This window comes from Panthera leo, chromosome A2, assembly GCF_018350215.1.
Source record: "Panthera leo isolate Ple1 chromosome A2, P.leo_Ple1_pat1.1, whole genome shotgun sequence".
NCBI classification, from domain to species: domain Eukaryota; kingdom Metazoa; phylum Chordata; class Mammalia; order Carnivora; family Felidae; genus Panthera; species Panthera leo.
In genome coordinates this window covers 17276848-17348017 of record NC_056680.1, presented here as the reverse complement: position 1 = coordinate 17348017, position 71170 = coordinate 17276848, and the positions used below count along the sequence as shown (strand labels likewise).

At 45.9% G+C, this 71170-nt stretch overlaps 1 protein-coding gene across 5 annotated transcripts; it reads left to right on the top strand.

The window, feature by feature from the left end:
- The first annotated feature begins 21396 nt into the window (after positions 1-21396).
- Positions 21397-47047, top strand: CDC25A (cell division cycle 25A). 5 transcript variants are annotated; one of them, XM_042929209.1, is made up of 15 exons: positions 21397-21624; positions 22627-22700; positions 24046-24088; positions 24599-24635; positions 25128-25229; positions 26806-26925; positions 29744-29878; positions 30378-30452; positions 35725-35898; positions 40004-40102; positions 41645-41707; positions 41803-41901; positions 42601-42731; positions 44292-44403; positions 46819-47047. In XM_042929209.1, exons 1-15 carry the CDS (start codon positions 21455-21457, stop codon positions 46891-46893), a joined length of 1509 nt encoding a protein of 502 aa, XP_042785143.1. In that variant the 5' UTR covers positions 21397-21454; the 3' UTR covers positions 46894-47047. The 5 variants fall into 5 exon arrangements, with proteins under 5 accessions (XP_042785143.1, XP_042785142.1, XP_042785141.1 ...); XM_042929208.1 differs by lacking the exon at positions 46819-47047 and adding an exon at positions 44610-46539 and having other exon boundaries at positions 25131-25229; XM_042929207.1 differs by lacking the exon at positions 46819-47047 and adding an exon at positions 44610-46539.
- The last annotated feature ends 24123 nt before the right edge of the window (positions 47048-71170 follow it).

The following is a 71170-nucleotide window of genomic DNA, read 5'->3' as shown; positions in this document are numbered from 1 at the left end:
AATATATCCTTTAACAATGTTTATCATTAAAAGAAGAGAAGAAGGAGGAAGAAAAGGAAAACCTAGAGAGATGAAATGTAGGAAGTGCCTCTGGGGAGGACAGTGAGCAACTTGAAAAGACCAGATCCCCTGAAGGGCCAGGGTCTGCATGAGGAAGAGCAACGGACAGAAACAGGTGGAGTATGCACTTGACAAAGTGGAGCTACACAAAGGCAAGGGTCCCCTGTGGGTCCTGGGAGTAGCCCATCCCACCTACTATGAGATTCTTTCTTCTATTCTTATTATGAAAAGAATCCATGAGGGGTGCCTGGGTGGCTCAGTCAATTAAGCGTCCATCTCTTGATTTCAGCTCAGGTCATGATCTCACGATCTCACAGTTCGTGAGTTTGAGCCCCACGTTGGGCTCTGTGCTGGCAGTGTGGAGCCAGCTTGGGATCCACGGTCTCCCTCTCTCTCTGCGCCTCTCCAACTTGCACTCTCTTCCTCTCTCTCAAAAATAAATAAACTTAAAAAAAAAAACAACGTTTCCTAAATCTTTGGTAATTTCCACTTTCAGAATTTTGCTAAGTTATGAGATATAATTATATCATGGGAATTCATTGAATATGTCATTTCCAAATAAGATGAAATACTGAAACTTTAATTGCTAAACAAGTCTTGGTTTACTTACTTTTGACTTCTTATCACAGAGGAACTAAAGATATTTGGACCTGTTAGAAAACATGTCTTGTGCCACATTGAAAAATTATGCTATGGGGAAATGTATGTTTCTAGACATTATGAAATGTATTCATCAAGTTACCAATCTAAAGAATGCTGCTGTAACATATCATAATGGCTTACTTTTTAGTTCACAATTGCGTACTTCTTGATTTTCCCTAAAATTCAGATTTCTAAGGATTAAGAATTCCAAGTAATGTGTATAACTAAAACTACTAGCAATAGTAAGGGAACATCTCTGTATACAAAGAAAATAGGCTGTGTTTTTGGGTAAGCAAGGTATGAGGTATGGAGATGAATTTTTAAGGGAAATGAAAATAATTTTGTCCTAAAGTAAAGCTAGTGATTTCAGAATGGGAAAAAGGAGCATAAAGAACAAAATGGTATAGAAATTTGGCAAGAATTTTCCCTTGTGTAGTCAAGTTGGCTAAAATTGACTTGCTATTATAAGGATTTTTAAAACAAGCTTTAATAGCAATAGTATACTTGTGAGCCTTTCTTTCATTGCTAAAAGGATGTAGTTCTGAGTATCGCTCTGCTTCTGATAAGAGATTGTGAAAGGTTTTTCTTTTCTTTTTTTAAAATTTTTTAATGTTTATTTATTTTTGAGACAGAGAGAGACAGAGCATGAATGGGGGAGGGTCAGAGACAGAGGCAGACACAGAATCTGAAGCAGGCTCCAGGCTCTGAGCTGTCGGCACAGAGCCCGACGCAGGGCTCGAGCTCACGGACCGTGAGATCATGACCTGAGCCGAAGTCAGAGGCTCAACCGACTGAGCCACCCAGGCGCCCCAAAAGGTTTTTCTTTACCTTTTAAGTAATCTGGCTAGAAAGCAAGGAATTTGTGTTTTCTCAAAATAATTTCCTATACTTCATGTTGTCTTTGTCCAGTCTTTGATTACCTAAGAAAGTTAAATCTTCCCTACTAAGAACTAAAGTCTTTTTTTACAATTATGTAACTTTTTATATTTGCCTACAAAGTCTTTTACTGTCATTTTGGTTAAATGCATAACTAAGTAGGGGCGCCTGGGTGGCTTAGCCGATTAAGCACCCAACTTCCGCTCAGGACATGATCTCGTGGTTTGAGTTCCAGCTCCATGTTGGGCTCTGTACTGATCAGTGCTGACAGCTTGAAGCCTGGCGCCTGTCTTTGGATTCTGTGTCTCCCTCTCTCTCTGCCCCTCCCCTGCTCATGCTCTGTCTCTCTGTCTTTCTCTCTCTCTCTCTCAAAAATAAATAAACATTAAAAAAAAAAACTTGAAAAATGTATAACTAGGTATTGTTTCACAGTGACTTATAATCCTATTTAATCAAGCATCCAAAAATTTTGATATTTTTTACAAATTCCCCCCCAAAATCAAATTTCAAATGAAGACTTGTTGACTTCAAACTAACTTTGAGTTTACCTAGAAGGTCCCTGGACCATCTTAAGAGATCTGTTTTCTGGGGTGCCTGGGTGGCTCAGTCAGTTAAGTGTCCGACTTTGGCTCAGGTCATGATCTCATGGTCCGTGAGTTCGAGCCCCGCATCAGGCTTTGTGCTGACAGCTCAGAGCCTGGGGCCTGCTTCGGATTCTGTGTCTCCCTCTCTCTCTGACCCTCCCCTGTTCATGCTCTGTCTCTCTGTCTCAAAAATAAATAAACATTAAAAAAAAAATTAAAAAAAAAGAGATCTGTTTTCTCTCCTTATAAAAAGAGATACATTAAAATAATTAGACATATTTGATATATTAAATGGGAAGCATTGTCAAGTAAGAAGTAATATTAAATCTTCTTTATGTTGTGTTTATATAAGTATATAAGTGTTTGAGAAATTGTATGAAACTTCTAAAATTCTGATATATTCTGGCAAATGTTGTCAGTCATAAATCTAGATATCATCTTGAAATGTTGTATGTCACAGAAATAACCAAATTTCATTGTCAACTGCATTGTAATGAACTCTAATAAGATCTTTAACCATGGCCATTTTTAAGTCTTTTGTTAGTTACAACTATTGTTTTACTCTGAAGCTTTTGCAAAAGTGCTTCATCTTCAGTGAGATTCACGGAAAGGACTCTGACAAGTACAGGTTTGTGATGACATTCAGATCCTACCATTGAACAGATGAGAATGTACAGAACTCAGGGGCACTGGGTGGCTCAATCCATTAAGCATCTGACTTCGGCTCCCGAAGTTTGTGAATTCAATCCCTGTTTTGGGCTCTCTGCTGTAAGCACGGACCCCACTTCAGATCCTCTGCCCCCCACTCCCTGCACCCGCTCCCTGACCCTTCCACAGCTTGCACTTTCTCTCTCTCAAAAAGAAATAAAAACATTTAAAAAAATGTTCAAAACTCTAATGGAGAAGCTGATGGCTTCATAAAACTGCTAACAAAAGATCGAGATCAATAAGAATTAATTACATGAAACTGAACAGATGAGGATGATTATAATTTTTATGACTTTTTGTTTGAAACATTGCTGGTTCTTTAATGTTTTGCTGTCTCCAGATTTAAAGAAACCTCTTCTCTTAAGCTATATATGACTTACAGCGATTTGGTAAAGTATATCTTTATGAACAAAGAGAAAACAACTACTCTTTCTCCCTACCCAATAATTCCAAAATTAGAAAACTCTGAGTATTCTTATTTTTATGGCAATATAGTTATTTGCATAAGCTCAACAAGAATCTGTTCTCCTTAGGGTGCCTGGATGGCTGGGTCTGTTAAGCATCTGACTTGGGCTCATGTCATGATCTCAAGGTTTGTGGATTCAAGGCCTGCATCAGGCTCTCTGTCCCCCTCTCTCTCTGCCCCTAGCCTGCTTGTGTTCTCTCTCTCTCTCTCTCTCTCTCTCTCTCTCTCTCTCTCTCTCAAAAATAAACATTAAAAAAAAAAGGAGGGGCACCTGGGTGACTCGGTCAGTTAAGCATCTAACTTCGGCTCAGGTCATGATCTCACCATTCATGAGGTCAAGTCCCACATTGGATGAGCTGGAGCCTTGCATCAGATGAACCTCACTTCTTTCTCCCACACTCTCTCTCTGCCCCTCGTGGGATTCTCTTTCTCTCTCTCTGCCCTCGCTCACTTGTGCCTTCCCTCTCTCAATTAAAAAAAAATACAGGGGCGCCTGGGTGGCGCAGTCGGTTAAGCGTCCGACTTCAGCCAGGTCACGATCTCGCGGCCCGTGAGTTCGAGCCCCGCGTCAGGCTCTGGGCTGATGGCTCGGAGCCTGGAGCCTGTTTCCGATTCTGTGTCTCCCTCTCTCTCTGCCCCTCCCCCGTTCATGCTCTGTCTCTCTCTGTCCCAAAAATAAATAAAAAACGTTGAAAAAAAAAATTAAAAAAAAAAAAAAATACAGAATTTGTTCTCCTTGTAATAGGACACATTTGGAAATATTGGTTATATTACCAGACTTTGACTGCAATGTTATATTTGAGAGAAATGTATATAGATTCAGACATGACCAGACAGCTTTAAGAAACTAAGGCTGACTTTATGGAGCCAATAAAATTTGGAAAAATCAGCCTGGTACCTTGCTTACAAAGTTCTAGGCAGCCTTACCAAGTGAGCAAGGGCAATCACTTCCAGGTACGCCCAGGAATGTCAGGATATTTGGGGGACATCAAGAAGACAAGAATTCACCCAATTTATAGGTATTCCAGGTGAAGTCTGACGGCAAATTCTTGGCTTGGCTTCTTAGCCTGGAGAGACTTTTAAAAGGTTAATCTGAGATTTCTTATGAAAAGTTCCAGGAGCGCCTGGCTGGCTCGATTGGTAGAGCATGTGACTCTTGATCTCAGGGTTGTTAAGTTAGAACCCCACATTGGGTGTAGAGGTTACTTAAAAGTTTAAAAATCTTGGGGCACCTGGCTGGCTCAGTTGGAAGAGCATGTGACTCAGGGTTGTGAGTTCGAGCCCCACGTGGGCTGTAGAGATTACTTAAATAAATACAACTTTAAAAAATGGTAATAATAAATCATAAAATTTAAAAATCTTTAAAAAAAAGAGAAAAGTTCCAGCAAAGCGGACTTAAAAGAGCATATAAGGTCAATCACTGTTCTTGCTGCACTTTTGCAAATAATCAGGCCAATTTTATTGAAATTAGACTTAATTTGCAAATAAATTAGTCTTATTATGCTTATCTTTGTTAGAAATGGGGGTGATTGTAGAGAAAAGTTACATTTCAGTAGAAACTATAATACACACTTGTGTATATTAGATTCTAGTTCTGTTAAGTATCTTTGAAGTTTGGTTTTTCTACCTGTAAACTAGACTGGATTTCTTCTTATTTCTTCCAATATCTGGCTGCAAGTCTCCAGACTAATGCTTCCAATTTTTCTCCCATCCTTCCGAGTTGAACTCACTGAGAACTAGAACTGTTCTTTTCTTAAAGGCACACAAGCTAAAATGGTACATGATATAAGCTTCAGAGAAATCATTAAAATAGCTCATATATGGACAATCTTGCTGTTACTATGGGCCACTCAGAAAGATCTCCAGATCTCCCCCACTTGTGCTCTCTTTCTCTGTCTCTCAAATAAATGAAATTTTAAAGAATTTTTTTAAAAAAGAAAGAAAAATCTCCAGAGACATTCACACTACAAACCAGGAAAATCATTCAGATTGCCACTGCCTGCCCTCACTCCCTCTGAAGATGCTTCAAGCCCAGCACCTAAAAGCATCGCAACTGGCTGCCTTCAGAACTCAGAACCTGGGATTATAATTAATCTGCTCCAATTATTAACCATTTGCTATTGTTGTTGTTATTTCCATAGAAATGCCTCTTGTCAAGTAGGCATTTGCTTGCTCAATATAGGTCTAATTTGGTGAACCCACCTGTGTCACCACTTCCTGAAATAAACACAACCTTCTAACTAAACTGACCTATTCTCAGGACTAAGAGACTGGTTCAATAAGATATGGACCAATCCACCAACTCAAGACAGCTTCAAACCTATGACACGGGATGGCCCAAAATATCAACATTTCCACAATATTGCCCAAATCCTTATGCAGATTCCCAGGGCTCCCAAGATCACTGACTTGCTTTCATGGCTCTTGGCAAGACCCTTCAAGCTTGAGACGTGGTTACAGACTGGATTTCAGACTACTGCCTGTATAATTATTATAAAATTTGCTACTATAATTCTATTTAGATGTGTGCTTTCTGAGTTATGACCCCTGATTTTTAGTTCATCAGCTACCCAGGCAGTTAACGTCTTCACCATTGACTCTGATGCCTTGGCATTACAGGGTGGGCTGTGGTGTTAACCCTGACCATTGGTGGTGGTGTTTTTTTGTTTTTTCTTTCTTTTTTGTAATGCAAGTACCTGATTTAAGCTTTGATTACCTAGGAATCCACTTTAAAGAGGCATCCATTCCAGATGGCTACCTTGAAGAAACACAAGGCCAGCCACACCACAAGATAAAAAACCAGGCCACCTCCCTTCCACTGACACTTCTTTGTTCTAGAGATCTTGGTAGATTTTGATAACTGTCCATTTGGGCTACTTGCTTTTCCTCTTTCCATGCTTTAAATTCCTCCTCTTATATTTTGTTTGTTTGTTTGTCTATTTATTATTTTAGAGACAGAGACTGCAAGCAGGGGAGAGGAGCAGAAGGAAAGAGAGAGAGAGGGAGGGAGGGAGGGAGGGAGGGTGGGAGAGAGAGACAGACAGACAGACAGACAGACAGAGAGAATTTTAAGTAGGCTCCACACTTAGCAAGGAGCCTGATGCAGGGCTCAGTTTCACGACCCTGGGATCATGACCTGAGCCAAAATCAAAAGTCAGACACTCAACCATTTGAGCCACCTAAGTGCCCCTCTGTTCTTATATTTTAAATTCAGCAATAGAGAATGAGCCTCAGAAACCCTAGGCCCCCATTCTCTACCCCAATAAAAGCAGAACCCCAGCCTCTTGCTAGCTCTCTCTCATGCTCTCTCTCTCTCTCTCCCTACAACCTCGCTGTGTGGCCCCAAGTGTGTCATGTAATTTCCAGGTCTCATAAGTAATAAACCTTTGTTTTTTTTCAAAGTTTCCCGACGGTTCTGCTGAAGGGCATCTTGCTGTCATGATAAGAACCACAAGGGCTGGTCCAGACACAACATTGTTCATTGATAGGCTGAGACCTGCACACAACACTGACCTTTGAGAGTCCTGCTGAGATCACCCAGCAGAGGGCTGCCTTCCTGAAGACAGCTGGACTCAGAGCAGGCGGTGGCCACAATTTTCCCTTGTGGGGCTTTGGCCAAGGAGATGGTCTCACTAGGCCTAGCTCATTTCTCCTGGAGTCTCTGATGCTCCCCAGCCTCCTCACAATCTGCAGAAGGCCCACTGCCCACGCCTTAAATGGAACTACCACATCTTCCCACTTGCAAACCATCCCCCCCAACATCTGCTCCACCCGGTCACCTCCTTTTCCACACTGCCTGAACCCTACCTCTGCAAGGCCCTCACCATGTCTGCCTGTCCATCTCAGGGGCCATCGCCCCCACCGGCCAACCACAGGGTCCCTGTGTAGTCAGCTCTCTCGAGATGAACTCTGCCCACTGAAACTACTGGGATCCTTTTCTATATAAGACAGCTGACCTTTATGGGGCCTGCCTCAGTCTACCATATGGTATAACAATACTGACCCTCCCAAAGGAAAGATCTTGGGGGCTCAATCAGGCTGTCCATTAGAACTTTCTGTGATCAAGGAAATATATTATGTCTGTGCTATCCAATGTGGTAGCCATTAACCACACATGGCTATTAAGCACTTGAAATGTGGCTAGTGTAGCATCAACTGATTTCTTAATTTAATTGTCATTAAGTAAGTTTTATTTTTTTAATTTACCTTTATTTATTTCGAGAGAAACATGGAGAGAGAGTGGGGGAGGGGCAGAGAAAGAGGGAGAGAGACAGAATCCCAAGCAGGCTCCACACTGTCAGCACAGATTCCAATGCGGGGCTTGAACTCATGAACTGTGAGATCATGACCTGAGCCGAAATCAAGAGTCGAACACTCAACTGACTGAGCCACCCAGTGGCCCCTAATTTTCATTATTTTAAATTTAAGTAGCCACATGTGTATAGGACAGTAGCAGAGATACCTTTTTCCTTGGTCTCCTTGCACAATGGTCTTCCTCCTTTATAGCTCCATATTCCAAGGTGTTTATGGCAAATGGATGGCCTTTGAGAACCCAAAAAAATATTAGCCCATGCCCACTCAGTTCAGGGCCAAAAGGAATCGCTCAAGATTCGCAGAAACTGGCTCTTGTCAAGTCCACATGGACTTGAGAGAAAAAGAGCTCTCTTCCAGGACCACATTCTGTCTCATAAGCACCACTGACCTCTGCTCCATCCCTCAGAGTACAGGCCCCTCAAAGCTTCCAGAGAGATCCCCTGCTCATCTCCTTTCACCCCCAGAACACACTCTGGGGCAGACAGGAAGGGTTGTGATGCTATTATCATTTCACAAATGAGTAAAGTGAGGCCGGCCCAGGGCAGGACGGAGCAACTCACCCAAGACACCAAGCTACTCAGAGACAGATGGAAGTAGGGCTGAGGCCCAGGTTACTCCTTAGCCTCTCCCAGCCTCAGCCCACCCTCTCACCCCCACCACTCCCCTCTGTGGGTGACGGGAGCAGGACAACCAGGAATCATTTTGAAAAAGGTAAGCTCTGACATTTATCATACAACCCAGAAATTCCACTTCTGGGTGTTTACCATCAAGAATGTGGGGCACCTGGCTGGCTCAGTCGGTAGAGCACACAACTCTTGATCTCACAATTGTGAGTTCAAGCTCCACACTGGATGTAGAGCCTACTTAAAAAAAAAAAAAAAAAAAAAAAAAAAAAAAGAGGGCGTCTGGGTGGCTTAGTCGGTTAAGCATCCAACTTCAGCCCAGGTCATGATCTCATAGTTCATGAGTTTGAGACCCCTGTCAGGCTCTGCACCGTCAGCGCGGAGCCGACTTCGGATCCTCAGTCTCCCCCTCTTTCTGCCCTTCCTACGCTTGCTCCCATGTGCGCGCTCCTTCTCTCTCAAAATAAATGAACTTAAAAAAAATAGGAACATACCTCCACACAAAAACTTGTATGAGAATGCACATAGCAACTTTATTAATAATAGTCAAAAACCAGAAACAAGCCAAACGGCCATTAGCAGGCCCATCAAACTGGAACACCCACACAACGGAATGCTACTGACAAGTAAAAAGGAAAGAAATGCCAGCATACTCATCACAAATAAACCTCACAGACATTATGTTCGGTGAAGGAAGCCAGATACCAAAGATCACCTACTGTATGATTCTATTCACATGGAATTTCCAGAAGAGGCAAAACTATAGTGGTAGGAAGTATACCGGTAGCTGCCAGGGGCCAGGGTTGGGAAGAAGAGATTGACTACAAAGGGGCTCGAGGGAATGCTTTGGGGCAATGAAAATGTTCCACATCTTGACTGTGGTGGTGGTTACACACTTGTAAATATTTGTCAGAACTCGTATCATTAATCTTAAAATTATGAATTTATACCACTATTTTAAAAGTTGTAGGGTAAGGGGGCACCTGGCTGGCTGAGTCGGTAGAGCACGTGACTCTTGATCTCTGGGTTGTGAGTTCGACCCCCCACACTGAGTGTAGAGATCACTTTAAAAAAATAAAATATTTAGGGGTACCTGGGTGGTTCAGTCAGGCAGTTAAGCGTCCGACTTCGGCCCAGGGCATGATCTCGCGGTTCCTGAGTTTGAGCCCCACGTCGGGCTCTGTGCTCACAGCTCAGAGTCTGGAGCCTGCTTTGGATTCTGTGTCTCTCTCTCTGCCCCTCCCCCACTCACACTCTGTCCCTCTCTCTCAAAAATAAATAAAAAATTAATTAATTAATTAATTAATTAAAACATTTTTAAAAATAAAATAAAATAAAAGTTGTAGAGTGGGGAGATAAGTGCTGGCAATGTGTGGGCACGCCTTTCCAGGAAAGAGCGTTGTTCTCTCTCCTCAGCTCTCTGTGACAGCACAGCCCTGGCTCACATGAGCTGGCCCTTGAGCCCATCTAGAGATGGGAGAAAGGGCTGACTGTGAGGAAGAAGGGTAGTTCTGCGGTACCCCCTCCCTGCCCACTTGGGAAGGCTCTGAGTGTTCCCAGGAAAGGGAGACCCAGGTCGTACTCAGAGTAGAGCCCACCAACCTGGGGCTGAGGGCAAGCCCCTCTCTCCTCTGTGTTTCTGTTTCCTCATGTGTGAAATGAATGTGGGGGCCCCACGGCTCAGAGTGTGTTCCATGAAACAGTGGTCATGCAAGATTCTCTATGAAAAGCATCCCTCGTTCAAATAACTACATAAAACCTCCCTTGCTGGTTCTTGGATACTCACAATACACATTAACTTCTTAAAGGCTCTGAAGAGTCTTGCAGAAAAGGAACCTGTTTCGCTCTGATTAATCCCAATTTCCTCAAATTTGCTCCTTTTTTCACAGAAGTCAGAAACATCCTGGAAGGGCTGGGGCAGGCCTTAGAGTCTGGATTTTAGGCTTAAAGGATCAGGGGTCCAATCAAATTCCCTCTAGGGCAGGCATTGCTCAGGGCTAGAAAGGGATAGGTCCTGGAAACCCAGCCCCATCCTCCCACTTGCAATTCCCCCACCACCACACACACACAACACCTTGCCTAATGTGACCATTTGTCAATCAGCTAGTGGGCGGATGGTGCAAGGTGTTCTAACTCAACCAGGATGGAGGGAGCCACGGGAACAATTTCACCTCCTAGAGGCCCAGGGATTGAGAAAGACTGGGACAGGGCAGTGATACCACAGGTCCAGCTTGTTGGTCTCTAGCTGCCTCCAGATACCAGCACAGAGTGTTTCCTCTCAGTGTATTAGAGGTCGGGGGCAGGGGCGGGCACAGCATCCAGTGCAAGCTGTAAGAAGAGATCAGCTGCTACCCAGGACCTCTGACTTCTAGAGGGATGACCCCAGGAAAGCTCACAAGAAAACTTGGCCCTTTGGAATAAAGCCTTCCCACTGCGCTAGAACCTACTATGACTCCCTATTGCCCTAGTGTCCTCCATTCCCTGCCCGCTGCTTCTGACCTCAGGCCTCATCACCTCTACCTGCTGGGGAATCACCTGTCTCAAATGTCCAGCACTGGGTACTCACACACAGTAGTGCACATGAGTGTGTTGTTGAAAAATGATCTCTGTGCTCTGGAGCCGAAATACAAAACATGGAGACAAAGTTTGGGATAAAGAGGAACAGCTGCTTTTTGCTTTGGCAGGCAAAGGAGGCTGCAGCAGGCTAAGGCCTTCAAAACTGCAAGCCTGCCCAGAGGAAGTGGCTGGGTTTATAGGGAAATACAGGATCTGTCCAGTTTCCACTGGGATCGTGTACCTGCTGCCACCCTCCTTTGTCATGTCCTCAGGATGGAGTTCCTGCAACAAAAGGCCAGGAAGGGGGGTACCTAGCTGGCTTAGTCAGTGGAGCATGTGACCCTTGATCTCAGGGTTCTGAGTTCAAGCCCCACACTGGGTGTAGAGATTACCAAAGAAAGTAAATAAAACTTAAAAATAGGGGTGGGTGCCTGGGTGGCTCAGTTGGTGCCTGACTCTTGGTTTTGGCTCAGGTCATGATCTCACGATTCCGTGGGATCGAGCCCCAGAGTCTGCTTGGGATTCTCTCTCCCTCTCTCTCTGTCCACCCGCCTCAAAATAAATACTGAAATGAAATGAAATAAAATGAAATAATGAAATGAAATGAAATAATAAAATAAAATAAAATAAAATAAAATAAAATAAAATAAAATAAAATAAAATAAAATAAGATAAAATAAAATAATTTTTTAAAAGGTCAAGAAGGGAGGAGGGGAGGTCTGCAGAAGAGAAGGATAAGATTACTTTAAAATGAAGCTTTGCTGGGGTGCCTGGGTGGCTCAGTCGGTTGAGCGCCTGACTTTGGCTCAGGTCATGATCTCACAGCTCTGTGGGTTCGAGCCCCACATTGGGCTCTGTGCTGACGGCTCAGGCTTGGAGCCTGCTTCGGATTCTGTGTCTCCCTCTCTCTGCCCCTAACCCACTTGCATTCTGTCTCTGTCTCTCTCAAAAATAAATAAACATTAAAAAAAAAATTTTTTTTAAATAAAATGAAACTTTGCTGGGGCACCTGGGTGGCTCAGTCAGTTAAGCTTCTGACTTTGGCTCAGGTCACGATCTCACAGTTCCTGGGATCTCACAGTTCCTGGGATCAAGCCCCATACTGGGTTCTGTGCTGACAGCTCAGAGCCTGGAGCCTGCTAGAGATTCTGTGCCTGCCTCTCTCTCTGCCCCTCCCCTGTTTGTGCTCTGTCTCTCAACAATAAATAAATGTTAAAAAAAAAAAAATTAAAATGAAGCTTTGCTAAAGCATTAGTGCAGCCATTTTGATTTTTGTTCAACTTTATGCTTTTAAGTGGTTTTTTTTTTGTTTGTTGTTGTTTTTTAAAGTTTATTTATTTATTTTGAGATAGAGCGCAGGAGAAGGGCAGAGAGAGGAGAGAATTCCAAGCAGGCTCTGCACTGTGCCACCCCTGGGACTTGATCTCACAAACCATAAGATCGTGACCTGAGCAGAAGCCAGAGTCGTACACTTAACTGACAGAACCACCCAGGCACCCCTTGTAAGAGGTTTCAACTGTACCGTCACACATTCAGCATTAGCACAGGGGCAGGATGGGGGACAGAGAGGATCAGCAGTTCCCTGCTTTTCTCCAGTACACTTCATTTCAAATTTCTGAAAAGTATTTACACTATTTACTTTGTTCTCTCTTGCTAATGCCTCTGTGTGGTAGGCTGAGCAGGAATCATCCCTCCCATTTCCTTGAGGGTAAAACTGAGATCAAGAGTAGTCAAGAGGTTGACACAAGATAAAGGACAAGTTGAGACCAACAACATAAGTTTGGGGCTCCTGGCCCTGAGCAGGCCCCACCTTTCAAAAGGCTCTGGAAACAATCCCCAGCAATTGGGGTGCATTTGGATTTTCACACGTGCTTAACTTCCAGCCCAAGTCGCTCTAATTATAGCTGCCTCTTTTGCCAGCAACACTCAATTTTTTTCCCAGAGAATATTCTCCTGGGAAACAAGCGCCCTCTGGCGGCTTCCTCGGGTGTTATGCCTATGACCACCAGGGAGAAGAGTGGCAGAAAACAAGTCCTCAACCTTTTCGGGAAAGAAACAGGACCCTAGGGACCTGCCTCACTGCCCCCCCCCCCCGCCCCCACTCCCACCAAGCCATAAGTCCAGTCCATCTTCCATGGGGGAAGGCGAGAGGAATGACAGTTTCTCAGAGGCCCTTTCTAAACCCGCTACCTTCAGGGTAAAACTCATATTCTTAGTCTTCATCCATTCCCCACACATTCCTCATCACCGTTAGCCAGGTTCCACACACCGGCTGCGTAAGAGCTTCTGGCTTACCCAGGAGGCCCTAGGCACTCTCTCTCTACACCCAGTTCCCACCTTTAAGGGTCCAAATGGCTCCTTCTATCATGACCTCTCTAGAGCCTCTCTTTTTAGGAGCAATTTGAGGTAGGAGGGAAATCTGGAGAATAGTGTCCTGTAACAAGTGAAGTAAACATTTCTAGAAGGGAGTAGTCAGCTGTATCCAGTGTTGTAATGGACAGTTTCTGGACAGAATAAGACAAGGCGCACGCATTGGTCACTAGATTCAGCAAAATGAAGATTCCCTGAAAAACTTGCCATATGCCATTTCCACAGAGTGGAGAGGATGAAAGTCTGATTGGAGTGGGTTCAAGGCAAAATGGGAAGAGAGAAATTACTCCTTTTTTTAGTTTAACTGTGAAGGGAAAGAATATAGCTGGAAGGGAAAGTGGTGTATCAAGGGAAGGTTTTATTTCCTATTTTTATATTTACCTATATAATTTTTTAAGTTCATTTATTTATTTTGACAGAGACACACACAGACAGTGCAGGCGGGGGAGGGACAGATAGAGAGGGAGAGAGATAGAAACCCAAGCAGGCTCTGAGCTGCCAGTGCAGAGCCCAAAACAGGGCCCGAACCCACGAAACCGTGAAATCATGACCTGAGCGGAAACCAAGAGTCAGATGCTTAACCTACTGAGCCACCCAGGTACCCCATTATATTTATATATTTATATGTATATATATATATATATATATATATATATATATATATATATATATATATATATAAACAATTTTATTATTAATAAACATTTCACCGATATATACCATTTACACAGAAAAGTGAACAAATCAGAAGCATGCAGCTCAATGAATTGCCACAGGGTGAACGCATTCACGCTACTAGCACCCAGCTTAAGAAACCATTTGACCTGTTCCCAAAAGTTTTCCTTGCATCCCCTTCCAGTTACCCCCCAGACCCCCTCCTCCCCAGACAACCAGTACCCTCACTTCTACCACCAAAGATTAAAAAGTAGGATTTCTATTTTTTTTTATTTTTTAATATTTATTTATTTTGGAGAGAGAGACAGAGTGTGAGCAGGGGAGGGGCAGAGAAGGAGACACAGAATCTGAAGCAGGCTCCAGGCTCTGAGCTGTCAGCACAGAGCCCAATGCGGGGCTTGAACTCAAGAACCCTGAGATCATGACCTGAGCCAAAATCAGACGCTTAACCTAGGGAGCCACCCAGGTGCCCCTGGACTTCTATTTTTTCAACATTGCATATCAGTGGAATCAACAGCATGCCCTCTTCTGCATCTGGCTTATGTTCAATATGGATTCTGAGATTCAGCCATATTGTGGGTAGTTCTTTCCTTTTATTGCTGTATGTGAGAACCCCCATTTACCCATTCTATTGTTGGTAGGCATTTGGGTCGTTCTGTGCTTGGGGCTAAAATGATAATGAAGCCTTGGACATTTAAGTGCTCTTTGATGTGCTCATGGGCCACACTGTACCTTCTGTGCCATCTCTTACCTTCCCAGAGCCTTCCTGTGGCTACTTCCTTACCTCCCACCTTTCTCACCCACTCAACATGACCAAGACCTCCATTTGGCCACCTTCCATGACTCCCTTCAGGGCACATCTCAACCATGGACTGGCCACTCCCTCCCTTGTGGTTCCTTCCCCAGCCCCACCTTCACAGACCTCCCCTGCTACACACCCAGTTCTTCAACTCTGGTGCTCCCAAGACACGGTTTCCAAAACACTCTTTGCACACCTTCAATGGACTTATCATGCTCATGCTAATGAACCCCAAATCTCTCTCCTGAGTGCCAAGCCCATATAGTACACAAGCACAAAATGAAACTCATCAAATTCCTCCAAGAACTGTGCTGCCTATTGTTGAAATAGTTACCATCCACCCAGTTGCTTAAGTCATTACCTAGGAATCATTCTAGACTCCTTCCTCCCCCTTCCCCCCTCAACTCTCAGTTATCAAAATCCAATGAGCTCTACCTCCTTCCCAAGGTCACTCCCTTCCTCCTATTGCTAAAGCCCCAGCCTTGGCTCAGGATATCACCTTTTCTCAACAGAACTGTTTGGACAGCCCCCACCTTGCAGGCTTCTCCACTCTCCCCACTGACCCACCCTGATCCCATTATCACTCACCATCTGCACCCTCCACTGTCCGCAGGCCCAACCCTTTGGCAAGCTCTAGGTCCTAAGAGCTGACTCCTTCCTCCCACTTGGATCCCTCACAAACACTCCCTTGTGCCCATTCTAAGACTTGGCTAGAGCAACTCAGAAATAGTTCCCAAGAAGTGCTGTTGTACCTCCTAGCTTCTGAGGGCTCCTCCTCCTCCTTAGAAAGCACCCTACCTCACCCCACCCCAAATTCCCCTTTTCCGGGGACATACGCCAAGAACTATGCCAGCCTTCCAGCTTCGGCAGCAGCTCTAATCTCCTTTGGGAAGTGCCCCACCTCCTCCAGCCTTCCCCATCTCCATCTCCTCCCCTCCTCCAGGTCCTACCAACCCTGCACCAAGGGCAACAATTATCATGGTGATGATCCCATTATTGTAAGCCCCCTGAGGGTAGAGATTGCCGGCATTTTATTTCAAACCCTGGGTTTGTCCTAGTAAGCAATAAATAAATATTTGTTGAAGGCATGAATACAAGAATAGGGATGCTGAACCAAGTATTAAGCGCCCTGAACAGAAGCAGAGGGGAGAAATTTTTCAGATTTAACGGAGGAAAATATTTGAAATAGTGCTACTGGGCAGGGGAGGGCACCATTGGACCTTGGGATCTGCCATAGCAGCGAGGCCTAAATAGTGTCTGGCTAGCGCTGGGGTGCTTGTGAGGGAAAAAGGAGATGGAGCAGGAGAGGAGGGTGCCTCACAGTAAAGGATCTGGTGTCCTGGGCCACATGTTTTGGGCTTCAGCCTGTCACTGTTGCTTTTCAAATTATAGGTTGTAGGCGACCATAACATTTTGACATTAATCCTCGTAACCAGGATTTTTTTTTAAGTGACATAAAATAAAATAGAAAATCGCTGTATTGCATGTAGTATGAATAAATGATGCAATGGAAACTTTTTGCAATGTGTCTTCTGGACCGAGGGTCTAAAATGTATGGAAGCCCCTGCTTTAAGTGATATGGGAGGTACAGGAAGGGTTTTGAGCAGCGGGTGGGAGGAAGAGATCAGATTTGCATTTACAAAATCACTTGGGGCCAGGGGATGGGAGTCCAGATAGACCAGGGCACAGTGGGGAGGAAGAACTAGAAGATGATGGTGCCATTTCCTGCCAAGGGCACTGGGGAGGGTAATAGGTTTTAAAGGAAAGGGATGTGAACTTGAGGGGAGTGGAGCTGAATTGCCAGTGGGCCATTCTAGGTGGATTCAGATGAGGGGCTGGAACTCAGCTGGGAGATTCCTACTGGAGACAGGAACTTGGGAATAAAGCTGAAGAAGCAGTAGGAGTGGGTGAAACAGTTCAGGAAGCAGCCATGAAAAAATGGAGGGGCTCCTGCTAGAAAAGTCTGTCATTTTAGAGCAAACATCTAGCCATGGGACAAGACGTGGCCTGTGCTCAGAATATCATCCTGCAAAACTTGTTACCCAGCACAACACAGTACAAATACAAATTATGTATTAAAATAATGTGTGTGGTCCTCAATGTCCTTAAAATCCATATAGCTCAGTGGTTCCCCAACCTGGCTGTGTATCGGAACAATTCAGGGAGCTTTCTCAGTGTACTAATTCCAGGCAGGGCCCCACACTGAAACTGCAAAATCAAAATATCTAAGGGAGACCAGAGGATCTGTATTTTCAAAAAAGCTCCCCAAATTGGTGGCCATTAAAAAAAACAAAAATAAGGAACTCTCTGTAATAATGAACCAACTCCAAGATAATATAAAGTAGTAAAAAGCAATGTTCAGGACAATGTTTATAACACATCACTGTCTGTGAAAAATCAAAAGTGTATATGGGAGAGGCAGGAAATGTTCAGTCAGTTGAGCATCAGACTTCAGCTCAGGTCATGGTCTTGCAGTTCGTGAGTTTGAGCCCTACATCAGGCTCTGTGCTGGCAGTGAAGAAGGAGCCTACTTCAGATTCTGTCTCTCTCTCTCTCTCTCTCTGCCCCTCCCCTGCTCATGTTTTTTTTCTTCTCTCTCAAAAATAAATAAACATTTTTTTAAAAAGTATATTTTGGAGAATATATGCTTGTTAGCATAGACACAGACTCCAAGAGATACAAAAAAAAAACAAAAAACAAAAAAAAACCTGGCCACAGTGGTGATCAACAGGAAAGAAAACAGGGTAGCTGGGACAGGGATAAGAAGATTTATTCTAGGCCTTTTTGGGCACCACTTGAATTTGGACCATATAAACGGATGATCTACTCAACAAATAAATCCCCAGATGATTGTGATGTAGAACCAGAACATGGGAACCTCTGATTGTAGGTACTCCTCACCTGACAGCATCTAAGACACTGGTTATACAGCCTCCTAAATAGCTCATTTCACCTTGGAAAGCTCTGTTAGTTCTGACCCTCCCTCTTAGTTTAAACTGAATCCTTCCAGCCTCTGGAAGGCTCCTGCAAATAAACCCAAACCTGCTACCAGTACAGTTGGGATAAAGGAGAATGGGCACATGTAAAACATTAAATCAGAAAAGGAATGTTTCTTTTTCCAAAGAAATGAAGTCTGATAAATTGATGGGAAATTATTTGGACTTCGTGTTTGTTTCTAACAAGGGAAATCCCTTCTCCAAACAAAATGAATAGGGCACTCCAATACCTAATGCAGATTTAAAGGCCAAGTTTCTGCTTGGGTCGCTCCCTCTGTTAAGTGGCTGACTCTTGGTTTCAGATCACATCATGATCTCACAGTTTGTGAGTTCGAGCCCCAAGTTGGGCTCTGAGCTGACAGCATGGACCCTGCTTAGGATTCTCTCTTCTCTCTCTCTGTCCTCTCCCCCCAGCCCCCACAATGTGCTTTCTCTCTCCAAAATAAATAAATACACATTTAAAAATAAATAAATAAAGTCAAGTTTCTGTGGTTGCCAAGGAGTGGCAGGGAGGAGACTGGAACCCTGCTGGGACATCTCACTGAGAGAAACAGTGTGGCCCACCTCTGTCAGGAACCACCTCTGTCAGGAGGCCCACTTCTTCCCCTCTGTATCACCTCCTCCCCAGTTGCCACCATCTCACAGCAGGACCTTGTGATCCCCCCCAAACTAGTCTCCCCAGCTCTACCACTGCTGCTCTGAAATCAATTCCACACTCTGCAGCCAGGGTTATCTTCTTAAAATGCAAACGTAGGGGCATTTCTAGCTCTCTGAAATAAATAAATGTTTAAAAAAAAATTTTTTTTAATGTAAATGTAAACCCCGTAGCCCTTGAGATAAAGTCCAAGTTCTGCAAGAGTCTGAGCCTTCCTCAGCCTCTTCTCCCATTGTTCTCTGCTAAGCACAGGGGACTCCTTCCAGCCTCAGAGCCTTTGCTTAGGGCCTATCCCTCTGCCCAGAACACTCTCTCGCACCTCCTAAGGGCTTATCCTTCTGGATATTTCCTCAAGGACATACTAGATAAGATCAGATTCCCTTCTTAAACACTCAAAGCATTCATACTTTTTCTTTTGTATTTTTTCCCCCCACAGAGATCCCACTTTTTCTTTGTAGCATGTACTGAGGAGTCCCCTGAGCCAAGCACTGGCTGGTACTATAAGGGGGAAAGAAGGCAAAGTCCCTATCCTTTTAAGTTTATAGTCATTTGGGTAGACACACCTGATTACATAATCACAGAAACAAATGTGAACATATGGTGCCTGGATGGTGGATGATACCAGGGGAATATATCAGTTAGGATGTCTGAGAGTAGAGCTTTCTTGGAAAGGGTGGATGTTTGCTGATTGAAGTGACAATGGAGGTGAGAAGGACACTTCAGGCAAATGTCCAGAGAAACACTGACCCTGTTTGGATCTGGCAAATTGGCAGGCTCTTAGTAGAGACGGAACGAATGAGCAAAAAGTGACTTGCCTCAAAGCAGAATCATATTGGAACTCAGACCTGTCAGTTCAGTGCAGGCTTCTTCCCTTCCCCTATTGCTCCTCCTGGATTTTGGAGAACATGCCGAGGTGAATGGGGGAAAGGGTTTGGTGATGTTATGCTTTTCCTTTTGCTTCAATTTCACAATCTGACATCATGTTTTTATTCCAGTACTTGGACTCGCTGGTGGAAATGCTTCAGTATGTTAATCCACTTGGGCTGATCTCATTTAGGCAATGTCTGCTCAGACAAGGAGGGGGAGCTTTCCATTCCTTTATTTGTCTCTGAAACAAATATTGATTGTATAGTTACAATGCACAAACATGCAAAAAACTTAAAATGTTGACAGTTGTCTTTGATGGCGGTAAAATTACACATATTTTAAATTGTGCTATCTGTATTTTCTAAGGCTATAGTTATTTTGTATTATTTGTATAGTACAAATCTTTGAAAGCAAAAGCTTTTTAAAGAAACGATTTAGGGATGCCTGTGTGGATCAGTGGGTTGAGCATCTGACTCTTGATTTTGGCTCAGGTCATGATCTTACAGTTTCAAGAGTTAGAGCCCCTTGTCAGTCCAGCTCTGTGCTGACAACGCTGACAATCCCTCTCTCTGCCCCTCCCCTGCTCACACTCTCTCTAGCTCTCTCAAAATAAACTTTTAAAAAAGAAAAAAAACCAAACCACTTCATTTAATGAATTTAATGGCTGGCCCTAAGCAGAGGTAAGGGTCATAATCTCCGCCAGACACCTAAATTAAATATACAGTGTAAAGCAGAGCGTTGGCTCTGAACATGCTGTCTACAGACAAGTTCTCTTTGCAGCCTGATCACTGTACCTATGGCCCTCTTATAAAATCATTCATTCTAGGACCTGCCACTGATGCAGGGGATATAAAAATAAATATGGTCACCTATAAAATGGGGACAATTCCTCCCTCAGAGTTGAAAGGATTAAATGAATTAATACCGATAAAACTCTTGGGACAGTGTCTGGCACAGAAGCACTATGTAAGTGTTAGCTGTTATTATATTTACGGCATTGCTATCTAGGAGCTCCCAATAGGGTAAGAAAGGGTAGAGAAGAAGGATTTGATTCTGAAAAAATACAGTACGAGCTTAAAATGGAGGTGAGCAAAGCATGCTGAGTCCCGCAGCCTGTACTGTGGGGTTCAAGTCTTGTGTGGTCAGTTTGTGGCCAGCACTGCGCGCAGGGGCTCTAACAACCCGCGGCACTGGAGCGTTAGCGCTTCGTTGTCTGGGCCTGGAGTTCGGGGAGGCAGAGTCCAGTCTTGGGGACATTCAGTTCCTGCCCTCGTTACAAAATTGGGACCTGGAGGCCGGGGGCTGAAGAGAAGAGCTCACAGTACCGTTGTTATAGGTCGAGCCGAGGCTGGGCCCGGCCTGGCCTCCAGTGGCCAGTACGGCTCTATTCAGCCCGCGCGTCCCTTCGGTATGCGGGGCGCCGGGGCCGGAACTACCGGCCGGGTGCCGAACCTCGTAGGAGGTGCCTGGATCGCAGCGCGGGGTGGGAACTACGCTTCCCAGAATGCAACGGGGCAAGAGGGGTCTCTCGGCGCTTTCCGCGCCTCGCAGGGTCCGCTGGGAGTTTTCATTGACCTCTGAGCCCCCTCTCATTAGGATCGGCTCCGGTCTCCTCTAGGCCCCGCCCCTTTCGGAGAGCGGGTGACCTCGCAGAGCCCCGCGAGCTCCTTCCTTCTTCCCCTCTCATTGGTCCAGCTTAGCTGCCATTCGGGAGCGAGGAGGAGAAGTTGCTTACTGATTGGTGGATTCCGTTTGGCGCCAACTAGGAAAGGGGGGCGGGGCAGCTGCGGTCCCTAGTGAGCAGCTATTACCGCGAAAGGCTTTCCTCGCAGCGACAGTCCGGAAGGGAGGTGAAGGTCCGCTTGGTGCTCTGTGACCCCGGTTTGGACAAGGGGGTGAGAGGAAAGCGAAGAAAGTGTGAGCCCTGGCCGTTGCCTCGCGGCTCTGGCCGCTTTCCCTTCCCGACCCGCGGCGTTTGTTTGGATTTAATCTTCAGGTTGCCGGCGCCCGCCCGCCCGCCGGCCTCGCGGGGGTGCGGGGGAAGCACCCGTGCATGTGACTGGCGCCTGCCGGGTCCAGACACCCGCCCGTCCGCGCCGCTTACCCGCGGCAGTAGCGTCCCTGAACCGCGGGGTCGTGTTTGTGTTTGACCCGCGGGGGCCCGCGGCGGGCCGCGCGGCCGAGGCCGGTGCCGGCGGGGCGGGGCGGGCCCGGCGGAGGCGGAGGAAGAGGGAGCGGGAGCCCTGGGAGGCCGGGTGCCGCCATGGAACTGGGCCCGGAGCCCCCGCACCGCCGTCGCCTGCTCTTCGCCTGCAGTCCCCCTCCCACGCCGCAGCCAGTCGTGAAAGCGCTGTTCGGCGCGCCAGCCTGCGGCGGCCTGTCGCCTGTCACCAACTTGACGGTCACCATGGACCAGCTGCAGGGGCTGGGCAGGTGAGAAGGGACTGGCGAACTCTGCCGCAGGCCGCTGGGCTCCCAGACGGCTCTCGGGGGGATCAGGCCGGGAAACGGGCCCAGAGAGGGGCGAGACCTGTCCGCCGCTCGTGGGCCGCCCCGCTGAGCTGGGGCCCGCCATGTGCACCCTCCCCCCAGGCGGAATGTTGGGCGGGAGAGGCCGTTCGGACCCTCCAGGCCGCCCTCAGCCCCGAGCCGGGCCCGGTAGGGGGTGGGGTCGGCCCGGGTTCCCCAGCTTGGCCACCCCTTTCGGATTGCCTTGTACTCTTCTGTCCCAATCTCAGGAAGCTCTTTGAAATCTACCCCCACGGGGGCAAAGCAGACCCTTTCAGGCGCTCACTTCCACCCTTTGCTGAACTACCTCGCAGGATCTTGGCTTCCTGTGAGCTTTGTTCCTTCTCTACAGAGAGACATGGCATTTTCTCTCTTGGCCTACGTGCAAAATCCCCCCAATGCTTCACCCCATGCACATTCCTGATGTCGACCCATGCGTTCCTAAGGTCGGGCCTTTTTACTCCTGTTTCCATCCTCAAAAGCTCCCTGGACTTTTCCTTGTTAGCAAAACGTGCATCCCACGATGTTTCTGGTGGAGCTGCTTTCACTTCAGTTTTGGACATCCCATTTTCTCTGTAAGCACACGTCTTGTACGTTTTCCAACCTCTGAAAAGCAGTAACTTGTCCAATTGATCTTTCATCCCTGCTCCCAGCACCGTACCTAGAACGCATGCTCTCGCTTCAGGAAATATTCCAACATCATAGTCATCTTGTCTACAGTGTGACCCAGGCCATGCCTACTCGCTCCTTTCTCATCATTTATATTCAAGTGCTAACTGGGTGTTTTGGGTGGCAAAGTGGGGGGTCTGTGGTGTGGCCTAGAACAAGATGGTTATTAGCCCGGATACTTGCTAACCTCATGGCCTGTTTCCTGTATGTAACCTTGTAATTATGTTTTAGAAATAGAGTTATTTCTCTTGCTTTCAGTGAGTGTGAACAGCCGCTGGAGGTGAGAAACAGCAGTCTGCAGAGAATGGGCTCCTCTGAGTCCACCGATTCAGGTATTCCTTTAGTCTTCAACATTCATCACGTAGGGATCAATACTTGGAATTTGTTGAAATATGTGCTTCACCTAGAACTTAGATTGGGGACTAGTTCAGACCATAAACAAAAGTCATGGCATTCAGTGACAAACACTCTTAAAGCAGGACAAAGAAGGCCCTGTGGTAGTTTACAACGGGGGGAAACAAGTGTCTGCAAGGAGGCGGTGTGTGCTTGATCTTGAGGATGTGTGAGTAAAGTAGTTGCATACCAAGAACCATAACACCAAGATCAGAAAATTGTATTGGTTGAAATGCAGGGTCAAATTATTGGAAGTATAATGAAACTGTTTCAGTGAGCCTGCTATGGAGGAAATGTGCTGGTGCATTTTATTCTAATTCGTAAACTTACGTTACTGCAGCGTTTATAGTTACACAGATGCTTTAGGTTAGGGAACTGCAAGAGCAAAGTTCTTAAAATGTAGGCTTCTTAGGAACTAGGGAGAGGATTCTTTCCTGTTTTAAGTTTATTTATTTATTTTGAGAGAGAGACAGAGGGAGTGGGGGGGAGGGGCAGAGAGAGAGAGTCCCAAGCAGGCTCCACACTGTCAGCCCGGAGCCCGATGGGGGGCTTGAACTCACGAAGGGCGCGAGATCATGACCTGACCTCAAACCAAGAGTTGGACTGAGCCACCGAGGTGCCCCAGGAGCTAGGGATAGAATTCTTACTTGTGGCAGTGTGGCAAGTGAGAATTTCAGAACTAGCACTTGACTTCCTGCAAAGTTACATGGCTATCATGAGAGGCAGGCGCTGGTGGGTCTGGGCGTACTGAGAGCAGCGTCTTTGCCACCTTGCTTCCTTCAGTGAGATGGGTACCTTGCTTGGTGTACTTTTGTTCAAGGCAATGAATACTTGCCTTGTTTGTCATATGACTGACTGAGAAGTGTATTTTTCCAAACCCCCGAATTACACGTATGATCTGACAAAATAAAATATTTGAAGTCGAAACTTCAGAAAACTGGTACCTCTTCTTTCCATGGTTGAAACAAAGTTACGTGGGTAACCTCTATCCAACAACCAACCAAACATTAGAAGGTTGTATTTAATTCTCCCCACCTACTCTCTTGATGGTATTTGTAAGTAGAAAAATGAGATAGGTATGTTTACTGTGGAAGTGTTAAGACTTGGGGCAAATAGAAAGTTTTTGACAATCAAATAGAGACGCCACTTTGATTCTGCCAAAAGTCCAAGCCCTGAGTCTTGGGTGATGGCTCAAAGAAACAGTACTAGTAGTGTTTTTGTTTATTTAATGACAAAATGGTGTTTTGTGTATTATTTCCTGAGAAATTTTGTTATTTCCCACAGGCTTCTGTCTGGATTCTCCTGGGCCCTTGGACAGTAAAGAAAAGTATGTATTCACTGCTTTTAAAAGTTTGTTAGGAAAGTAAAAGTTAGGAAAGACTTTTCTTAATTTTTTAATGAAATTCGTTGTGCTCTGTATGGGAGCCTTGGATTTAGCTGACCCTACTGAGACTTCTGCATGTTAGAAATAAGTCTGGTGCCTTTAGAGAGTGAGTAGTTTGTGTCAGCAGTTTTTAAAACTTCCTTTCCTTTATTTTAGCTGTAATTTTTTGTGTTTAAGTCTCCCCCAAATCCTTAATTCACCCTCTGACATCATAGCCTTAAAGAACATGGGTATTTTAAGAGAAGACCTGGGCTTGTTCTTTTTACCTAGAAGCCCAATGTTGGGGGCGCTTGTGAGAACGGGACAGCTTCAGAAATCTGTTCTTCCATCTTGCCTAAAATGGGAATGTGATTGTCTGTCCCCTTCCCCAAACTATAGGCTAGACACTGCATCTGCTCATATGAATACCTCTCTTGTTTTATTCTCATTGTTTACCTTCTGATCTCATTGCAGCCTTGGAAATCCCATGAGGAGAATAAATTCCCTACCTGTAAGTTAGTTCCCTTTTTTATTTTTAGCTAATTGACATTCATCTGTCTCCTTAGCTGTTAGTGTGATCTTAATTTAGACAGCAAAGATTGTTCTTCCTTCGTCTCATAAGTACTCAAAACACCCTACCTGAACAGCCTCAGTAATGGGCATTTCCCTTCATTTATTACTATCAAATGAATACCAGGAAAGTATTTATCAAAAAGAATACCAGGAAGTATTCTTTTTACGCAAATGATATTTTGGGGTTGGTTTGGCACCTCAATCTCTACTGAAAGGGCTGGAGACCTACCTTGTAAGGTTAGGTGTAAAGCCATGTAGTGGGATCTTCTACCCCGTGTTACTGCAAGGTGGAACCCTGGCCACATTTCTTGGTTGCCTCCTGCAGTGTGTGAGGATTTAGCCCCTCCACCACCACTTTTTTTTCTTTTGAAACTGAAATTCCATTGAATTTTCATTTAATGTGCCCTGATGTCTTTTTTCATTTTGACAGCAGAAGCTCTTGGGATGTAGCCCAGCCCTGAAGAGGAGTCATTCTGATTCTCTTGACCATGATGTCTTTCAGCTGATGGACCAGGATGAGAACAAGGAAAACGTGAGTGGCATCGATGTACTAACTTAGGCTAGAGGTAAAGCCACAAGTGTCAGTGGCTTACAAAAAAGTGGCTGGGCTGCTTTCTGGGAGACTAGACCTTCACCAAAGTCATGCATCATCTCTGTAGTCAGAGAAACCTGGATTTGAATCCTGCTTACTAGCTGTATGACCTTGACCCATTACTTCTTTTTTGGCTTCTTCATTTTCTTTGTAAAATACGAGTAGCAGTAACTTGTAGTGTATTATGGGAATTAAATAAGATAATGTATATAAAGCATTTAAAATGGTTCCTGGCAGGGAGGTGTTGCTCAGATGGCAGCCCTTAGGAATAATTATATCCATGAATAGCTTATCTAGAAGGGTCTGCCCAGGCCTTGCCTCTTTGTGCTCACCCTGGGATGAGTTGTAAGCTCAGGAAAAGGCTAGTAGTGCTTTCTACTGAACACACTGAAGCTGTACTGATGCCTGGTTTCCCCCTGAACTTGGCTTTTCTCAGGGTTGCCTGCTTGGAACTTTGTTCTGGGGAGGAGACAGCATACATAGGTGGTAGTTAAAGAACTCACATGATCTTAGGCACATCACTTAACCTGTAAGGTCTAGTTTCCTCATCTGTAAAATGGGGTGATTGGGTTGCAGTTGCTGGTTATATGAGTTAATACATAGAAAGTACTTTGTGGAGTGTTGGCGTGTAAATACTCTGATATTAGCTGTTAACTGCTCTGAGCACTTAATAAGTGACTGTTTTGGGGTAGAGGGATTATAAGCGCTTTTAAACTTGAAGTAAATGGAATCATACAGAATGTATTCTGTCACTTCTGGCTTTCACTGAACATGTGAGATTCATTTATGTTGTTGACTGAAAGTTTTTTTATTTTCCATTGCTTTTAGTATGAAGTACAATAATTACAAGTGGAAAGAAAAAGAATGATGTTTGTAGGAAGGTGGTGGAAAACACAAAGCCTTCAAATCTAGAGTAAAAAGGGTTTTTTTTTAAGCATTTTTATTTATTTTTTAATTTATTTTTTAATGTTTATTTTTGAGAGAGTGCACTTGCACACGAGCTGGGGAGGTGCAGAGAGAGGTGGGGACAGAGGACCGAAGCAGGCTCTGCACTGGCAGCACAGAGCCCAACGTGGGGCTCAAACTCATGAACTGCAAGATCATGACCTAAGCTGAAGTCGGACACTTAACCAACTGAGCCACCCAGGTGCCCCAAGAGTAAAAGGTTTTGACTCCCACTCACAGGCAATTATATTGAAACACTTCGTTTTAGATTTTAGGAAGTTGTTGGTTCGATTTGGCTTATTAACTCAGTGTTTTGTATACTTGGCAGATATTTATGTCTTTGTGGTGAGAGAAAAAAAATGCTGCTTTAGAAGTTAGCTGTTGACAGTCTGTAAAATTCTTAGTGACACAGATCCAGTGTTGGAGTTAGCTCAGAAACGGGTAAACCCTTAGTTTGGAGGCAGTTGCAAAGGTGAGCAGTGCCTGCTCCCTTGACTGTCTCACCCAAGCTACAGCTAAGACCCTGGTTTTCATGGACAGGGGAAGATATATCGACTCTGCTGTCTTGCAGGAAGCCTTTGAGTTTAAGAAGCCAATAAGACCGGCATCTCGTGGCTGCCTGCACTCTCATGGACTTGAGGAGGGTAAAGATATCTTCACACAGAGGCAGAACTCTGCCCCAGCTCGGATGGTATGTGCTTTGGCTTTCACAGGGGAGTTTCTGGTGGGGAAGAATTAAAGCACCCTCTTTAACCTGGAGTCAAAGACACTAGAGCTCTTATCTTTGTGATTTGAAACTAGACTGTCACATCTTTGGTGTTTTTGCTGTCTGGAGAGCAGACAGGCAGAAGCAGAGTGAAAGATGGTATGTTTGAAATACTGAACTTGAACAAGGAATATTTGATCTTGTCAGTTCTAGGGAAATAATCAGGCATCCTGGGTCATTCTTCTGTATGTGTGCATGGCGGGATTATGTGGCTTAAAACTTTCTTTCACTGTGCCTCCAGAGTGGTTTTGTCTGGAGATGGCACTTGGCTTCTTCCAAAGGTGGTTTATTAAGAATATTATGGGGACTCCTGGGTGGCTCAGTCGGTTGAGTGTCCAGCTCTTGATTTTGGCTAAGGTCATGATCCCAAGGGTGTGGGATTGAGCCCTACATCAGGCTCTGTGCTGAGCATGGAGCCTCCTTGGGATTCTCTCCCTTTGCCCCTCTCCCCTGCTTGCTTGCTCGCTCTCTCTCTCTCTCTCTCTCTCTCTAAAATGAACTATTATGGATTCCAATGAACACACTGCCTATAGGCTACTTGATAGTATTTGGGACCACTTGCCCCAGGGTTACTTATTTGCCAAACAGAAGCTGTCACTACTTCCAAAGTTCCCTACTGGCAATCTGATAGCTATAGACTAGAGAGGAAATTTGAGCAGAATGACTACATTTGGTTTCCAGGTTTTCCTGGGAACTTGCATACAGCTTTCCAGTCTGGCTTTTTGGTCTGAAGTTCAGGTTCAGTCAGTATTGCTGCTCTGTCTAGCATTTGCACAAAGCATTTTCACATATGTTTTTGTCTTAATCTTCCTAAGCGTGTGAAATAGGTGAAGTTAGCTCATTTTACAGATTGGGAAAGTCTGTTAAGGGGGTCGGGTAATTTGCCAAAGGATACTGATAAATAGAAGACCAGGATTTAATAGAATCTCCTGATTCCTGAGTACACGGTAACCCTTTAAGTACAGGGTATCCATGGGGTGCCTGGGTGGCTCAGTTAGGCGTCTGACTTTGGCCCAGGTCATGATCTCACGGTTTGTGGGTTCGAGCCCCCCATCGGGCTCTGTGCTGACGGCTGAGAGCCTGGAGCCTGCTTCGGATTTTGTGTCTCCCTCTCTCTGCCCCTCCCCTGCTCGTGCGCTGTCTCTCTCTCCTTCAAAAATAAACATTAAGGGGTGCTTGGGTGGCTCAGTCAGTTAAGCGTCCGACTTCAGCTCAGGTCGCGATCTCGCAGTCTGTGAGTTCGAGCCCGCGTCGGGCTCTGGGCTGATGGCTCAGAGCCTGGAGCCTGCTTCCGATTCTGTGTCTCCCTCTCTCTCTGCTCCTCCTCCGTTCATGCTCTGTCTCGCTCTCTGTCTCAAAAATAAATAAACGTTTAAAAAAAAAAAAATTAAAAAAAAATAATAAACATTAAAAAAAAAGTTGTTTTTTTTTTTTTTAAGTACAGGGTATCCAAAACGAAATAGTGTGCCCTTGAAGACCACAGCATCGGAGTTTATTGTGGTCACCTGGCCATCCTTCATTATAGATGACTTGTCCGTCATTTATTGTATCACACCTTCACTGGGGATCCCAGAAAACCCAGGTCACAAATACTGGTATTATAGTATGAGCCTTCAGTGTGTTGTCCCACAATAAGGTTACCAGCCTCTTGGTTCTGGCGGCTGAGAACTTGCGGGTGTGCCCAGGGCGTGCTCAGGAGCACTTGTGGAGGCTCAGGGGCAGCCTAGAACTTTTATGAAGCAAGCTGGTGCCCAAAGCAGAGTAGGCCACGGGCAGAGAGGATCCCTCCTTGGGTGAGTGACTGAGTCCAAAAACCGGAAGGCCACTTGAGGATTAATGAAGTCCTATCCAAAGGGATTTGGGGCTTCTGAAGGATTCTTTGTAGGACTTAAGTTGAGACTGCCTTGTTACTGTGGGGAAAAAAAATATATCTCTGAACATTTTTCCTGGCTTTGGGAAGCACCTGGAAAAGAAATAATTCACTATCAGCAATGTTTGTTATTAGTAGTGTTGATCTCTATCTGGTAAATTTATGAGTTGTTTTTTCTAAATTTTATATATTAAATATATTAGTTTTATGATGGGGGTTCCCCCAAAAACAACAGGGTTGCCTAGTGAGATACCCCCATTTTTACTCGGAATGGTTCTCAGAGAATGTGCGGGGAGAAAAGCTTGGGCTTTGGAGTCAAACAGGTGAGCTGTGTGATCTGGGTAAACTCCCTTAAGCACTGGTTTCCTGGTTTGTTAAATAAGTAGAAAAGGAGTAACTCACCTTAATGCATTGTCAGGCGTCAGTGGGAGTAAACACTTAAGATTGTATCGTAGTGTCTGGCACACAGTAATTCCTCAGTTAAAAACTGAGCACCTGTCATTTGAATTCCAAGTTTAAAGAACTAGGATCAGGTGACAGTACTATATCAAAACCTGCATGTTGATCCGTGTTTACTGATTACAATCCTCTGATAAAACAAACCTTGCCCTTCATAAAAGAGGCCATCCCCACATCCCAGTGTAAGGTGAATCGCTTCTGGGAAGAGTCTTTTGCGAAGGCTCCTAGGCCTGATTCTACTCAGGACTATGTGTAGACATCAAATCATTTCTCATCTTAGGATACCTTATCCTTTGCTTAGTAGCTGCCAAAATGTTAGTTCTAATAAATATAGTATGTTTTCCTCATAAAATCTAGTGACCCATCCAAGGAAATCAAGTCTGATCATTAACAAGCTGTGAATTCGTCTTCCAGCTTTCCTCGAATGAAAGAGAGAGCAGCGAGCCAGGGAATTTCATTCCTCTTTTTATGCCCCAGTCCCCTGTGACTGCCACTTTGTCTGATGAGGATGATGGCTTCATGGACCTTCTTGAAGGAGAGAACCTGAAGGTAGTGTGTGTGTGTTTCTACCCGTTCCACTAAGTACTCTGGAAAAGTGATGTGAAAAACAACAGCAATTCCCCAGGGCTTGAGCTGGCTGATATTTTTGTTCATTTGGTGGGAATTTATTGAGACTCTGCTCCTAGTCTAATTAAATCTGAGGGGGGACAGGGTTCTTCAAAAGAAGAGAGTGATAGGCTCCTTCTTACCGTGAAGAAGGTGACAGTTATTTTGTACAAGAGACATGGAACAAGAACAGTGTAGGACAAGCCAGAGGGACAGCCTACCTCCTCAGTACCCTCAGGGTAGTAGGATGCTTTTAGCTACGTTCAGATGTCTGAATTGTGAAAGGTGATTCTCTTCTGGTCTTAACATATTGGGGAGTGGGAAAGAGGAGCGAACATTAGATGCTTCCTATGGGCGAGTTTGATACTCCTCAGGCAGAATCATACCTAAAGCATTCAAACTTAGTCTCTACTGAATCTTTTAAGTGTTTCTCTTTCTTTAGAATGATGAAGAGACCCCATCATGCATGGCAAGCCTCTGGACTGCTCCCCTTGTCATGAGAAGAACTACAAACCTTGTAAGTTGTTCTGGTGTGTCCAGAGAGAGCCTGGAAGCCTGGAGTAATTAGGCCTCGGACAGAGTCAACTAGACTAAATGGAAACTAATCCTTCTACCCACTTCACCACAGGAATCAAAAGTAGTTTCATTTGAGATTCAGTCTTTGGGTCTGTGGACCTTTCTCTTGACCAGCCGCTAGTGTTCTCTGGTGTAAAGCACACTGTTTCTTCGAGTATTTTTGGTCCTCATTGGTGTGTGAGGAAGTCTGGCTAATATATATACATGTAGTTCTTGTTTTTATACTTTCTAGTTCATCCCAGCTATTCTTGGTCAAATTAATGTTCTTGCTGTAGCTGTGACCACTCTTAACTTCTAGTTTAAGATCTCAGGAAAATATCTGCTAAACTGAATTTAAGGGGTTCCATTATTTTTTTTTTAATGTTTGTTTTTGAGAGAGAGACCAAGCAGGAGCGGGGGAGGGACAGAGAGGAGAGAGGGAGACAGAATCTGAAGCTAGGGGGGCTGTGAGATGGCCACTGTAGGGGCTAGTGAGGTTCCTGTAGCTGTTCGTTTTTGAGCCACAGTTAAGGTATGGGAAGGGAAGGCCAGGGGGTCATCCAGGGTGGGAAGTTGCAGAGGACAAAAAATAGCAGCTTGAGGTTCCTCACAAGTGACAGTGATTGATGGCACTTTGGCGGTCTAAGCTGTGGGTGCAGTGCAGGTACGGTAGTCTGGGGGTTGGTTGGCCCTGAATGAGGCAGAGTCCACAGGCCGGGGCTGTGGTTAGCCTCAAAACACAGCATCTCCCTCAGGAGCTATTGAGGAACACATCTACGTGGGCACTCTTAGGTCCTCAGAGCTCCTGTTTGCAAGATGGGGGAGCTGGCTGTCCCCTGTCATGGAGTCTCTGGCTCTCATTTTTCTCAGCCTTCTTTTGTTTTGTCCACACTTTTCAACATTTGCATGAAGTCTGCCAAACATTTGAAACGGTGCTTTTTCTCTGTTTCCTGCTCAAAGATTCTGTTTTACCTCAGGTATTTTCCACATAGAGTTTAGGATTATTTCGGAACTTAAAGGTGTTAAGAATATTACCTATAGATAATTGAAGCTTTATATAATTTTTATGTTTTTTCGTTTCTTCTGTGTATACTTCCCCACAGCTCATATTTAGGACAGATATTTGGGTTTCTCTCGCCTAGCTTAAGTTAGAATTGCCTTTGACCCAGCCAGGCATTTGGTTACAACCGTTACTGATCTAAGCATATCCTTGGATGACCACTTCATTGTTACGGGGTCCTAAAGTGGCCAGTGCTTCATATCTTTGCAGAGCTGAGCCCTCCTCTGGCCCTCACGGTTTGACCTGCTCTGAGAGGCGGTCTGGATTTGAGAGGGGGCAGGCAGCTTGCCGTGGCCACCTTGCTTCAGCCAGGAATTCGAGAGGTCAGTAGATGAACTCTCAGACTGTGCTTTCACATGGAGACTTCCCTTCTAGTAGTGTCCTTAATTAGCTATTTTTATAGCCCGTATGTCATTGTCTTGTCCTAAATAGGGTTTGTCCCCGGTGTCATCCTCAGTTACACCTCTGTTTAACTCAGCCTGCATATTAAAACTTCACACTTTGAAGCAGTAAGACAGCAAGGAGTGGGTTCTTTTTCCACGTCTCGATCGTGGGATAGCGGTGGAGTTATGAAGCCACCCAGTGGTGTGGCGGACAACAGCTTACCCTGTGTGTGTGGCCTTGTTGAATTCATGCACGTGGCCATATGTATCCCATTGAATGGGTGGGCACTGTGGACGCTTCCAGGGCAGGAGTGTCCCTCACCCTGGAAAGAGCCATACACTGAGCAACCACCTGTGTGCCATGAGCAGGTCAAAGGGTGATCCCCCAGAGGGGACGTGTTTGCCCAGGGCCTCAGAGTGTGTGGGAACTTGTCAGCAGGGTGTGTTGATTCACGAAAGAGCAGTTCACCTGTGGCAGTAGCACGTAGCCCTGTGAAGCTGGAGAATGGGGCACGTGTCGTGGGCTGGTGCGAGGTTGTCTACCAGTCAGGGGTGTGGCTGGATTGCCTCAGGAATGCTAGAATTCCTCGAGCCTGACTCTGTTAACCAGAAGGGAGGAGGGGTCAGTTACAAACAGGGTGCTTTATTTATTTATTTATTTTTAATGTTTATTTATTTTTGAGAGAGAGCATGAGTGGGGGAGGAGCAGAGAGGGAGGGAGACACAGAATCCGCAGCAGGCTCCAGGCTCTGAGCTGTCAGCACAGAGCTGGTGCAGGGCTTGAACCCACGAACCATGAGATCATGACCTGAGCCGAAGTCAGACTGAGCCACCCAGGTGCCCCACAAACAGGGTGCTTTAGGAGCACCCTGTGATTATTCAACAAAATGCTGAAGACTTTCTCTGAATCATGGGGAGAGGAAGGAACAGATTGAACAAATCTTTGCAAATTAGGAATGGGTGGTATTTAGGTGCAGTAGTGGTAAAGGAGAAGTCATGAGAATGACACCAAAGTTTTCAGTGTGAGAGACAGTCTTAAAATTATTCCTTGCTTTGTTGGGTGTTTCTCTGTGTGTTTAAGCACCCGGGGGGTATGGAATCTGCTGTCTCCTGTCTTCTCCATAGCATTTGGTTTGGTATCGATGTGCCCTCAATCATGCTACCTTACGTGAGCACAGCCGTAGGTCAAAGGGAATGATAGGACTTAGGGATCTGGGGTCTAGACCCCACCTGAGCTACCCACAAATGGAGACCTTGAGTGATGCATTTTTGTTTATCTGCATGTTTCCCAATTTGTAAAATGAGTGTTGATTAGGAGGAGAGACCACATTTGTTTCTAGCTCTAATATCCAGGTAGTTTGAATGAAAAAGACTTTTCAAGTATCTTTTTAAATATCTTTATAAAGGCTTTTCTTTCTTTCTTTCTTTCTTTCTTTCTTTCTTTCTTTCTTTCTTTCTTTCTTTCTTTTTTAGAGAGAGAGAGTTGGGGGTTGGGGGATATATATATTAAGTAGGCTCCACGCCCAGCATGGGCCCTGACACAAGTCTCAACCCAGGACCCCGAGATCATGACCTGAACTGAAATCATGAGTCAGATACTTAACCCCTGAGCAACCCAGGTACCCTGAGGTGTTTTGTTTTGTTTTTTGGGTCTTTTTTAGGTCTTTCTCATTTATTTATATTCCATATCATCCATATCATCTAGCATAACACAAACAGTTACTGCAGACTCACAGTTGCTGGAGCTATATTGGAATCGTGGTGTCCGCCCTGGATGAGTTCACAATTTCCTTTGAGACTCTGTTGAAAGCAGTGGATTCTCTTCCCCAAAATGCTCCCAGCTCTTCTAGGTTAAAAAAAAAAATCTCTGGGACGCCTGAGTGGCTCAGTCGGTTAAGCGTCCAACTTGGGCTCAGGTCATGATCTCACAGTTTGTGAGTTCAAGCCCCGCATCGGGCTCTGTGCTAACAGCTCAGAGCCTGGAGCCTGCTTTGGATTCTGTGTCCCATTCTCTCTCTGCCCCTCCCCCCCACTTGTACTCTGTCTTTCTCTTTCTCTCAAAACTAAATAAAAATGTAAAAGTAAATAAATAATGTCTGGCGGTGCTTGGGTGGCTCAGTCGGTTGAGCAGCATCTGACTTGATTTTTTTGGCTCAGGTCATGATTTCACGGTTCATGGGATTGAGCCCTACGTCAGGCTCTGTGATGATAGCGTGGGGCCTGCTTTGGATTCTCTCTCTCTCCTATCTCTGCCCCTCCCCCACTTGCACTCTGTTTTACAAAATAAACTTTAAAAACGCTGGCGGTGCCTGGGTGGCTTGGTCGGTTAAGTGTCTGACTTTAGCTCAGGTCAGTATTTCACGGCTTGTGAGTTCAAGCCCTGCATCAGACTCTGTGCTGACAGCTCAGAGCCTGGAGCCTGTTCGGATTCTGTTTCCCTCTCTCTCTGACCCTCCCCAACTCATGCTCAGTCTCTGTCTCTCAAAAATAAATAAACATTAAAAAGAAAATCTCTGGTCTTGCTTTTCTGAAAATATCCCTTTAAAATAGACTTCAGAGGGGCGCCTGGGTGGCTCGGTCGGTTAAGCGTCCGACTTCAGCTCAGGTCATGATCTCACGGTCCATGAGTTCGAGCCCCGCGTCGGGCTCTGTGCTGACCGCTCACAGCCTGGAGCCTGTTTCAGATTCTGTGTCTCCCTCTCTCTCTGCCCCTCCCCTGTTCATGCTCTGTTTCTCTCTGTCTCAAAAATAAATAAATATTTTTAAAAAATTAAAAAAAAAATAAATGAGCATACTTTTTAAAAAAAATAAATAAATAAAATAGACTTCAGCAAAGTTAGGAGAAAATCCTTGGTCTCCGAGAGAGCTGGCATGGGAGTGGCACACTCTGCTGCAGATTATTGACCAGAGCATTTCAAAGAAGCGTCATTGAAATTTTAGTATCATCTTGGAAAGGAGCGGCTTACTGGGGCATAAAGAGATTCTGCATGGAAGGAAAAGCTGGGCCGGCCAAGGCACACTGAGTCATGAACCTAGAGATAAGTTTAGACTATCCCTACTGTTGGTCAGATTGGCTGCCCTTAGATGCTGGAAAATTAGTCTTAGACCAAGTGGAAAGGACTTTTGAACACAATTTTGAGGGCACCTGCTCCTCTGTGCACCCCTGCTCCCTACAGATTTACACCCTTAGCACTATTTTAACACCTTATTGACTCTGTTTTCTAGCATAGTCTAACTACATCACACCTTTTCTGGATTTAGGTGGGGTATTAAAACCTGTTGACTGCTGGGGCACCTGGGTGGCTGAGTTGATAAGCATCCTCTTGATTTCAGCTCAGGTCATGATTTCGTGAAACCTACTTGGGATTCTCTCACTCTCTCTCTCTCTCTCTCTCTCTCTCTCTCTCAAACTTTAAAAATAAAAAACCAAGCAAGGTGCAAGTAATAAAATGGAGGGGAAGAGGCAAATCAAAAGGTGTTCCCAACCGAAAGGTGATAGTTATGTGACTCTTAGGACCCTTTGTAGACAGTGAGCTTTAGAAAAAGGGCATGGATTGTCTTCCTCCTCTCCATATGATGTCAACTCAGTTTGTATTCATTGAGCACCAGGTATTCAATGTCTAGTATGTGCTAGGCCCTACAAGAGTGCTGGGACTAGATGAATGGACAGTGTCTGTTACCTAATTTAGGGTGGATTTTAAACCATCCCAGAAAGCCCTTGGTCCATTCTCTTTACCATTCAAGTGAGCGGGTTTTAATGGAAGATGGGTCTCTTTTTTTTCCCCCACTAGGGCAATCGATGCAAGCTGTTTGACTCTTCTTCCACATGTAGCTCTGTCACCCGGTCGATGTTAAAAAGACCAGAACGATCTCAAGAGGAGTACCCATCTGGAAATACAAAGCGGAGAAAGAGCATGGCTGTGGCCAGTCCTGAAGAAGCAGCTAGTCCAGAGAAGCCCCAGGAGGTTAGTTTTGCAGGTGCCTTTTTGCTCAAGGACAATGATACTGCATTTTTCAATTCTGAAATTTCCATTTGGCTCTTTTTCTTTGCCAAGACTTAGAGTTTTCCGTTTGTTTCAAGCAGGTTGCTAATTGGCTGTTGAAGCATTTTTATGACAGCTGCTTTAAAATCCTTATCAGATTATTCCAACATCTGTGTTGTGGTGTTGGCTTCTGTTGATTATCTTTTCCTATTCAAATTGAGATTTTCCTGGTTCTCGGTATGACGAATGACTTTTCAGTTGTATCCTGTATATTTTGGGTATTGTAAGACTGGTCTATGTAAATTTTCTGTTTTAGCAGGACTCTGATACTGTGGGGATGATAGGAGTAGAAGTTCATGTTCCCTAGCACAGCTTCCCTTGACACATAGGGTGGCCTCGTTATTGTGGGCAGGAGTGGGAGGTCAAGTTCCCCACTAGACCACCCCAGTGGAGTGGAGGTGGGGCACTTAATTACAGCTGGGCAAGAGTTGCAAGTCTAAGCTCCCCACTTGCTGACCAGGCATGGTGTAGGGCCATCATTTTTTCTTTGGTGTTTGGCTACAGTAGTCTAAAAGTTTTCTGTCTAGGGGCGCCTGAGTGGCTCAGTCGGTTAAGCGTGCGACTTTGGCTCAGGTCATGATCTCACAGTTCGTGAGTTCGAGCCCCACATTGGGCTCCCTGCCCTCAGCACAGATTCTGCTTCAGATCCTTTTCCTCTCTCTCTGCCTTGTGCTCTCTTTCCCTTTCCTTCTCTCCTTCTCTCAAAAATAAATAAAAAACAGGTAAACATTTTTAAAAATAAAATGTTTTCTGTCTTGATAGGCTGCCCTCTTTCTAGTCCTTTGGCTAAGGAGAACAGGTTTTCCTAAAGGCTTCTTGTTTCTTTGGGCTTGCTGCTACCATCTCCTGATCTGCTTGGAACTATACATTTTCTACTACTTATGTTTGTCTCACAACTTTGTACTGTTTTTCATTGTTTAATGCTTATTTATTTTGAAGGAGAGAGAGACAGAGTGTAAGTGGGGGAGAGGCAGAGAGAGGGAGACACAGAATCTGAAGCAGGCTCCAGGCTCCGAGCTATCAGCATAGAGCCAGCCCTATGCAGGGCTCGAACTCACAAGCCGTAAAGATCATGACCTAAGCTGAAGTTGGAACCTTAACCGACTGAGCCATCCAGGCGCCCCTGTAGTGTTTTTTATTGTATCTCTAAATATTTTAATTCCTTTCTTTTAATTCAGACTTATCATGACCTAGTAAAAGTTTAGTTTTTATAAAACTTTCATCATCTCTACTCAAGTCAATTGCTCATAGTTATGGTTTGCTTTCATGTTATTTTGGAGCTTTACTAATATATCATGAACTTCCCTGTAGGTGAGTACACAAATGTAATTATTTTTATTTTTAAAGCACTTAGGACATTAATTCATTCATTTTAAAGTTTTATCTTGAGAGAGAGAGAGAGCACCAGCAGGGGAAGGGCAGTGAGAGAGGAAGAGAGAGAATCCTAAGCAGGCTCTGCACTGTCAGCATGGAGTGTGATATGGGCTTGAATCCACCAACCACAAGATCATGACCTGAGCCAAAATCAAAGAGCTGGGCACTTAACCAGCTGAGTCACCTAGGCGCCCCAGAGCACTTTTTTGAGAGGGAGAGAGTGAGCGTGCACACACTTGCGCAAGTGAGGGAGGGACTGAGAAAGAGAGAGAATCCCAAGCAGGCTCCAGGCAGTCAGCACTGAGCCTCAGGGCTCAATCTCAGAAACCAAGAGTCAGATGCTCAGCTGACTGAGCCACCCAGGCACGCCCATGATTGCTCCATTTTTATTAACTTGTTTATATATTTTGGCTTGTATTCATAGTTTTCCTGATTTTAAAACTATTCTTCATGAAATGTCATGTTTGGCTTATTTAGAATTGCTTTTATGTATGTGTAGTTTTCCTTCATTATACTATCCTTATATCAGGTTTTGGTATTGAGGTTTGATATTAAACATTGTAAAATAACCTGGAGAATTGCCCGTGTTTTCTGCAGCATGAAAAGGTTTGAATAAACACTACTCTTAAAAGGTCTACTAGATGACAGCCATGGAAACAACTGGCGCTGGCATCTTACATTTTATAATCTGCCTTAGTTACCTAATACTTGATGAACATTTTACTTTTTCTAATTAAAAGTGGAATTTGGGGGGTGCCTGGGTGGCTCATTTGGTTGGGCGTCCGACTTCAACTCAGGTCACGATCTCACCGTCCGTGAGCTCGAGCCCCGCGTCGGGCTCTGAGCTGATGGCTCGGAGCCTGGAGCCTGCTTCGGATTCTGTCTCCCTCTCTCTCTGCCCCTCCCCCGTTCGTGCTCTGTCTCTCTCTGTCTCAAAAATAAATAAACGTTTAAAAAAAAAAAAAAGTGGAATTTGGGATGCCTGGGTGGCTCAGTTTGTTCAGTGTCCAACTTTTGATTTTGGCTCAGGTCATGATCCCAGGGTCAAGCCCTGCATGGGGATCCATACTGAGTGTGGAGTCTGCTTAAGATTCTTTCTCTCTCTCTCCCTCTCTCTCTCCCTCTCTCTCTCTCTCTCTCTCTCTCTCTCTCTCTCTCTCTCTCTCTCTCTCCCTCTCTCTCTCTCCCCCCCCCCCCCGCCCCTCTCCCCTGCTTGTACTCTGTCTCTTTGAAAATAAACTCTTTTTTTGGGGGGGCGCCTGGGTGGCTCAGTCGGTTAAGCGTCCGACTTCAGCTCAGGTCACGATCTCGCGGTCTGCGAGTTCGAGCCCCGCGTCGGGCTCTGGGCTGATGGCTCAGAGCCTGGAGCCTGCTTCCGATTCTGTGTTTCCCTCTCTCTCTGCCCCTCCCCCGTTCATGCTGTGTCTCTCTCTGTCTCAAAAATAAATAAACGTTAAAAAAAAAATTTTTTTTTTTTAAATAAAAATAAACTCTTTTTTTTTTTTTTTAAAAAAAGTAGAATTCTAGGTTAAAGCGCAGGAACATTTATGGAACTTTGCATTTTATACATGCTAGCAAATTGCCTTCCAGAAAGCTTCTGGTTTATATATCTGTCAATATTCAGGAATAAAAAGAATGTATTTATTTGTATATTTAGAGAGAGTGAGCAAGCAGGAGCAGGGGAGAGGGAGAGAGAGAATCCCAAATAAGCTTCATGCTGTCAGCATGGAGCCCAATGTAGGGCTTGAATTCCCAAACCGTGAAATCATGACCTGAGCCGAAGTCCATAGCTTAACCAACTGAGCCACTCCAGTGCCCACCTGCCTTTTCTCTTAATACTGTTCTTTTGATGAAAAGAATTTCTTGATTTTTAAATGTATTTCAATTAATTAGTCTTTTTTATTTATGTTTGGTGCCTCTTTTTTTCCCTCTCCCCCTCACCTTTTTTAAGTAATATCTACACCCAACATGGGGCTTTAACTTACAACCCCAAGATCAAGAGTGGCATACTCTAAGGGCGCCTGGGTGGCTCAGTCGGTTAAACGTCTGACTTTGATCTCGTGATTCATGGGTTTGAGCCCCACATCGGGCTCTGTGCTGACAGCTCATAGCCTGGAACCTGCTTCAGATTCTATGTCTCCCTTTCTCTCTGCCCCTTACCTGCTTGTGCTTTGTCTCTCTGTCTCTCAAAAATAAATGTTAAAGAAAAAAAATTTTTTTAAGAGTGGCACACTCTACCAACTGAGACATCCAGGCACCCCCAAACCCTGGTTTCTTTTAGTAGAAAATAGTATTTGGAGACCATAGTGTCCTGTAGGAATGTTCATTGCACGTCTAGAGCTTCTCAGTGGATAGAGCTAAGAAATTTATTTTAGATTTAGCCTTAATTTTAATTCCCCTTTTTAAAAAGGTGGGGAAGAAGAAAAACTTAATTTCAGAGTACTTCAGTTAGACACTGAAATAATAGGAGACCTAAGTCAGTGACCCATGCTCCCTTTTTTTAGTCCAGATTCAATCAAATAAGAAAAATATTTTATTTGCTAAATATAGACATGTACATGTCACCCTCCTCCCAGTGACATGTTCTAGGTGAATGTTTTCAGAAGTCCTATTCAGAACCCTGGCCTCATTTTCCACCTTTGATTTGTTACAGATTCTACATCAGTCTTTATCCCTGGCATCTTCCCCAAAAGGGACCATTGAGAACATTTTGGATAATGACCCAAGGGACCTTATAGGAGACTTCTCCAAGGTAATTCTAGGCAGATGCAAGGAGAGCTGCTCTGGTTATGTGATTTAGGCTTTGGGTTATTTCCTAGAATTCCCCCCCACCCCCTCAGTCTTTCTCCTCTCTTGGGTGGCTCTTACAGTGTCCCCCAGGAGACACAGTTTGAAATTTTTAAAGATAAAGAAACAAACACATGATCAGATGTATCTTGGTCTCTGTGGGACTATAGACCTTACTGGTACTGATCAGAGGAAGTAGGAAGCCACCTACCAGCCACCTGGACTCCAACCCAAAGGCCAGGCTCTTTGGGAACTGTGTTTCTGATTATAAAAATAGTAGTGCAGCAAAGTACAAAGAAGCAGGAATAAACCTATAGCCACACTACACATCTGTATATCAAAAGGTTATCCTAAAAGGTCCAAGGTTGAGACTGAATTTCTCCATTGTCCAAAGAAGCACAGCCTTTGAGGGAGAAGGCCCCCGGGGAAGTAGGGAGGAAGATCTGCTGATGGCCTGATATGTATGAATTTGCTGTGTAAATGAGTTGGCTGCCTTTGAGCTGTGGTGAAACATGAGGGTGGAACAGAGAACATGTCAGCAGCTTGCTAAGCCACAGAAGATGTAAAGGCTACCCGATCAATTTCTTACTCATTAGTTTAGCTAACATTTGTTGAAGCACTTAATGTTATGTGTTAGGTAAAGATTCCAAAATGAGACCCAGTTCCTTCCCTCACACAACTTCCCATGTGGTCAGTAAGACCTGCTGTGCCACATACGACACGGGAAATTGAAGTGCACGTCCGTGCAATGCAAGCAGCCTTGGAGAAATAAAGGGAGGTTGTCTCGTCTAGAAGACTAGGGAAGGTATGAGTCTGGGCCATATTTCATATTTCAGCCAGGTGAGTGTTGAAGGAATAGGGACACATAGGGGGTCAAAAATAGGAGATAGTTCTAATCTGAAAGGAAGAGTAAGCAAAGACTGGGTGTGTCCTCATTGGTGGAACCTTCCACTTGAATTGAAGCTGTTGGTTATGTTTGTCATAATGACCTTGCATATGGCCGTGGGGATGGGTGAGCTCTTGGTTCAGCCACTTGCCCTAGTGAGTAATTGCTGATGTGCCCATCTTTCCCCTCAAGGCCAGGCAAGGTCTCCTATTTTTCCCATTTCCAGTGCCCAACACCATGTTCCTCACAGTTGGCTATGGAGATGAAGGTTCCTGACAAAAGCAGGGAGGAAGGAAATTACCTGAAATTTCTGTATTTACGTTTGGCTTACTAGCTAGTAGTAAGGCCAGCTTTACATATTGGCTCGGCTTTACATTTGACAATGAGGATAATACACCTTGTAGGTGTGTTTGAAAATGAAATGTCAGGATGTTAATGAAGTGCCTCGATGAGTAACTTGCCTATACTATTAGATTAAGGTTTGTTTATAAAGCTGCCTCTTATCAGGCAGGCAAGCAATATAAATGTTGCATTTATAGGCTTTCAGATTTGCTAAGTATCTCTCTCTCTCTCTCTCTCTCTCTCTCTCTCTCTCTCTCTCTCTCTCTCTCTTTTTTAAAGGGTTATCTCTTTCATACGGTTGCTGGGAAGCATCAGGATTTAAAATACATCTCTCCAGAAATTGTAAGTCCCCTTTTTGGATCCTGTCACCCATGAAGTATTTGAATCTAGCTGTTCCTGGCAGCCAAAGTTGATTCTCCTGGGCTTTCTCCCCACAGATGGCATCTGTTTTGAATGGCAAGTTTGCCAACCTCATTAAAGAATTTGTTATCATTGACTGCCGGTATCCGTATGAATATGAGGGAGGCCACATCAAGGTATGAGTTCCTGAGGCTTACTGGTGAGCCCTGCTATCATGGGAGGCGTAGAAGGAGCCCTGACAGGATCTGTGATTTTAAAAGTGGGGTGGTGACATGACACCTGGAAGCTTACTGGCTAATGTGCTGGTTCTGAGGACGTTTTCAAGCAGCCTTGACTCCTGGTGCACTGGAGAATATTCCCTGGCCTGGACTACTCTCCACTACCTTGTACAGTAAATGCTCTCTGTCCTGTGTCTTACACCTTCACCGTCCTGTGTCTTACACCTTCACCATCACAGGCATTTGTAGGTGGTACCACTGATTTCTAAGTCAGGCCTAAGCACCAAAGGGCTTTTGACCAGAAGCCACCCTCTGGTGACATGTCCCAGCGATGCCTCTCAGTTTGTAGTTGAATTAAGCTGCCTGGTGGAGGGCGGGTGTTGGGACACTTTCCAGGGAGGAAGTTAACTGGTTATGCCAATTTAATCTTTTAACCAATAAACTAGTGTTGAAATCTAGTAATGGGGTACATTAAATACAACAGTAGTGTTTGTCACTGTCTTAATGGCTTTTGAAAGTCCCAAATTCATAAATCTTTCTCAAGCCCACCATAGTCATAACAGAATTCTAGGGTCCCGATTACAGATGACTGTCACAGAATCAATCCGGCAAGTATGATACACGCAGGTGCCAAGAGTCTCTATGCCTTCTTCACAGGGTGCGGTAAACTTGCACATGGAGGAGGAGGTAGAAGACTTCTTGCTCAAGAAGCCCATCGTTCCTACTGACGGCAAGCGTGTCATTGTCGTGTTCCACTGCGAGTTCTCTTCTGAGCGAGGCCCTCGCATGTGAGTGCTGCATGGAACTGGGCTCTGGGGCACGGGCCCACAGTGCTTTTGTGGGATGAGGCAGTGGATGGCTCACACTGGCGGCATACTTCACACCAAGGGCCCTCTCGCACGTCCCAAGTCATTTCCATGCCTCAGCCTACACACATGATGCGTAAATGTTCAGTTTTTTAAAAGTTCAAATTCATGTGTAGCAAATGTTTTCCCACATTCTTACCTATTGGGCAGTTTGTTGATTTGATGAACAGCTTTCTTGAGTGTGGCTTTGTAGGCTTGACCTGGCAGTTGCCAAGGGCTTTTGGCCTTATTCGGCCCAACCTTGTCTCTGAGGCTAGCGTGGTCCTACTGGAAGGACAGGCAGGGACAGCCAGAGAGCGGGTGGGGGCTGGGGCAGGGCGACTGCAGCCTTGACTAGGATGGGCCAAGGTAGACTTCTTGCCAGCCCACAGGCCCGGGTTCTTGTGCAGTCTTTTTATTTTGAACTGGTTCAAAAGTCAGGCCATTTTCCTGCACGTGCTTCACCTGATTTTCCCAGTGGCTAATGTTGTGCCACATTAGTACACATACAACCACACATAAACAACTACACCAGGAACTTGGCTTACATGACCATCTCCCCATCTACCTCCTAAGGACAAGGACTTGCCCTGCGTTGAGCACAAAACCGTGGTCACAAGAAGTGGGATTTGAGTGAGGACTGATGTTCCTTCACAAGTGGGATTATTCACTCTACAGATTATTCACTCTACAGATTATTCACTCTACAGATACTTACTATTGCCTCTCATGTGCTGGTTAGTGTTCTGGTTACTGGGGAGAATAGCAAAACGTAGGAGAACAAAAAACCCTGCCTTCAGGGAGCTCGCATTTCAGAGGGAGCGGGAGGCAAATATGTCTGTCAGCTACTCCATGTGTTAGAGGTACTTCAGAGACATGACGAGAAGTGGGTGCTCCAGGGCAGGTTGGAGGAACAGCCGGGGGGCCAAAGTAAGCAGGTGGAGTGGAGAGAGGGGAAAGCAGCAGGGACGGGGTACCAAGGGGTGGGTGGGAAGGAGCCACTGGCCATGTGAGGGTATTGGGGAAGAGTATAGGGTGCAAGCAGGTGTCCTGAGACAGAGCAAGCGCAGCCTATTTAAAAGCTATAGGAAAAAAGCCGCCAGCTGAGATGGGAGTTGAGGAAGGGACCCTGGGCAAGTTGTCTGGGGGTGTGGCAAGAGTGGAGAATGCAGTGGGAAGCTGGCTCAGGTGCTGTCACTGCACAGGAAGTGCAGGTGGTGGCGGGGAGGACACTGGAATGGGGGCCGGGCAGTAGGTCTGTTTCACTTGGAGAAAGGGCAGTTGGGGAGAGACCGTCTACCTTCCACCACCCGTGAACTCTTAACGATCACACGTGGCCAGTAGCTCACAGCTCAACACTGATTGTTCCCAAGAATGAACGTGAAGTTGGGAAGACGTGTGTAAGGAGTCCTACCGCACCACTGCTGTCACTGTGCTGTTGTCTCACGTCTGTTGTCTCTGTATCAGAAGAGCTAACCCTGCCGTGGCCTTCCTTCTCGATAGGTGCCGGTACGTGAGGGAGAGAGATCGGCTTGGTAACGAGTACCCCAAACTCCACTACCCTGAGCTGTATGTCCTGAAGGGCGGGTACAAGGAGTTCTTCCTGAAATGCCAGGTAAGCTGAGGTCCCTGGAGAGCACGGTCCACCCCTTACCCAGGTTGGACAGCTGGGTCTGTCTGGTCGTCATGGCTGTTTCTCGTCCGGGATCTGGGGATTTGCTGCGCACAACGACACGGGCCCTAGAAGCTGCTGCACAGATGCGGGGAGCTGGCTTAACAGCATGAGACAGGCACCCCCTGATCATCCTCTCTTGTCTGCAGTCTCACTGTGAGCCCCCCAGCTACCGGCCCATGCACCATGAGGACTTCAAAGAAGACCTGAAGAAGTTCCGCACCAAGAGCCGGACCTGGGCGGGGGAAAAGAGCAAACGGGAGATGTACAGCCGTCTGAAGAAGCTGTGAGGGTGGCGGGCCCAGACTGCGGCAGCCAGAGCCTCCCCTCCATGCCACCTCTTCCCTCTTTGCTGCAGAGAAACTTGAGCAAAGGGGCCAACAAGTGTGGAGAAAGGGCCTGGGGCTTGCACGCCTCACCCGGTCCCGCGCTCCCAGGGTTCCTGCTGGCGGCGCCTCTTCTGTCCCCGTAAGACGTTCACTGCCTCAGGACTGTTTGCCAAGGCTGTCACTCGCCATACAGCACAGTTCCAAGCACCAAGCCAAGAAGTTCTGACTCCTCCCCCCCACCGTTGGACAAACGGCCTGGGGCCTTACTGGGCACTGTCCTGTCTCGTGAGAGGAGGGGTAGGAGAAGGAGAAGGAACTCGAGTGGAAATGCTGCTGGCCAAATACCAAAGACAGCCTGGGAAGGGGGATGGTCTCTGTGGGATAACCCGTATCTTTAATTTATTCAACTTCGTCAATCACTTTAATTTTTTTTTTTTTTTAAACTCCTGGAGACTTTTATTTAACTACTTCTTTAAGTCACAATACTGCCATTCTAGGTAGGGTTTTATCATCCCAGGGACTACCTCTGCTTTAAAAAAAAAAAAAGATGGGGGAGAAGAGGCAAACTTGTGTTGAGGGACAGAAGTAGGAGCTCTGTCACCCCAGGAGGCACTGTGGAACTGGGGCTGCTGCTATTTAAAGCCAAGGACTGAGGCGCTGGTGGGAGCAGGCACTGGACTCGGACTTGGCCATAGGACATAAGCTAAACCTCCCAGACCTACCTCGAAGGCCACTGAGATCTATGGGTGGGGGCGGGGGGGGGGCACCGTGTTCTTCCTCACCCCAGTTCCCTGTGACATTGGCTGGTATAGGAGTCACAGGAAAGCACTTCAGGCAGCTTCCATGGGGCCACCCCCAGGTCAGTGTTGGAACGTGGTAGTGTAGGTGTCCTAGACTAGGGGCGGCAGGGTGGGGGGGCTCTGGGATGGGGGACGGGAGCGTACACCGAGTGTCTTCTATTACTGATACTCTTGAATAGCTTTTAATTTTCTAAAAATAGTCATTTTATGAGTCAAGGAGTATCAAATCAGTGTTGGCTGGGCCACCCAAGGATGAAGAGATGGGCTGGAAGCCCTGGGCATTAGGAGAGGGATGTGGGTGCTGGCATGCAGATGACCGTATAGAATGTGTCTCTCAGGAGGCAGCGTGGTGGATTTTGAAGGTAAAACTTTGAGTTTATCATGTTTGAATTTGAGGTGCAGGGAGTGATGGCTCATCACTCGTTGCCCCCTCATCTAACCCCATGGAAATGGGGGTCTCAAAGGAACACCTCCTATCCAAGGAGCTGGAGCTGAGGTGGTTGATGCTGGACACGCCTATTTGGTTCCTGCGTGTGCCCACCCACAGGCACCAGCCTCCTCACCATCTCTGCTCTGTTGGGGCATAGCCAGGTTTTTCTTACACACAAGTGCCGGTCTCCCCTCTTCACTTCCTGCTCTGGAAGTGGGGAGGGAAGCAGTCGTAATGGAGACGGCTGGTTGCTCTTCTGGGTTTGAGTTGTATTTGGCTATAAAACAATCTTGTTAGAAAAAGTAAGTGGGGAGGAGGGGAACGGGGGAGAGAGGAAGGCCTCTTCCCCCTCTCACCACACATTGAGACACATCTTAGTTGGTCTCTAATCTTGTTTATAGGGATTCTGTTGGTTGAATGCCTAGAAAAGGAGGTGGGATGGCCTTCAGATTGTACCAGCTTAGCTAGCATTGCTGACCAACTGTTGCAGGCTCTGAAAATAAAAACAATCCTGAACCCATGCTCTCTACGTAGTTCTTGATGAATTTAAAGAGAATTGCGATTCCCTTCAAGGTTCTGGGACCATACTTGACTAAAACCAGTGGGGGCGGGGGGTGGGGGGGAGCAGCCATATTTCCTCAAGAGGCCAAAGGACTCCCATGTGCCATGATTTCAGAGATGGCCAGAATGATCTCTAGTTGCTACCCTGACTCCAAAAACTTGTCATTCAGATTGATTTGCAAGATGAAAGGCACAGCACATACAAAGCCTGCCTGAACCACTAACCTTTCTTTCCAAGATCTGTGAACTCAAACGGATGAAGCAACAGTGCAAAGGAAGGATGCTAAAGACAGGAGTTTCAGTTGTGCTCTGAAGGAGAGGATACTGCAGAAGGGCAAGTCATGGGCCCACACAACCACCAGAGAGACTTGGAGGTGTGATTGATGCTGGGGGCTACTGGCCAGAATGGATGGCAGCAGGAGCAAAAGTCTATTAATAAAGCAGAGTACACTCTGCATGGAAAATAACTTCTGTTCCTTTTATGTATACTTCAGATCTTCCCTAAACATGTGGTAAATGCTAAAACCTAAAAGATTTACCCTTGGTCCCACCTCCAAGTTAAGCTTCATTTAGACCTTGAATCCCTTCTTTTGCATCTATAATAGACATTATTCCAGACATTTTTTAGAATTGTAAGACCATGCACGAAGAAAGGAAGTCTCCTATAATCCTGATCTCCAGTATTAGCCTATTTATGTCAGACGAGAGTGGCGCCTGGCTGGCTCAGTGGAGCATGCAACTCTTCCCTGCCCCCCCCCCCCCATGTTTATTTTTGAGAGAGACAGAGCACAAGTAGGGGAGAAGCAGAAAGAGATGGAGACGCGGGATCCAGGCTCTGAGCTATCAGCAAAGAGCCCGAAGCAGGACTCAAACTCATGAGTTGTGAGTTTCATGGCTTCAGCCAAAGTCAGACGCCCAACTGACAGCCACCCAAGCGCCCTTGGAGCGCTCTTAATCTTGCTCCAGATTAAGATTGCAACTCTTAATTCTCGAGGTTAAAAATTCAAGCCCCAGCTTGGGTGTAGAAATTATTTGAAAATAAAATGGGACGCCTGGGTGGCTCAGTAGGTTAAGCATCCAACTCTGTTTTGGCTCAGGTCATGATCTCATGGTTCATGAGATTGAGCCCCAAATCCGGCCCCTGGCTGACAGTGCAGTGTGTTTAGGATTGTTTTCTCCTCTCTCTGCCCCTCCCCCGCGCTCTCTCTCACATTCTCTCTCAAAATAAGTAAACTTAAAAAAAAAAAAAAGGGATGGCTATAGTCTAATGTATCCCATATTACAGTCCCTTCCCAAAGACAACAGTCCATATTCCTAGTGAGAAGATACAAAAGTTTTGATTAATTAGACTATGTAAACTTTAGGTTTCAGTGGAAATAGCTGATCACTACTTGTAATGAGTATTATCTGTACATATTTAAAAGCACATGGAAGGGGTGCCTGGCTGGCTCCAACAGACCACATGACTTGATCTCAAGGTCACGAGTGTGAGCCACATGTTGGGTGTAGAGATTAGTTTAAAAAAATAATAAACTTAAAAATTAAAGCACATATAAGGGTGCCTGGGTGGCTCAGTCTGTTAAGTATTCAACTCTTGAAACTGCTCAGGTTGTAATCTTGAGGTCATGGGATTGAGTCCATGGGCTCTGTGCAAAGATATTCTCCTGCCCCCCCCCTCAAAAAATTAAATGCCCATATAAAATGTTAATTTGGATATGCTGCTTTTTCTCAATTTTTCAGAATAATTTAAACTCTTTAACATTTGTTTCTGGACCATATACTAGTTTTCCTTAAACACATCTTAACCAAATTATTTGTGAGGACAGTAACTTTCTAGTTTAGGTATGAAAAAGTTTATCCCAAGTGTCCATTCTTATAATTGGGATTTGATTTACTTGTCATGTAGGTGTATATGATTTCTACTATTGCTTTTTTTAATCACGGAGAACTCCAAACATGAATAACCCCTTTTCTGCCCATTTACAACAACTTCAGCAACATCTACTCAGCCAATTTTCTCTTCCTCACTCCTCCCTGACTTTGCTCTTTAAATTTACTCTGAGCAGGTAATACTTCTCTGGATTATTGCAAAAGCCAGCTGGTCTTTTGGCTTAGCCTATTGCCACAGTCAACTTGCTAAACGTCTAATTAGGTAGGCCCATTCTTACCGGAGAGTTTAATGGCTCCTTGTTGCCTATAAAATCAAACTTGAACTCAAGCCCAGGGGCTAAGAAATAACCCAAGCCTTTACCCTATGTTCCTCTTATGCTCCAGTAACAGCCAGTGTTCCATTTCTAGGATGCACCCTGTCCTCTGAGCCTTGCTTCAAAGTTCAGTTGAGAGCTAGTTACCTAAGAATCTTGGGTAAGACAACTCACTAATAAAGTTTGGAGGTAAGAGCGCTTGGGTGGCTTAGTCAGTTGAGTGTCCGGCTCTTGGTTTTGGCTCTGGCCATGATCTCATGATTTCCTGAGATGGAGCCCAGCGTCAGGCTCCATGCTGACGGTGCAGAGCCTGCTTGGGATTCTCTGTCTCCCTCTCTGTACACCTCCCCCACTCACACTGACTCTGTCTCAAAATAAATAAACCAAAAAAAATTGGGGGGTAACTGTGTGCAAGCCATGATCCCTTAGTTCCAATAAAAAATTGAGTTCAGGAGCACCTGTCTGGCTCAGTTGATAGAGTATATGACTCATTCTTGGGGCTTGTGAGTTTGAACTTAATGGTTAACTGTCCAGTGTCACTCATTTCCCCCAAGGTAAGTAACCGTTGCCACTGGCATTATGACTGTTTCCCGAGCAAAGAGATATAGAATTGTTTTTCATGTTTTAAAACTACATAAATAGCTCCATTTTGTGCACATTCTTCTGCATCTCACTTTGGCTTTTACTACTGTGCTTCTCACACCAAACCACATAGGGGCACTTGGCTCCAGGAAGGGCAAAGCTGGAGTCAGGGATGACTCACGGGCCACACCTCTCCAGCCAAGGAAACTGCAGTAAGTCCCTTCTCCCTCCCTGGTGCCTTTCCTCATAGTTAACAAAGGGCACTTGAAGTAGATACTCCACTGTGGCTACTCTCATCCCAACATTCTGTGACTTGGGTATTTGGATGCCTCAATACCGACTTCAGATCTACTTGGAAGAAGGGCATCCATGGAAGAAGAGCTGTTTCTTTTGCGTGCTCATTCAACAAACATTTCAGTTGTGCTAGGTACTGAGGATGAGGAGGTATATAACAGGCAGACTTTGCTCAAGGAACTCACCAACTAGTGGGGGAAATAGTCACTTCAAGACCAAGAGCCCATGCGAGTGACACTTCCATGGAACAGAGGCTAGGAAAAAGGTCTAGAGCAAATAGGGCTTAAGAGGGATGGAAGGAAGCACGCCTCAGAAGAGGTCATGTTTAAGCCTGATCTTGAGTAGGAGTCTCAGAGACCAGGCATTCCAGGAAGAAGGAATAGAAGGGTCAAACAGCACGCATTACATGAATGTAGATGAGGTAGGGGACAAGCTTGGGAGGGTGGGGATGGTGGAGGGGGGAGGACACCAAAAATCTTGGATGTGAAGCTGATGAGTCTGTAAGTTTCAGGATCTCTGAGAGCAGGACTTTTCAGACTTAGCAAAAGAAAGACCTGGGAACTCATTAAAATGCAGATTCTAGTTCCATAGGCCTGGAATGGGGCTTGAGATTCTGTATTTTCTTTTTTAAGAATTTATGTTTTGGGGCACCCAGGTGGCTCTGTCGGTAGAGTGTCCAACTCTTGATATTGGCTCAGGTCAAGATCTCATGGTTCGTGGGTTCAGGCCCCATGTCAGATTCTGTGCTGAGAATGTGGAGCCTGCTTGGGATTCTCTCTCTCCCTCTCTCTGTCGATGCCCCTCCCCTGCTCTCTCTCAAAAAATAAATAAGTTTTAAAAACATATTAAAAAATTATTTTTTAAGTAATCTCTCCACCCAGCATGGGGCTTGAAGTCACAACCTGGAGATCAAGAGTTGCATGCTCTTCCGACTGAGGCAGCCAGGCACCAAGAGACTGCATTTCTATCAAGTTCCTGATGGCACAGATCCTGGATCACACTTTGAGAAGGCAGCCTGTGTGAGGCAGTAGTGGCTGAGGCTGGCTGGTTGGTGAGGAATGACAGGGGCAGAAGCCGTGGGCATGGAAGACAAGGGTGCTGGGCACTAGGACCTGGTGGTGGCTGGATGATAGTAAGGGAGAAGGAGAGACCATGATGGTGTCTTGTCTCCTACCTGAGGAACTGGGTAGGCCACTGGCACTTAGAGCAAGAAATACAGGAGGAAAGGAAATATCTGCATTGGGGAACTTCATAAAGCTGCTGGCCTATATTCTTCATAAATGTCAGTGTCATATAGGACAGAGGGGCTGAGGAACTATTCCAGATTAAAGGAGACTCAAGAGACCTGACAACTAAATGAAGTATGGGATCCTGGACCAAAACAAAAAGAAAGTGCTGTAAAGGACATTTTTGGGACGATTGACAAAACTTCAATATGGACTGTTGATTAGGTTAAAATATTGCCTCAGTGTTGTTTCCTGAATTTGATAATTATATAAAGATATCCTTATTCTCAGGGAATAACACTGCAGTTAAGAAGTATGATGTAGGGGAGTGCCTGGCAGGCTTGACTGGTGGAGCCGACTCTTGATCTCAGGGTTATGAGTTCAAACCCACATTGGGTGTGGAGCCTACTAAAAAAAAAAAAAAAAAAAAAAAAAAAAAAAAGTAAAGGACTGATGTAATTTACTTCCATATGGAATAATAATAATAAAAAGATGCAAACGTGTGTGTGTGTGTATGTGTGTGTGTGTGTGTGTGTGTGTGTGTGTGTGTAAGAGAGATACAGAGAAGAGAAAGCAAATGGCATAAATGTGAAAAATCAATGACTTTTTTCTTCTTTTTGAGTAAACTCTATGCCCAAGGTGGGGCTTGAACTCACCACCAGGAGATCAAGAGTTGCATGCTCTAGCAACTGAGCCAGCCAGATGCCCCCCAAATTAATGACTCTTGATAAAGGATATAAGGGAGTTCTTTGTACCATTTTTGCAACTTTTCTGTAAGTATAAAATTGTTTGAAAACAAAGATTTCAAGAGGCGAGGACTGCGGTGTTCAGCTCCTGTGTGAACAGGGCAGGTGTGGGCAGATGCTTGGGTGGTCAGGGAATGAACGTGAGGGAACTGCGCTGGAGAAATATCCAGGCCGGTGACAGCAACATGTCTCAAACACCCTAATGGCACTGGACACTGACTTGAACAGGTGTAGGAGGGGTGGGTGGGTGCAGGTGGAGGTGAGCCTCGGGAAGCAGCCAGAGGTGGGAGGGCAGGAAGTCAGCACCCCCCGGGCAGGGACAGGGACAGGGATGGGAACAGGGATGGGGAAGGGGAGTGGAGCCATGGGCCGGGCCCTGCCATAGGAGGGCCTGGGAGATAAGAGAAAGTTCTGCAGGCTGGAGCCAGCACTTGGCCAATGACCTTGGTGAACAAAGGCTGCCTACACTAGGGTGGGGGTGGAGGAGCGACAAGGAGGGAGGAAGAAACGTCAGGGGCGAACAGGGTGATCTCCAACAGTTCTCAGCCTCGATGTGACTGTGACCTGGAGGGAGGATTGGGAGTGGGGATGACCTTGATGATTCTCAGATGTTAAGACCTTGGTTGGTCGTTCGGACTGCCAAATGGTGATGCCTGGAAGTCGTGTAAAAGTTCAGTCTAGGGCTCGCTGCTCGCACACTCCCACGTCAGGGGATCTCGCTCTTTCCAGGAGGTAGCCCCTTGCAGTGATGGCCAGAGCGGGTCAGCTCTTTTTCTGGCAAAGGCAGATGGCCCAGCCTGACGCCTCCACCCACAGGCGTCCTTTGTTCTCGAATTTCCCCCAGCTGGGCTTGCAGCTGCGACCGCTGCCACAGCCGGGTACGCCACCAGATGGCGGTAGTGCCCCAGCTTAGCCTCCCGTGGCGGCTTCCAGCTTCTCTTCCCCAGAACCAGTAACTGGGAGGAGCTGGGGTCTCCGCAGGAGCTCCCCACCCCACCCTGGCTTCCAGCTGCATTTAAGGGCATTTTGCCTGCCCTGAGTGCAGGCAAAACTGTGGCTGTTCCTTGTTCAGGCTGCAGTTGCCAATGCCTAGTTCAAGCACAAGAGCACTGAAAGTGGAAACAAAAAGGAGGGGTGGGGGTGGATTATCAGTGTATATTTTTATTCTTTTAATAATTATTTCTTTAAGTAGTCTCCAGGCCCAACGTGAGGATTTAAATCACAACCCTGAGATTAAGAGTCATGGGCTGTACGGACTGAGCCAGCCAGGAGCCCCATCAGTGTATATTTTTAATAAATACAGCAAAGTGGTCATTATGGAAGAAACGTCAGATCTTTGTTGGGTTTCTTTCTTTCTTTTTTAAGATTAAAAATTTTTTTAATGTTTATTTATTTATTTTGATAGAGAGAGAGAGCGCATGAGCAGGGGAGGAGCAGAGAGACAGGGAGAGAAAGAATTCCAAGCAGGCTCCACACTGCCAGCCAGCACAGAGCCTGAAGTGGGTCTCGAACTCACAGACCATGAAATCATGACCTGAGCCAAAATCAAGAGCCGGACGCTTAACCAACTGAGCCACCCAGGCACCCCAAGACTTTATTATTTTTAAGTAATTTCTATACCCAACATGGGGCTTGAGCTCACTACCCTGAGATCAAGAATCCCTCGTTCCACTGACTGAGCCAGCCAGGCGTCCTTTGTTTGGTTTCTTTATATTTCATTCATGGTTTATTTTGGATGACAGAAGGTGGGAATCATCTCGATCTTTTCAATGCCTAAACTCCCCCTTGGACAGTGCCAAGCAATTGCTAGGCCCTAATCAAGAAATAAGAAGGCCTACAGTCCAATTTTGGTTTTATTCCCAACTTGCTGTGTGACTCTGAGCAAAACACTTACCTTCTCTGGATTTTACAGGTCTTTTCTATACAGGATGAGCTTGGGCAATACCCCCAACCCTCCAACCCAGGCCTCCTGTGCCATTCCTGCACACGTGTCCTCACCTTTGCTGACACTTCTAGGGAATGCCCTTCTTTGTACACAGAACTCATTATTCTTGTAAAAATGAATAATTATTGAAATCTAAAACTCAATTGATGGGTTAAGCTACAGATTAGACCCAACTGAAGAGAATCCACTGGAGAAATATGTTAAGAAATTATTTAGAACACAGCAGTAAAGCATAGACTTATAATACATGTCAAGAGAGCCAAAAGAAGTGGAAAGAGAGAAACAGAGCATAATGAGAAGGTCTAACTGCATCAAATTTGAGTCCCAGGAGGAAACAGTAAGAGAATGGAGGGAAGACAAATTTTAAAGAAAGAATGCCTGCTGAAAAACTTGAATCCACAAAATTGAGAAACTCGTAACTCCTAAGCAGAGTAAATGAGAAATCTGCACCTGGGCCCATAACGTGGGCAGAGTAGCAAGGGCACAGGATCTTAAGCACTTGCTGAAGAGAAGGCCAGAGCACTTACACAGGGACAGCGTGGTGGCCGCTCACCAGCAGCAAGTCGGAGACTGGAGCCTTCAGAACACTACGCACAAAGTGCCGAAAGTCTGTCTGAACTAGAAGGATGCAGCCGGCAAAGCCACCTTATAAGAATGAGAGTAAAATAAAGAGAATCACAGATAAATGAGAAGAACGAGTTCTGCACCAAGAGAACTGAACTAGACGAACTTCTAAAGGCTACACTTTGGGGTGCCTGGGTGGCCCAGTCTGTTAAGCGTCCAGCTTCGGCTCAGGTCATGATCTCACGGCTTGTGGGTTCGAGCCCCGCGTCGGGCTCTGTGCTGACTGCTCAGAGCCTGGAGCCTGCTTCGGATTCTGTGTCTCCCTCTCTGCCCCTCCCCTGCTTGTGCTCTCTCTCAAAAATGAAAAAAACATTAAAAAAATTACAAAATAAATGATATGCTTCCAAAGCACGGGGAAGAATCCAGAAAGAAGGTCAGTAATGCAAGAGGGGACAGGGAACAGGCACAGCGGTAAACAATACAGATGGAAGCTCAAACAGCCCCTCACTTCACTCTGGTGGGAACAGGGTAGTGGGCAACCCTTGCTCACATGTCCCCTCTAGGCCGTGTGCTCCTGGAGACCAGGGACAATGAACGAATAACAGACAAAGTGACTCTGAGGGTGCCCCACAGCATCCTGATACTGCCATTCGAAATCCTTCCAAGCATTTTCCAAACCTATTTGCCCATGGAGAGTCTCATGGGACTTAGGTTCCTGAGGGCTGACTTGAGGGATGCTGCTTTTTCTTCTATGGGTCCATTCTCACTTGAGTCTCACAGAGTGGGATTTACTCCCATTTCCTGGATGGGAACATTCTAGCTCAGAGAGGTGGGTGAGTTTCTTTTGGTTACTTGGCTAACAAACAGCAGATTCCAAGTCCAAGGACTTTCCTGACTTTCTCTTCATTCAAGCCACATCCTAAGATGCACACTGCCGAACCCACTTGCAGAGGGTACACTGACCGGTACAGAGTTGGAAGGAAAGGTTTCCAGAGCCACCACCCCCGGAGGTGGGGGGTGAGCTTTGGAGTGAGTGATTGGGACAAAGCTTCGTATTGGATTTTGCAGGCTTCATCCAGGTAACTCCTGCTGCCACCCAAACGGGGAAGTGAGGGCTCGGCCTCCGAGGCCCTCTCACCTCTGCCGCTGGTCCCACACACCTCACTGTCAAGGCTTGGTCTCTGGCCACAGGAAGGTGAATGGGACATACAGGTTAGGTGACAGACTTCCACGAACACCAGGGTGAGAAAGCAGCTGGGGAGCCTGCACCCCGAGTGTGCAGGGGACCGTGAGGAAAGAGGCCCACAGAAGAGGACCTGGAAAAAAGTACCCTAAGGCCTGACTCGTTGTCCCCTTCCTGCAAAGTGCTGCCCCCACCCCCTCCAAGGAGCACAAGGCTCCTGGAATGAGTGGGAGATTGTTTTCAGGGTCCTTTATAGCATTCTTCACCTATTTTTGTCTTCTTTTTCTGTTAGAGGTCCTTTCACATGGGACACTTCCTTCCTCCTACACAAAGCAACACAGGGTGCTGGGAAGGGCAGGGCTGGTGTTGGCCGGCTCGCTGAGGACGGGACGAGCCACCCCTCTTGGGCCTTCAGTTCTGTGTCAGGGCTTTGGCTTCTTTTTAAAAAAAATTTTTTTTTAATATTTGTTTAGTTTTGAGAGAGAGAGAAACAAAGTATGAGCAGGGGAGGGGCAGAGAGAGGGAGACACAGAATCCGAAGCAGGCTCCAGGCTCTGAGCTGTCAGCACAGAGCCGGATGTGGGGCTCGAACTCATGGACTGTGAGATCATGACCTGAGCTGAAGTCGGACGCCCAACTGACTGAGCCACCCAGGAGTCCCTGGGCTTCAGCTTCTTGAGCTCAGAAGCCATCTCTGGGCAACAGCAGTGTTGCTGAATTCCCATGAGTCTTAATTCCCTAATTTATGCTGGGAAGCTTGCTTTCCCCCTCTTCCCTGGGCTCACGATGGGTCCCGAATGGTTCAGAACAAGGGGAGAAGTTGGGGCACTTGAATCAAGTTTGAAGAACGAGATAAATTGTCCCCTGCACCTGGGTGGAGGACACCCCTCTGGGCTCAGCTTCAAGGATACCATGTCTCTCCCTGGATCCAGCTGGACACGCACAGGCTCTTGTTTTCTTCAGAGTTCCAGTTCTAGATGAGTTACCACCGTGATTCATTCAGCTGCCGTCCAGTCTCAGCAATCCTCAGCCCGGGAGACACCCTGTCTCTCCCCTGCTCCCTGCCCCACGCCTACCTTGAGGGCGAGGGCAGCCAGGCCGGCGGAGAGCTGCGGCTCCTCACCTGCCTGGCATTCATCAGCACCCAAACAACAGGGGAAGAATGATGGGCCTTGGCAGCTGCCGGGCTATCCAGCAGGGCAGGGAAGGTGGCCAGGTGGGGCTGAAACAGGGCGCGGCGACAGGCCTGGGAGCTCCAAGGCCTGCCCAGACACCTGGCTGGCCCAAGAGGCCTGGGTGTGTTGACAAGTGTGGGCTGACCCAAAGCCAGGCTACTGAGCACCCGGTGAGCACAGTCCTTGGTGGGCAACTGAACAAATAAGGCAAGGGGGGATGGAAGCCTCTGATTGGTTATTTGCAAGATGCAGATAACAGCAGGGTGGTTTGGGAATGAAATGACTTGATACATATAAGGAAGTTAGAACAGTTCTAGTAAGTGCTCAAAAATGCCAGCTATGAGTCTTATGGGCCCAACACATAGGGCACAGCAGGTTCAGTGTCGGTTCATCTCTTATCCTCCACGTAACTCAAAAACAACAGATGAGATCAAGATAGCCACAAAAATCACTGCACACTGAGTCCTCACGAAACCCTCTGAGGTAAGTGTCATCACTGAGCCCACTTAGTCGATGGGTAAACAGTCATGGAGGGGCTGTGACTCACCACGAATCACCAGCTGAAGCTGACACATAGCAAGGAGGTATGGAGTGGCCGCCCAGTGGAGGACCCGGTCCAGCCCGGCTCAGGCAGGGCTGGTGTCTTTCCTTCCTCCACCCTCTCCCGACACCCACCACCTAAGAAAAGCCTGCTGAGGCAGGTATGAGAATCTGCCTTTCACAGATGGGGAAACATGGCACCGAGAGGTGAGAAGCTGACATTCTTTCCCCAGGTGGCCTCCACCAGACTCTGTCCTCACTCCTGAGCCCATGCCTCACTCCCCCCCATCACTTAGGCCTCTCTCCCTCCAGGAAGCCTTCCCTCCCTGACTCACCTGACTGGGAAGGAACACTCTCACCCTGGGCGCCATTACAGAAGTGCATGGAGCCCCTTCCTTTCTGCGTGACTTTGGTGAACCAGAGAGACTGGGAGTTACTTCCGGAGGGTGTTGGCCAAAGCTAGGAGACTACCAAAAGAATTACTTACAGAAAACTTCATCCAACAGCTATTACTAAGCATCTGCCAAGCATCAGACACATGGGCCCCACCACGGAGAAGCCTCCGTCTGGGGGTTCCTTAACAGGTGGCTTGTTTCAGGTGTTGAGTGTTATGATTTTGGGTGGTGCTATGGTGGCCCAAAGAGGGGACCCAGGTTTTAGATCTTAAGATCAAAAGAGAATTTTTTTTTTCTTTTTAACGTTTATTTATTTTATTTTTTTAAAAACTTTTTTTAATGTTTATTTATTATTGAGAGACAGAGAGACACAGAGCATGAGCAGGGGAGGGGTAGAGAGAGGAGAAGGTGCAGAATCTGAAGTAGGCTCCAGGCTCTGAGCTGTCAGCACAGAGCCCGACATGGGGTTCGAACTCACAAACTGTGAGATCATGACCTGAGCCGAAGTTGGTCGCCTAACCAACTGAGCCATCCAGGTGCCCCACGTTTATTTATTTTTGAGAGAGAGAGAGAGAGAGAGAGAGAGAGAGAGAGAAAGCGCATGGGGGAGGGGCAGAGAGAGAGGAGACAGAGGATCTGAAGCAGGCTCTGCACTGACAGCAGAGAGTCTGATGCAGGGTTCAAACCGACGAAACTCAAGATCACGACCTGAGCCAAAGTCAGATGCTTAACTGACTCAGCCACCCACACCCAGACACCCTGAGAGAATTCTTTAATAAACTCCAACTTGCTTCCTTCCATGTGAGAGGGTCTTCACCCTCAAGGGGGTGCTATGTCTCTGCCAAGGTCCCTTCAGTCCTGCTCTCTGCTCACGCAGGGCTACTAGTGTAGAAGAACCACGGCTGTGTTGTGTCTCCATCTGTAAAATGTGCACGCAGTGTGATGGAGAGAAAATGCTTATGAAGCCCCTGGGCACAGAGTTGGCACTCCAAACACAGCTTTATTTCTCAGCACAAATGTTAATTTCCCTTTCAAATGCAAACTGCTCAACCTCCCAAGCAGTTTGGTCTCTGTCTGAAGGTCACAGCCAGGTCTGGTTTTGCCCTGCTGGCCTTTCCAGCCTGTTTCCTGCCTCCCATGCAGCCAACTTGTCGGGCGTTCCTCTCAGCAATTTGTCTGCTCAAAGCTTTTTGTCCCTGAATATGCCGTTCCCTTGTGTGAAATGCCTTCCCTCCCCTGCTTTGCACAGCACACTCCTGCCGATCCTTTTCACTTGGTTCAGTTCTCCTCCTCCACAGCTTTCTCAGACTCCCCTGGGCAGCATCAATCACCTCTCCCTCTGCTCTCTCGCGATGGCTTGTCCATGCGATGATTTTGCTTATCCTAACTGCCATTTCTCTGATTCTTTTCCTATTTCTCTGGTTCCCCCTAGTCTTAATAGCTCACCGGAGAGAAACTGAGGTGGATAGAAGACTTGTGTACTTTTTAGGGTATCAGAGCATGGGGATCAGGATGACCTTCTTGAACCCACAGCTCAGGCAGGGCCCTGTTTGTTGGAATGCTCAAGGTCAGACTTGATGACTCCTCCCAAAACTGGTGCCCCTGGAAGGGCCATATCCTGCCTCTAAGTATCGAGGCTCCCACTGCACTGGGGGTGACCAAGTCCCAGTGAATCCTGCCCATGCACTTGGACAAGTCAAGGCCGGAGGCTTGTGTCTCTATGCCTGGTGCAGAGTGAGGCCTCCTTGGCCAGAAATCCACCTGAACGCCTTTGGCCATCCAAAGTCTTGGATCCTGGCTTTGAGCCCCCATAGGGGCTCTGAGTCTTGGCTAGAAGGATTCTTAGCTCTTTAATTAGGGCTAAACATATATACAGGTCTCTCCACCCACCCAGATTCAGGGCAGGACACGGAACATCTGGCATCCTCTTTGGCTTCCAGAATCATTGAATACTCTCCTGCTCTGAATCCCACTCCTTCAGATAGAAGCTAGACCTTCACTTCCTCAGCCTCTTTATAGCTGGAGCACCGCAATGACCTGGGCTCTGCTCCATTATTGGCAACTAAGAATCCAGATGGACACAGGCATCGTCCAGATGCAATACCTTGTTCTGGGAAGGCTCCTAGAGTATGGAGATGAGTCAGAACAGACAATTCTAATAGGGCATCCAGGAAAAGACTACAATGAGGGGAGGCGTCCAGGGCTATGAGAGCATCAGTTTTGGAGACTTGCAGGGAGAGGTCCCGTCTTACTCACTTATTAATTGCCCTGTCCTTCTGGCAGTGAGGTGTCCTGTAAAATAAACTGGATTTACTATCTGAAGACTTGAGTTTAAGTCTGTTGTGGCACACTTTAGTTGGTATCTTGGGCAAACTGCCACATCCTCAGAACCTCTGTTTTCTTATCCTCACCTTGAAGGATGTGGGAAGGTTAAACAAGGCAATGTGTGCAAAAGAGAAAAAGAAAAAGAGAAAAAGAAAGTGGTCCAGCACTGCATAAATTGTCACTTTTTCTTTTTTTTATAGTGCATTTCATAGGTTCTGGCACACTGTTGGCACCTGAAAGTTTTTACTGAATGGACAAGTGAACAAACAAATAGATGATCAGATGGATAGCAGGCACGCAGGAAATGCTTAAAAATAAAACATAGGGCACCTGGGTGGCTCAGTCGGTTGAGTGTCCAACTTTGGATTTCAGCTCAGGCCATGATCTCATGGTTTGTGTGATTGAGCCCCACATCAGGCTCTGTGCTGACAACATAGAGCCTGCTTGGAGTCTCTCCCCTTCCCCCTCCGCCACTCTCCCCTGCTCTCTCTCTCTCAAAATAAATAAACTTTAAAAATAAAAATAAAAGTAAAACGTGAACAAGACAAGTGTCACTTTTGGCACATGTATTATCAGTTAATGAGCCATGAACTTCACATACACTCTTTCACTTTTCACGGTAACCTTGGGAGATGATTATCACCAAGTGATGGATGAGGAAACTGAGGCCCAGAGATGTTCAGTGACTTGCCTAAGGTCACACAGCGAGTAGGTGGCAGAGCTGGGATTCATACTCTAAGAACGTCCACTTGCTATAATCTTTTCCACACTACAGCAAATGCCCAGGCATTTCCCAACAGTTTGGCCTAAGTCCCCCAACCTTTCATTACTACATAAAAATGTAACTTTAGACCATCGCTTTGATGCACCTCTTTAACTCCTGGTGTGAGGCCACTGTTTGACTTGGCAGATCTGGGGAGCCAGTCAAAGATAGCAGTTCCTGAGAAGCTGTTTCCCTGAAAGGGTCCTTGTTTCCACCTTCACTGGTGCCAGGAGCAAAGTCTTTCCAGTTCTCTGAATCCCTCTGACCAGGGAGGGGTCCTTAGCACCAATGATTTTCACAGCAGGTACCCCCCCATGTCTTCCTATTATCCCTAGAGACTGGCAGAATGCAAAGCATCACCCCCACTGTAGGTAAAGGGCCTGAAGTCACAAGCCTACACAGGAGCACAAACCCAGATCTTTGGGCTCTGAGTTTAGAAACTCTCTACCAAATGATTTAGCCTAAGATTTTTTTTTTAATGTTTGTTTATTTATTTTGGGGGGGGGGAGGGGCAGAGAGAGAGGGAGGGAGAGAGAATCACAAGCAGGCTCCACACTGTCAGCACAGAGCCCTGCACAGGGCTCGATTGCACGAATCATGAGATTATGACCTGAGCTGAAATCAAGACTCAGATGCTTCACCGACTGAGCCACCCAGGTGCCTATTGACCTAAGATTTGAATCCAGAAACTGGCTGGACACAGGAGAGGTTTACTGGAACGAGAGGGGAACTGGCTCGGGACAAAAGGCCCTCAACAGCCTTTGCTCTATCGATTCCTCTAGGGCCCTTGCAAGGGACAGTGTCTGTGTGCAGGTTAACAGCTTTGGTGCCATGTGGTAGAAGGAAGAGCTTGGAAGTGGAGCAGGAAGAATACTTTCCTGCACAGCAGCCGGACGTCTCTGAGATATAAGGAACGGGGCCTAGGTGCTTTAGATGCAAAGACTTCCAAGCCAGGGGAGCTGACTAGCAGCAAAGAATCAGGGGGCTTTGGGGTAGATAACCAGCGTCTGGGTCCTCAGTTTGTTCTAACTGCTGTGCACACTGAGGATGCTACTTTGGGACCAGACAGTGCGTCATCCACAGGGACACTGCAGGCCCAGTGATGCACAGGAGGGATGAGAAGCCCCAGGACTTTCAGGAGATCTGGGTCAATCCTGTTTTCATTCTCTTCCCAGCTGGCTGCTTTGAGCAATTTAATTTAACTGAAAGGCAAAAGCCTTTATTCCCCAACCCTCAATCCAGGCATAACTTTTGGGGTAACGAGGGGGAGGGCGATGACAGTGGGTAAGGTGAGGCCACAGGGTGGAGGGGCCCGGGGAGGGCTCTGAGTTTGGTCTCAACTGGTTAGCTTCTGGTAGGAGAGGCTGGGTTCTCCTGTTAGCCCTTTGGAATCAATCCCTTGCCTCATACCTCTAGTGGCATTGGCTACAGACACCCGGAGGAGTGGGGAAGAGTCTTGGTGAATTAGGGTTTATCTTTAAAAACAGCATTTGAAAACACATGTCCACACAAGGGCTTGCACATGAATGTTCACAGCAGCGTTGTTCACAATACCAAAAACAACTTTAGCACTCATCACGGATGAGTGGATAAACCACCGCGATACACCCATAGGATGGAACACTACTCGTCAGTGAAGAGGGATGATTTCCTGACACGTGCTACGAACACGGACGAACCTCAAAACCGTTATGCTGACTGAAAGAAGCCAAACACAAAAGACCACATGCTGCATGAGTCCATATGAATGACCTTTCTAGAAGAGGCAAAACTTAGATACAGAAAGCAGACCAGTGGTTGCCTGGAGCTTGGAGTGGGTTTGGGGCCTGACCGCAGATGGGCCCCAGGGAACTTTCTGGGGTGGTGAGAATGTTCTAAAACTGTATTATGGAGATGGTTGCACAATTCTGTAAAGTTACTAAAACTCATCAAGCATTTAAAATGGGTGAATTAAAAACAAAAATGGGTGAATTTTGTGGCAGGTCAAGTATGCGTCAACAAATACCTGAAGTCTTTTGCTTCTGAAAAGTCTGTCCCAGAGCTTCCCTATGTGCCAGGCTAGGAGTAGAGGGCACAACCCCACCCCCTCCTCCTCACAAAGGAAATGAGGGCTGTGGAAACTTTGTCTCACACAGTGGTTCTCAAAGTGTGGCCTCTGGGCCGCCTTCAGCAGCAGCCCCTAAAGGCTTGTTAGAAATGCACATCTCGGGGCGCCTGGGTGGCGCAGTCGGTTAGCCAGGTCACGATCTCGCGGTCCGTGAGTTCGAGCCCCGCGTCAGGCTCTGGGCTGATGGCTCGGAGCCTGGAGCCTGTTTCCGATTCTGTGTCTCCCTCTCTCTCTGCCCCTCCCCCGTTCATGCTCTGTCTCTCTCTGTCCCAAAAATAAATAAAAAACGTTGCAAAAAAAAAAAAAAAAAAAAAAGAAATGCACATCTCAGGACCTGGCTCAGAACTGCTGAATCAGAGGCTCTGGTGATGAAGTCCAGCGACTGGGGCTTGAACAACCCTCCAGGGGAGTGAGGATCATGGTCTGATGGAAGGGGAATGGACAGCAGGAAGGTCGTCTATGTTGAGCACTCACCGCGGGCAGCCAGCCGACCGACAAGCCCTGAGTCACACCATCCTCACAGCAACTGTGTGATGTCAGTGTTATTATCAACCATGTTCTATTTTGTGGACAAAGAAACCAAGCTTCAGACAGGCTGAGAGACTTGTCCGTTAATAAGGGGGCGGGGCTGGGATCTAACACTCAACTTTCTGACTTGAAACACGCCTGCTCCATCACCCCATAGACCTTGTGAATGTGAGCAAGATTCACGGTGTCTGAAAGCCCAGAGACGGGACAGGAGACTTACAATAAATACAGCCCCCTCAGGTTCTATCTTGGAACAAAGCGTGGGTACAAAGAAATAAACAAGAAGCGTAGCACTCTACATGCCCGGTATTTTTTCCTCAAGGCTGAGGCAGCCGGCTTTGTTTAAGGTTATATTGTTTACTCCCAGGGGACAAGAGGGTGGGGGAGTTTAGATAATTAGCTGCTTGGACAGAAGCCCAGGAGGTCCTAGCTCAGTTCCTTGGGAGCCTGGAATGTAAAGGGCTGGGGATGCAGAGGGAGGGGAACCTAGGGATCTTGCTCAGAAAGTAGGAGAGCCGCGGGGGACCCGGGAGGGTGGGTCTGTGGTTTCCAGATGCACGGATGACATAACGTCTGCCTGCCCTGCATACACCAGTCCTGCTCAGAGTGGCCTTCCAAGTGCATCGGGGACAGAGGCCCTTCCCCAGCTTTAGCCTGCTTCTTAGGGGTTAGGCTGTGTCCTGGAGCTGCTCAGGAAACTGAGACTGACCCATCTGGCCTCCCTGCTTAAACCCAGCACTGCCAGAAGCTAGGCTCGATGCCGTATGTGTCGGGGAGGGGGTGGTGTCACTTTGTCACTTCTTTTGGTCATTCAGCACTGGCTGCTGCTGTCTGGTTGCCTTGCCTGGCCTTCCCACGCAAGATTCGCACTCACTGCTTTGCCCACCACGGTCACCATTGACTGTCAGCCTTGATCAAACAGAGAAGCTCTTCTAGCCCAACTGAGGGAAGGGACTTACCCTAAATAAAGGCAGAGCCAATACCGGAGTGCAGAACTCCTGGCTGTGGAGCTATTTCATACTAATAATCCTTATCATTCATGTAATTTCATCATATACCAAGTACTTTCATGTGGTATCTTCCTTGACTCTCTCACTAACCCTGTGAGATGGAGGGTTTATGACTGCTTGATTTATACATGAGCAGCTTGGGGTTTACAGAGTTTAACTGACTTGCTCCAGATCACCAACTGGTAAGTGACAAAGCCAGTGCTCATGCCAGATGCTTGGGCCCCAAGTTATTTGCTTAGCTCTTCATTCTTGATGATATGAGCAAGACTCCCCAGTGCCTAGGGCTTGGGGAGGAGCCAGAGGAATCATGTTAACCACAGGCCCATCAGGATCTATCTTGGAACGAAGTGTGGGTATTTGTCTTGCCTGTCGGCCGAACAGGATTCTCTAAATTAAGCAGCTGTGTGTGTGTGTGTGTGTGTGTGTGTGTGTGCGCGTGTGGTGGTGGGGAGGGGGCTAGTGCTGGCTAATTCAGTTGGTAGAGCATGCAACTCTTGATCTTGGGGTCATGAGTTCAAGCCCCATGTTGGGCATAGAGCTTCCTTAAAAAAGTAAAATAAAATAAAATAAAATAAAATAAAACAAAACAAAAAGAGCAGGTAGGTCCCCAGCTTGAGCAAGTGACCTGGGCAAGAGCTGCTTCTGATGGTTGAAAATAGGGCTAGTGACTGACCTGCCTCACAGGTCCATGGGCAGCCTGGAAACAGCTTTCTGCTCCTGCCCACTGTGTTCTTGCCATCAGTCTTTTCTGCATTTTGCATGTTGTGGATGACAAAACACACAAGCTGTCATGGTCAACCTACTCTCCCCTCCAATTGAGCTCAAATATGATGATGAGGAGGAGGATGATGAGGATGATGATGATGATATGGCCCTTGATTCCATTTGCTAAGGGCGTACAAGGTTCTGCTACCTTTTATACATCTAGAGGCCTCACAGTTCCTAATGAAGGAGCCACGACTAGAGCCCAAATACAGGGTAACTTTGGAGTGCAAAACATTATACTTCTCTCCCATGCTTTTAAGGAAGGATATGGAGCACACCTGTGGGTCTCAGGTCTGGGACAGGAGGGTACAGAACCTGGTTGCTGCTTAATGCCTTGTGGGATCTCAGCCAAGTTCTGTGGGGCAGGGTCTTCCTTCCATACATAGGTTGTTAACTGTTCTCACCTGGATGCTCTGGAGAGCCAAACCAGGCTGCCATGTTCCTTTCTGCAGGCTAGATCCTGGACACGAGTGCCAATTGTCTGGGATTCCCCACTGACATCAGTGCCGATCTCTGGCTGCGTTCTGGGGTGATGTGTGCCAGGAGAAATGCCTGGAGGTGGCTTTCACCCAACCGGCTTGAGCAGGGAGGGGAGTGGCTAGTCATGATGAAAGAGTCAGATGTATGTTTTGAGCTTGGTGTCAGACTTCCTCAGTTCATCTCCTCTGACTTAACTGCCCCTTATTTTAAATTAAATTAATTTCAATTAATTAGTTAATTTATTTAATTGAGTAAATTTGATGTGTAGCATTGTGTAAGTTGAAGGTGTGCAATGTGTTAGTTTGATACATTTATACATTGATACGTTTATATGTCATAATATAGGCCCATTGTAGAGCAAGGCAAAAGGACCGGCAGGGACCACCCAGCTGAACGCACACAGGCTCATTAAGGGACCTACCTCGAAATAGCCATAGACCCTAACTGACCAATTACAACCAGGCACAGTTCCTAAGATTACCAAAAAAACCGGAACCTTCCTCAGGTCCTCATACTTCCTCACTCTGCCCTATAACTGTGGCCCCTCATCACTGCCTCCTTGCAGACAGTCTCTCCTTTGCTGTCCTGCCCATCGCTCCATTATGGTGTATTCAGTATACTTCTATCTCTTCTATTCTGCCTTGGGTGAATTCTTTCACTGCCTGCACCACCGGCCTGGAGCACCCCACGTTTGGTAGCCCCCCACCATCCAATTCGGGACACCCTATATCCATGTCATGATATTTATCATATTACATAATTAAAGTACAATGTCATTGTCTATATCCATTGTACTGTGCTTACCTGCCCCTTGCAATGGACTTTCCAGGCCAAGAAAGGGTGCTGACCTAAAGCTATATCCCTTCTCTGTCTAGAGAACACACAATCCACCCATTCCTGCCCAACGGACAGATGGAGTCTGGGTCCAAGGCTTCAAAAAGGCAAAAGCTATGTCATAGCCATGTGGAAGACCCATGTGAGCCCTTTCATTTGTAGAGAGAAACTGAGGCACTGACAGAAGAAGGATTCAGAATGTGAATGTTGAAGCATTAAAAAAAGCTCCAGTTATGCTCAAGGCAAGGATGCTCATAAAATGTTTATTTTTATAAAAAGTGTTAAATACATTCTGATGTAATTGAGTGGGGGTCAGGGGTTGGGGGTGGGGATTAGGCATTAAAGAATAAAAAAAAAGAAAGTGTGAAATGGGGTATTACTCAGCCTTAAGAAGAAATGCAAGTCTGCAAGAAGGCATGCTACAACATGGTTGAACCTTGAAGACATTAAGCTAAGTGAAATAAGCCAGTCACAAAAGGACAGAATGGACAAATTCACAGAGACAGAAAGAACACTGGTTACCAAGAGCTTGGGGACAGGGAGGAATGGGGAGCTAATGTTCAATGGATGGAGAGTTTGGGATGATGAAAAGTTCTAGAGATGGATAGTGGTGTTGGTTGCACAAAAATGGGAATGTACTTAATGTCATTGAACTGTACACTTAACAAAAAAGATTAAAATGATAAATTTTATGTTATGTATATTTCACCACAACTTAAAGTGTTAAGAAAGCTTAATGCTTGAATCCAAACTCTACTACCAAGAATCCTTGGGAAAATAAACTGTTACTTCATCAGGTAAGTTTGTTAAGTAAAATGCTGCTCAGTACTTGTGTGAAATCCTACCTCTCATGAGACTTGGCACTGTAATATTGTGATTTATAATAAATATATGTTTGGTCTTCATCCCCTGTTCCTGGCACAGAGCTCTTAAAACCCTTGGAATTTCCTAGGAGATAAAAATGTAAAGGTGTCTTAGTATTCAAAATCTATAAAGAAGTTATCAAACTCAACACCCAAAAAACAAATAATCCAGTGAAGAAATGGGCAGAAGACATGAATACATACTTTTCCAAGGAAGACATCCAGATGGCTAACAGACACATGAAAAGATGCTCAACATCACTCATCATCAGGGAAATACAAATCAAAACCACAATGAGATACCACCTCACACCCGTCAGAATGGCTAAAATTGACAACTCAGGCAATGACAGATGTTGACAAGGACGAGGAGAAAGGAGAACCCTCTTCCACTATTGGTGGGAATGTAAACTGGTGTAGCTACTCTGGAAAACAGCATGGAGGTTCCTCACGAAACTAAAAATAGAACTACCCTACGACCCAGAAATTGCACTACTAGGTATTTGCCCAAAGGATGCAGGAGTGCTGTTTTGAAGGGGCACATGGACCCCAATGTTTATAGCAGCATTATCAACAATAGCCAAAGTATGGAAAGAGCTCAAATGTCCACCAACATATGAATGGATAAAGAAGATATGGTATATATGTATATACATACAATGGAGTATTACTTGGTGATCAACAGGAATGAAATCTTGCCATTTGCAACAACATGGATGGAACTAGAGTGTATTATGCTTAGTAGAATTAGCCAGAGAAAGACAAATATCATATGACTTCACTCATATGTAGAATTTAAGATACAAAACAGATGAACATAAGGGAAGGGAAGCAAAAATAATATAAAAACAGGGAGGGGGACAAAACAGAAGAGACTCTTAAATACAGAGGACAAAATGAGGGTTGCTGGACAGGTTGTGGGTGGGGAGATGGGCTAAACGGGCAAGGGGCATTAAGGAAGACACTTGTTGGGATGAGCACTGGGTGTTATACATAGGGGATGAAACACTGGAATCTACTCCTGAAATAATTATTGCACTATATGCTAACTAACTTGGATGTAAATTAAAAAAAAAAAAAATAAAAAGAATGGAAAGGTGTCTTGATATTGATAACAAACTACAGTCAACCATACCTGAGTTTATGTTAACAAAGTGCTTTTGGGGAGCACCTAAGAATGGGGGCTAGTTGTCAGGAAAATCAACCATGTGATTAAGTTGGAACTTTTAGGCCCACCTCCTGACATCTGGAAGGAGGAGAGGGGCTGGAGGTTGAATCAATGGCCAGCTGCCAATGATTTAATCCACAGTGCCTCTCCTCTGTCATGAAACCTCCATAAAAACCCAAGAAAAGGATGGGGTTTGAAGAGCTTTTAGGCTGGTGAACACGTGGAGGTGGTGGGAAAGTGGTACCCTCAGAGAGAGCCTAGAGGCTCTGAGCCCCTTCCCTTATACCCTGTCTGATACATCCCCTCTGGGTGTTTGTAAGTTATATCCTTTTATGATAAACCAGTCATCTAGGAAGTAAAATGTTTCTTAGAGTTCTGTGAACTGCATTAGCAAAGTAACTACATCTAAGGAAGAGGTAGTTGGAACCTCCAATCTGTAGCTAGTCAATTAGAAGAGCACGGATCACAATCTGGATGTGCAAATGGTGTCCAAAAAAGGTAAGTTGAATTGTAGGACACCCATCTGGTGTTGGGGAATTGCTTGATGGTATGGGGAGAAAATACATACTGCAACTCGTGTCAGAGTCAGAACACTAAAACAGGATGAGGTCTATTGACAGATATGATTTGACTAATTTACTCAGCATGTATGTACTGTGGGTGTATCCTATGAGGAACACAGAGCTTGATGAAGGCTGTTTGGGGATGAGGACCCAGAGGTGGTCCCACTGGACCAGCCAAGAGGGTCCTTGGCTTTGCACAAGGTGGATATCAAAGAGCCGAGAGGAAGTTAGAGGAGAGTTTATTGAAGACATAGAGAATCTAGAAACAGAGCATCTGGGAGACTTGGAAAGAAAAGTGAGTCTTGGTTTTGCTTGGGGCCTGAGGGTTTGTTTTTTTTTTTTTTTTTAAGTTTATTTTAGTTTTTTAGTAATCTGTACACCTAAGATGGGGCTCAAACTCAGAACCCCGAGATCAAGAATCTCAAGCTCAGGGCTCCTGGCTGGCTCAGCTGTGACTCTTGATCTCAGGGTTATAAATTTGAGCCCCATCTTGGGTGCAGAGATTATTTAAAAATAAAATATTAAAAGAGAAAAGAAAAGAGTCACATGCTCTTTCAGACTGAGCCAGCCAGGTGCCCTGGGCCTGGGGTTTTTATTGAGGATGGTGGTCTTCTCAGTAATCCAGGAACAAAGACAAGTGTTTAGGTGTCCTCCATAAATCACTCATGCTCTGGACCAGGGGTCTTGATGAGTCAGTGGTTTTGGAAAATGGTTAGTGACAGGACCATTTCCAGGCACTCCTAAGATGTTATCTATTATGCTGGAAGACTCCAATGAAATCACTAAATCCTTGACCTTTACAAAGAGGACAAACATTATCTGTTCTATAAGGTATGTGGAAGGTGGAGGTGTAAGTCCTAGTAAGAATGGAAGCAGGAAAAGGAGGGAATAAAGTAATTTTTCATGGGGTCCCTTTAGTTTCTCTGTTTCAGGCTGGGGGTTACTAACATTTTATTGGTTTTGTTTAATTAAGGTATAGTTTACATACAGTAAAACACAATATGTATACAGGTCAATTAATTTTACCTACATATACATACAGTTAACCACTACCAAGATCAAAAAAAATTCTTACCACTAACCCAGATCAAGAAAGTTCACCACCCTAGAAAATTCCCTCAAGCATCTCCACCCTAGGCAATGATCTCCCCCAGAGGTGATTATTGTTCCAACTTCTATCACCATAAGTTAGTTCTGCCTGTTCTGAATGCTGTATAAATGGAATCACTTATTATTGTATTTATCAACTCCTCTGTGTCCACTTCTCACATTCAATGTAATATTGTTGTGATTTACCTATGTTAGTACACATCCCAGTAGTGTTTGTTTGTTTGTTTGTTTGTTTGTTTGTTTGTTTGTTTAGAGAGAGTGTGTGTGTGTGAGTGGGGGAGGGGGGCAGAATGAGAGAGAGAGAGAGAGAGAGAGAGAGAGAGAGAGAGAGAGAGAGAATCCTAAGCGGGCTCTATGCTCAGCATGGAACCCAATGCAGGGCTCAATCCCACAACCCTGGGATCACAATCTAAGCTGAAATCAAGAGGTAAGACACTCAACCGACCGAGCCACCCAGATGTTCTGTAAGTTATTTTTTAAATTGTTGTGCAGTGTTCTGTTTATAACTATATCTCAGTTTGTCTATCTATTCCTTTGTGGATTTTAGGTAAGTTCTAGTTTGGGTTTGTTATGCATGAAGATGCTCTGAACATTTTTTGTAAGTTTTTTTTTTTAGTAATCTCTATACCCAACGTGGGGCTCAAACTCACGACCCAGAGATTAAGAGTCTTGTGCTCTTCTGACTGAACCAGCCAGGCGCCCCTCTGAACATTTTTGTACAAGTCTGTTTGGGGCACATGCATCTATTTCTCTGAAGTGTGTGCTTGGGAGAAGAATGGCTGGATCACAGAGGAGTTGTATGGTGGATATTATTAGAATCTAATAGAGTTTAGTTCATAGACACTTCCTGCTTTTTCACCCAGTTGGTATGCACCTCCCTGCCAGCTCCTAGCATTGCGTTTGTTTTTCTCTGCTGGCATTCAGTTTGTCTTTGTTATATTATGGACAAGCCATTCACATGTTCATTTGCATAATGTACATTTCTTGAATGCTAACTATGCACGTGGCACTTGGTACACTGGCTGTGTGAATACAGTCATGAATAAGACATCCATCCCAAGGAGTCTACAGCAGCTAATAGGGGAGGTTATAAAAATAAATAATCATAATACAAAGAAGATGTTAAGTGGCCAAACTAAGGTTGAGATAAAGCATTATAAGAGTTCGGAGACGAGAAACATAATGTCCAGTGGGCACTTAGAATAGCTTCACAGAGGAGA

Bases quoted from the DNA above. Each gene is read 5' to 3' on its own strand.
- CDC25A (XM_042929207.1), top strand. From the start codon at position 21,455: ATGGAACTGGGCCCGGAGCCCCCGCACCGCCGTCGCCTGCTCTTCGCC. The intron at 26,926-29,743 runs GTATGTGCTTTG...TTCGTCTTCCAG, and splicing joins ACTCTGCCCCAGCTCGGATG to CTTTCCTCGAATGAAAGAGA. The intron at 29,879-30,377 runs GTAGTGTGTGTG...CTCTTTCTTTAG, and splicing joins TTGAAGGAGAGAACCTGAAG to AATGATGAAGAGACCCCATC.